At 40.4% G+C, this 72089-nt stretch overlaps 1 non-coding gene across 1 annotated transcript; it reads left to right on the plus strand.

Moving 5' to 3' along the window:
- The first annotated feature begins 42398 nt into the window (after positions 1–42398).
- Positions 42399–42540, plus strand: LOC127675913 (small nucleolar RNA SNORA48). The gene has a single exon (XR_007975591.1). It is a non-coding gene; the product is annotated as a small nucleolar RNA SNORA48 (small nucleolar RNA).
- The last annotated feature ends 29549 nt before the right edge of the window (positions 42541–72089 follow it).

Below are 72089 nucleotides of genomic sequence, written 5' to 3' on the forward strand. Positions count from 1 at the left end.
GTGTCTTATATTCAAGGAGATAAACAGATTGAGAATGGTGACTTTGGTTCAAGATCCCACCCAGCCAAGAATAATGTTTATTCTTTTGCAGTTGAATGAGGGACTTAGTTATTGTTTGCATTTGGACTTTCAATGTGAAATGAACCACAATCTAGAAATGGATAGCACACCTGGGATCCAGATCATGGGACTGGAAGACACAAGCTTTTGATCAGCATCTTGAGAAATACTGGCCGTGATAGGCCCAGGCAAAGTGTACATCCCTTTAATCCAAGGAGACAGAGGCAAGTAGATCTCTGAGTTCAAGGTCATCCTGGTATAGAGCAAGTTCCAAGAAGAGAAAAGCTTAGATCTAGGCAAGGTGGGACACATCTTTAATCCCAGCACTCAGGAGACTCAGAAGAACTGCAGATCTCTGAGTTCAAGGCCAGTTTACAGGGCAAGTTCCAGTACAGCAAGCTTAGGCAGTGAAGGAGCTGGGAAACAGGAAGCTGGCGATAATGCAATTGAACAAAATAACCATGTTTCAGCTAGAGTAAGCAGAAGAACTTGGCAGCTTCAGCCTCAAGAATAGAAGGGAATAACTGGGAGAGTTGATGTTGGTTAGCTGGAGCTAAGAATTTAGCAATGAGCAAGAAGAGACCAGAGCCACTGGGGTGAAACTTTGTGGAAAGTGTTTTTGGAGAGAACAAGCAAACTATATTCCAGAGATAGGCAAGGTTGTACCTCATGCTGCACTGGACTTTATAATATGTAAGAATCACCCAAATGGTATTGATTTTGAAGGCATGAAAAGGGTCATGAAGAGCAGCTGAGGCTTGGCACTGCGAGAGGCCAGGGAAGGCCATTTGTGAAGGTGCTGCTTCATTTGCAGTTGATGCCCTAGGGCTGAAGGGGCCATTACTTGACTTTTCCCCCTATCGCTTTTAATATTCTTTCATTATTTAGTACATTTGGTGTTTTGATTATTATTTGATGGGAGGAATTTCTGCTCTGTTCCAGTCTGCTTGGAGTTCTGTAGACTTCTTGTATGTTCATGCGCATCTCTTTCTTTAGGTTAGGGAAGTTTTATTCTATCATTTTGTTGAAGATATTTCCTGGCCCTTTAAGATGGAAATACTTACTCTCATCTATACCTATAATCTTTAGGTTTGGTCTTCTTGTTGTGTCCTGGATTTCCTGGATGTTTTGGGTTACAATCTTTTTGCATTTTGCATTTTCTTTGACCATTGTGTCAATTTTTTCTATGGTATCTTCAGCACCTGCGATTCTTTCTTCTATCTCTTGTATTCTGTTGTCTCTGACTCCTGAAAATTTTTTTGAAATTGTATTTTATTTTATTTCATATATTCCTTATTTACATTTCAAATGATTTCCCCTTTCCTGAATCCACCTTCCCCGAAAGTCCCATAAGCCCTCTTCCCCCCCCCCCTTGTTCCCCAATCCATCCGTCCCACTTCCCTGTCACTGTATTCCCCTACAGTGCTGCAGTGAGCCTTTCCAGAACAAGGGGCCTCTCCTTCCTTCTTCTTGGACATCATTTAATATGTGGATTATGTTTTGGGTATTCCAAGCTTCTAGGCTAATATCCACTTATCAGTGAATGCATACCGTGAGTGTTCTTTTGAGACTGGGTTATCTAACTTAGGATGATGTTCTTCAGCTCCATCCATTTGTTTATGAATTTCATGAATTCATTGTTTCTAATGGCTGAATAGTACTCCATTGTGTATATATACCACATGATTTGTATCCATTCCTCCGTTGAGGGACATCTGGGTTCTTTCCAGCTTCTGGCTATTATAAATAGGACTTCTATGAACATAGTGGAGCATGTATCCTTATTACATGCTGGGGAATCCTTTGGGTATATGCCCAGGAGTGGTATAGCAGGGTCCTCTGGAAGTATCATTCCAGGTTTTCTGAGGAACTGCCAGACTGATTTCCACAGTGGTTGTACCAGCTTGCAACCCCACCAGCAGTGGAGGAGTGTTCCTCTTTCTCCACATCCTTGCCAGCCCCTGTTTTCTCCTGAGGTTTTGATCTTAGCCATTCTGACCTGTGTGAGGTGAAATCTCAGACTTGTTTTGATTTGCCTTTCCCTGATGACTAAGGATGTTGAACATACTTTAGGTGCTTCTCAGCCATTTAATATTTCTCAGGTGAAAATTCTTTGTTTAGCTCTGTACCCCATTTTTAAGGGGGTTATTCGGCTCTCTGGAGTTTACCTTCTTGAGTTCTTTGCATATATTGGATATTAGCCCTCTGTCAGACGTAGGGTTGGTGAAGATCTTTTCCCAATTTGTTGGTTGCTGTTTTGTCTGGTTGACAGGGTCCTTTGCCTTGCAGAAACTTTGTAATTTTATGAGGTCCCATTTGTCAATTCTTGATCTTAGAGCATAAGCTATTGGTGTTCTGTTCAGGAACTTTTCCCCTGTGCCCATATGCTCAAAGCTCTTCCCCAGTTTCTTTTCTATTAGTTTCAGTGTGTCTGGTTTAATGTGGAGGTCATTGGTCCATTTGGAGTTGAACTTATTACAAGGAGATAAGAATAGATCAATTTGCATTCTTTTACATGCTGACCTTCAGTTGAACCAGCACCATTTGTTGAAAAGACTCCTTTTTCCACTGGATGGCTGTAACTCCCTTGCCAAAGATCAAATGACCATAATTCTGTGGGTTCATTTCCGGGTCTTCAATTCTATTCCATTGATCTACTTGCCTGTCACTGTACTAATACTATGCAGTTTTTAACACTATTGCTCTGCGGTACTGCTTGAAGTCGGGGATACTGATTTCCCCAGAAGTTCTATTACTGTTGAGGATAGTTGTAGCTATCCTGGGTTTTTTGTTATTCCAGATGAATTTGAGAATTGCTCTTTTTAAGTCTATGAAGAATTGAGTTGGGATTTTGATGGGGATTGCATTGAATATGTAGATTGCTTTTGGCAAGATGGCCATTTTTACTATATTAATCCTGCCAATCCAAGAGCATGGAAGATTTTTCCATCTTCTGAGGTCTTCTTCAATTTCTTTCTTCAAAGAACTGAAGTTCCTGTCATACAGATCTTTCACTTGTTTGGTTAGAGTCACACCAAGATACTTTATATGTTTGTGGCTATTGTGAAGGGTGTCAGTTCCCTAATTTCTCTCTCAGCCTGTTTATCCTTTGAGTATAGGAAGGCTACTGATTTGCTTGAGTTAATTTTACATCCAGCCACTTTGCTGAAGTTGTTTATCAGCTGTAGGAGTTCTCTGGTGGAGTTTTTTGGGTCACTTAAGAATTCTATCATATATACAAATAGTGATCGTTTGACTTCTTCCTTTCTAATTTGTATCCTTTTGACCTCTTGTTGTCTAATTGCTCTGGCTAGAACTTCAAGTACTATATTGAATAAATATGGAGAGAGAGGGCAGCCTTGTCTAGTTCCTGATTTTAGTGGGATTGATTCATGTTTCTCTCCATTTAGTTTGATGTTGGCTACTGGTTTGCTGTATATTGCTTTTATTATGTTTAGGTATGGGCCTTCAATTCTTTTTCTTTCCAAGACCTTTAACATGAAAGGATGCTGAATTTTATCAAATGCTTTTTCAGCATCTAATGAAATGACCATGTGGTTTTTTTCTTTGAGTTTGTTTATGTGGTGGATTACATTTATGAATTTCCATATATTGAACTATCCCTGTATCCCTGGGAGGAAGTCTACTTGATCATGTTGAATGATTGTTTTGATGTGTTCTTGGATTCGGTTGGCAAGAATTTTATTGAGTATTTTTGCATCGATATTCATAAGGGAAATTGGTCTAAGTTTGTCTTTTGTTGTTGGATCTTTGTGTGGTTTTGGTATTAGTGTAATTGTGGCTTCATAGAACGAGTTGGATAATGTGCTTTCTGTTTCTATTTTGTGGAATAGTTTGAAGAATATTGGCATTAGGTCTCTCTTGAATATCTGATAGAATTCTGCACTAAAGCCATCTGGTTCTGTGCTTTTTCTGGTTGGGAGACTGTAAATGACCCCTTCTATTTCTTTTGGGGTTATGGGACCATTTAGATGGTCTCCCTGCTTCTGATTAAACTTTGGTCATTGGTATTTGTCTAGGAAATTGTCCATTTCATCCAGATTTTCAAGTTTTGTTGAGTATAGGCTTTTGTAGTAGGATATGATAATTTTTTGGATTTCCTCAGTTTCTCTTGTTATTTCACCCTTTTCCTTTCTGATTTTGTTAATTTGAATACTGTCTCTATGCCCTCTGGTTAGTATGGCTAAAGGTTTATCTATCTTGTTGATTTTCTCAAAGAACCAGCTCCTGCTTTTGTTGATTCTTTGTATAGTTCTTTTTATTTCAATTTGGTTGATTTCAGCCCTGAGTTTGATGATTTTCTGCCTTCTACTCCTCTTGGATGTATTAGCTTCTTCTTGTTCTAAAACTTTCAGGTGTTCTGTTAAACTGCTAGTGTATGCTCAGCTTCCATGTGTATGTGCGCTTTTTGTTGTTTTTGTTGCTATTGAAGACCACCCTTATTCCACAGTGATCTGATAGGAGGCATGGAATTAGTTCAATCTTCTTATATCTGTTGAGTTCTGTTTTGTGACCAATTATATGGTCAATTTTGGAGAAGGTACCATGAGGTGCTGAGAAGACAGTATATTCTTTTGATTTAGGATGAAATGTTCTATAGATAACCACTAAATCCATTTGGTCCAAAACTTCTGTTAGTTTCACTGTGACTCTGTTTAGTTTGTGTTTCCCTGATATGTCCATTGAAGAGAGTGGGGTGTTTAAGTTCCCCACAATTATTGTGTGGGATGCTATGTGTGCTTTAAGCTTTGGTAAGGTTTTCTTTATGAATGCCAGTGCCCTTGTATTTGGGGCATAGATGTTCAAAATTGAGAGTTCTTCCTGGTAGATTTTTCCTTTGACGAGTATAAAGTGTCCTTACATATCTTTTTTGATGGCTTTTGGTTGAAAGTCTATTTTATCTGATATTAGAGTGGCTACTCCAGCTTGTTTCCTGGGACCATTTGCTTGGAGAACTCTTCCAGCCTCTTACTGTGAGGTATTATCTTTGACACTGAGATGCGTTTCCTGTATGCAGGAAAATGTTGGGTCTTATTTATGAATCCAGTGTGTTAGTCTATGTCTTTTTATTGGAGAATTGAGTCCATTGATGTTAAGAGATATTAAAGAATAGTGATTGTTGCTTCCTGCTATTTTTGATGTAATTTTTATATTTGTGTGGTTATCTTCTTTTGGGTTTGTTGAAAGATTACTTTCTTGATTTTATTTGCATATAGTTTCCTTCCCTTTGTTGGTGTTTTCCATTCATTATCCTTTGAAGGGCTGGATTTGTGGAAAGATACCATGTACATTTGTTTTTGTCATGAAAAACCATGGTTTCTCCACCTAGGGTCTGCATGATGTCTGCCCAGGCTCTTCTGGCTTTCATATTCTCTGGTGAGAATTCTGGTAGGTCTACCTTTATATGTTACTTGACCTTTTTCCCTTACTGCTTTTAATATTTCTTCTTTGTTTAGTGCATTTGGTGTTTTAATTATTATGTGATGGGATGAATTTCTTTTCTGGTCTAGTCTGTTTGCAGTTCTGTAGGCTTCTTGTATGTTCATGGGCATCTCTTTCTTTAGGTTAGGGAAGTTTTCTTCTATAATTTTGTTGAAGACATTTACTGACCTTTTAAGTTGGAAATCTTCACTTTCTTCTATGCCTATAATCCTTCAGTTTGGTCTTCTCATTTTGTCCTGGATTTCCTGGATATTTTGGGTCAAGAGCTTTTTGCATTGTTCATTTTCTTTGACTATTGTATCAATGCTTTCTATGGTATCTTCTGTATCTGAGATTCCTATCTCTTGTATTCTGTTGTTGATGCTTGGGTCCATGACTCCTGGCTTCTTTCCTAGGTTTTCTATGTCCTGAGTTGTCTCCCTTTGTGATTTCATTATTGTTTCTACCTCCTTCTTTAGAGCCTGGATGGCTTTGTTTAATTCCTTCACCTGTGTTTTGTTGTGTTTTCCCTTAGTTCTTCAAGGGCTTCTCCCTGTTTACTTGTTTTCTCCTGTATTTCTTTAAGAGAGTTATTTATGTCCTTCTTGAAGCACTCCATGATGCCCTCCATCAGCATCCTGACCTGTGATTTTAAATCCAAATCTTGCTTTCCTGGTGTGTTGGGGTATCCAGGACTTGCTGTTGTGGGAGAATTGGGTTCAGATGGTGACATATTGCCTTGATTTCTGTTAGTAATGTTCCCATGTTTGCCTGGTTATCTCTGGTGTTAGTTGGTCCTGCTGTCACTGGCAGGAGCTTGTTCCTCCTATGTGCCTGCAGGCCTATCTCAGCTACCCTGGGTGAGCTGCTTTCTCCTGGCACAAATTGCTGTGGTGCTATCGAGTTCCTGGGTGCAGGTGGAGTCCTGGTGGGGACTTGTGTTCCAAACAATCCTCTACTCTGGTGAAATCTGCCTACCAATCTGTTGCACAGTCACAGAAGCAAAGATGGCGGCTGAGACCCACTCACTCTCTTGTAGTTGTATTTAGGTACCTCTGTGGTTCCGATGATCATCTCTGGGTGCAGGCTGTGCTGACTGTCTCCTCCTCGCTGGCTGCTGTATGTATAGCTGGCTTCCCGTGCTGCTTGGAGATGGCATGCTGTGGCTGAGGGTGATCCTAATCTGCAGGTGGAAACCAGAAGGCTCTTTCCAGAGGAATCTAGACTGGATCCTCTGATCTGCAGGGCAGGTCTCAGCTGTGCAGTCTGCTTCCTCCTTGCTGGCTGCTGGGTGTATTGCTGGCTTCCTGTGCTGCTTGGAGATGGTGCCCTGAATTCTTTCCAAGTTTTTCTCTCTCCAGAGATGTCTCACTTTGTGATTTCTTTATTGTTTCTATTTCCACTTTTAGATTCTGTATGATTTTGTTCAGTTCCTTCACTTGATTGTTTGTGTTTTCCTGTGTTTTCTTAAGAGATTTTTGTGTTTGCTCTTTAAGGGCTTTTATCTGTTGACCCATGTCCTCCTTTATTTCCTTAAGGGAGTCATTTAAGAGTTATTTGAGTCTTTCTTGAAGCCCGCTATCAGCATCATGAGATACAATTTTAAATCTAACTCTTGTTTTTCTGGTGTGTTGGGGTATCCGGGACTTGCTGTGGTGGAAGAACTGGGTTCTGATGTTGCCAAGTAGCCTTGGTTTCTGTTGGTAATGTTCTTGCACTTGCCTTTTACCATCTGATTATCTCTGCTGTTAGTTGGTCTTGCTGTCTCTTGCTGGAGCTTGTCCCTCTTGCAGGCCTGTAAGCCTGGGTACTTACTCCTGGGAGACCAACTCTCTTCTGGCAGGTTCTGTGCACAGAAGGCTGTGGAGCTTCCTGGCTTCCTGGTGCAAATGGCAGCCTGAAGACCTCTGTCCCCGCTGCTCCACTCTCATATGTCCTGTACACTCCTAGCTGTCCCACTCCAGAGAGAAGGTGGAGATCTTACCTCTGTGCTCAGAAGTGGAAGTGTTGCTGGGAGATCACTTTCTCCTGGCAGGCTGTGCACAGAAGGCTGTGGAGTCACTGTCATCCCTGGTGCAAATCTTAATTTTGATTTCTTAAGGGATTAATTACATTTAAGAGATTGCATGAATCTCAGAAAATACCTTGAATTTCAGACTTTTATCATTGCTGAGACTGCTATAGGTTACGAGGACTTTTTAAGTTGGACTAAATATATTTTACATTATGCTATGTTTAGGAATGGCCTCCATAGACTCATGTGTTTGCACAAGCCTATGGGGGCTGTGGAGTGGAATGCGGTGGTTTAAATATGCTTGGCTCAGGGAGTGGCACTATTAGGAGATATGGCTTTCTAGGAATAGTTGTGGCCTTGTTGGAGGAATTGTATCACTCTGGGAGTGAGCTTTGAGACGCTCTTCCTAGCCACATGGGAGTCAGTCTGCTCCTGTCTGCCTTTGGATCAAGATGTAGACCTTTTTCATTCCTCCAGCCCCATGTCTGCCAGGATACTGCCATGCTCCCCCTTTGATGAGAATGTAATGAACCTCTGAACCTGTAAACGAGCCCCAATTGAATGTTGTCCTTTATAAGAGTTGCCTTGTTCATGGTGTCTCTTTACAGCAATGGAAAGCCTAAGACAGCTGGTAAATGTGCCTTTCTGGCAAACCTGATGACCTGATGACCTTATGAATTTGAGCACTAAAACCTACAGAAAGGTAGAGAAGAGAAGCTGTCTTCTGGCTTGTATTCAAAGCCTGCGTCATGGTCATATCCATATTCACACACACACACACACACACACACACACACATTTCTGCAAATAATAATTTGTTTTTTTTTAAGTACTGTCCTTGAACAATTTTACCCACCATAGCCTCATTATTTGGAGGGAGAGTAATTTTTCTGACCCTCAGGGTTTACTACTTTGTCAGTAGAAATCCAAATTAACCTGTGCCTTTTAATCTTAACTGCCAAGACTAAGTTTGTTTAAGATTCCCATTATTATAGTAAGTTTTTTCCTACTTTGGTCTTAAAACTAATGATACATAGCATATAGGCACTGAGAGAGCTGTCTGAAGCAGAGCTGAAAGAGATGTCTGCTTCTGCTGATAGCAATAAAGAAATAAAACATGTATATGGAATTCAAAGTAAATCATACTAAATTCAGAGTGCCTTTTATTATCCATGTAGCCTAAATTTGCTAAACAAAATCAATGATAAAATAGTCAAGTATTCCATAGCAGGCGACTACTAACCTTATATTTGATTCATACTGCACTCACCATGTTTCAGGTACTTTCACAAAGCATGTGTGTGTGTGTGTGTGTGTGTGTGTAGTATATATTCTATAGTACATGCCTTCTATTACCATAAGCCATCATAAAAGAAGGGTAACTAAAAACTATCTGGAACAGAATGACATAAGAATAATGTAATGAAAAGAACATTGGATTTTGACTCATGTAAGGGTAAAACTGGGGAGGGGGTGACTATGAGCAAAGTACACTGTATGACAAGATCAAAGCATTTAATTAAATTGTTTTCAATATTGCATCTTGCCTCAGCACCCTAACAGATGCACAATCCTAATCAATTTGTTTAACCTCAGTGAACCTTACTTCCCACGTTAGCATATATGCCAGGTCATAGAGTTCTCACAAACTTTCAATGACTTGGAGTATTGAAAAGTGACCAGCACATAAAAGACAATCAACAAAGGTTAATTTCCTTTCTGATCATTGCTTCTGCACAAAGTAGAGCTGAAGGAAATCCGAATCATATAATTTTGCTACACCAATGTAAACAGCTGCCCCTTCATGTTCATTTCATTTCAAAGTCCATTTGCCCCAATCTGGTGAAGTAAAGTACCCCCATACAATGCATAAGCATTACTTTGATGGGATCGATGACCTATGCATATATCTTTGACTTCAAGTAAAAAGAAATGCTAGGAAAACAATTTAAATTTTATTTGCAAATAAACATAGCTAGAAGTGCAAGATATAGTGTGGACTCCAGATACAATACAATCACATCTCCAGCTCTATTTCTCTGTATTTATCTCATCTTAGTCTCCTTGAATGTATATGCACAGTGGTATTAAATTAGCTCACTTCGTGGAAGGTATCGATACTTCCTGAGGACCCTGCTATACCACTCCTGGGCATATACCCAGAGGATTCCCCCAGCATGTAATAAGGATACATGTTCCACTATGTTCATAGCAGCCCTATTTATAATTGCCAGATGCTGGAAAGAACCCAGATGTCCCTCAACAGAAGAGTGGATGCAAAAAATGTTGTATATTTACACAATGGAATACTCCTAGTCACATTCTTCTTCCAGCAAAGCCACACCTCCTAAACTGACCAAACACTGTCACCAACTGTGAACAAAGACGATGCCAAAGACGATGAGGAACATCTCACTCAAACCACCACAGGGATCATGTTTGTTAAGTAGCTATTCACATATGTGCATTCCATTAATATTTAAGAGGTACAGGAGTCTCATTTACTCTGTTTCCACCTAATACCAACTCTTCAAGATCACCTTCTAGAAGAATCAGTGCCCAGTTTTCCAATAAGAAATTTGACTATAGGATGAGAAAGGAACCATTACACAAATCCCAAATGTAGCTGAGTATCTGTAGTAAAAAGCAATACATTTGATATACTTGATATATATATATTTTTGATATATATATATGCTTTGTTGGTGTATCCATTTTCACATGTAAGGATCAGGAAAAACTGGAGACAAGGGGGCAGAAACATGGTAAAAGCCAGAAGATCAGGGACTTTGCTGTGAGAATGTGTCTTCTAATAATATCAGAAACTATCCCTTTAAATCTCATTATCCTAATTGCCAAAACATGATCTAATCAAGGAGAACAGTAATAAACAAGCCAATCTGCCCGTAGAAAATAAAGAGAGAATAAATAAACTGTAACAGAGTTGATGTTGTTCTTATGTTAGTGAGTTCTCTGTTATCAGGAACATCTAAGGACCTACTGTGAGAGCTACCTGTAAGTGTCAACTCAACGTACCTAGAATTATCAGGAAAGACAGTCTTAATAAGAGATTGTCTGCATTGAATTGGCTTCAGGATCTCTCTCTCTCTCTCTCTCTCTCTCTCTCTCTCTCTCTCTCTGTCTCTCTCCTTATCCCTCTCCCACTCTTTCCCTCTCCCTCATCCACTCTTTCCCTCTCACTCTCCCTCTCTCCCTCCCTCTCCCCCTCCCTCCCTCTCTCTCCTTCTCTCTGTCTCTTCCTCCCCCTCTCACCCTTCCTCCCTCTCTCTCTTTCCCCTTCAACCTCCTCCTCTCCCTCCCCCTCTCTCTGTATGTGAATATCTTAATTAATTTAAGTTGATGAGGGAGATCCCCTATTGGATGCACTGTACCCTAGGCAAGGAGTCCTGAATTGTATAAGTGTGGAGAAATCATGCTGAGCACAAACAGCCAAGAATGTCTCTCTGTTTTTGACTATTATAATAGATGTCTAGCCATTTGAAGCTCATGACTTGAATTCCCCACAATTGTTACCCAGAATTGTAAATTCTGGAGTCCAGTTGTACATTGACTAAAGTAAACTCATTTCTCTGATACGATGGCTTTTTAAGCGTATTTTAGAACAACTGTCAAATGATCCTTAGGCATGGAGTTATGGAGATTGTATTATTTAATACTCTACCACTGACAAAATAAAGAAGTCAACAAAGGAGTTGGTTTTGACTCATGATTTCCAAAGGTTTAGTCCATTGATTTCTGCCTATAGTGAAACAGAACATTATGGTGGCTGTAGTGTGTGGTGGAGAAAGACACTTCAGTCAGAGCAGCCATGAAGCATAAACAAGGACAGGAAGGAGCACAGGGACAAGAACATGATCTACTTTCCCTGACTAGGCCCTGCCTAGAAAATTTCCCATTACCTCTCAAAACTCCCAACTCATTATGAGCCCATTAAATATGCTAATTCATTGGTGATATCAGCATTCTCTTGGTCCACCTGCTTCTCAGATCCTCAGCTATAGACATGCTGTATTTAGGGATCAAACTTCTTAAATGGTTTTTCATTAATTAAGTTATTTATTTATTTACTTTACATCCTGACTGCAGCTTCCCCTCCTCTCCTCTCCCCCTCTCCTTCCTGTTCCTCTCTCTACCCCCCCCCCCCCATCAAACCCTCCTCTCCTCCTCAGAAAAGGGGAAGCCCCAAGGATATCAACCAGCCTTGGCACACCAAGTTGCAGTAAGACTAGGAACATTTTCTATGGATACTAGACTAAGCAGCCCACTTAGGGGAAAGTGGTCCAAAGGCAGGCAATGTAGTAAGAGATAGCCCCTGCTCCTGCTCTTAGGGAATCCACAACACTTACCTGTGTGCAGAGGGCCGTAGAGTGACCAAACGTTTAATACATAGCCTTTTAGGGGTCTAAACACATGCAGCTGAGGAAATTTCTCTAAGAAGTAGGAGGTTAGTGGAGAAGACTACAAAGGTCACTTTCAACTTATAGTTACAAGTCTATGAGAGAATCTGTAATTCAGCTTAAAATAATTTGACAAACATCTCTCAGCAAACTAATCAGGCATATTGTGAGAGGCATAGTCTGTCAATGAGATAGATTAGATTCAGATCTGATGGACAACCAGTCAATGAAATAGATACACCTTCACAATGAAGAAGGACGGCGAAGGCATAAATGATGAATCTTAGCACTGGTGAGTGCAGTGAATTAGACAGTTTGTCTTTGTTGAAGGGGAACTGAGAGGTGCTTCCTGAATTCTTCCTGTTTGTCCTTGGGTTTGCCTTAAAAATAGAAAGCACATGAATATGCCAATCATAACATTCTCTTGGTACCTAAGATGCTATGATCTTCACCTGAAGGGTTAAATCTCTATTTGTAAATAAATAGGTGTTAAGTTGATGACTTGGTTTGGCAAATTAGAGGTTGTGAGCATCCTTGTTTTCAAGTCTGAGACAAAGAACAAGTGAAGATACTTGTCAGGAACTTCTCATAAGGAAGAGATGTATCTCAAAGGGTTTAAATATGTGATTAAATAAGTTTCACATATGCATATTGTGTTTTGTTCTTTTCCTATCATCCAATGTGGATATTTTTACTCATCTATCACCTGGCTATTTAGTCATTCTTTTTTTTTTTTATTTCACATGTAAAGCTTCAGTTTTGTCAGAAAATGTTTGTAAGCCCCCTTTTAATTGATTTAGTAATGTTTTTATGTCTAAATTTTATCTGCATTATTTTTCATGATAATCTTCAATTTTAACATGTCTTTGTATATACTTCCTCTATTTTATCAGAAATGTTTTCTTTTTTTTAAATTTTCTATATTTGTTGTTTACATTACAAATGATTTCCCCTTTCCTGGTTCCCCCTCCCCATAAATCCCATAATCCCTCTTCTCTCCACCCATTCCTCAATCACCCCCCCACCTTATTTCTCTGTCCTGGTACTCCCATAAAATGCTGGATCAAGCCTTTCCAGGACCAGGGGCCTCTCCTTCCTTCTTGAGAATCATTTGATATGTTAACTGTGTCTGGAGTATTCAGAGCTTCTGGGCTAATCAGTGACTCCATTCTACCTGTATTCTTTTGTGATAAGGTTACGTCACTTAGGATGATATTTTCCAGTTCCAACCATTTGCCTAAAAATTTCATAAATTCATTGTTTTTAATTGCTGAGTAGTACTCCATTGTGTAAATATACCACACATTCTGTATCCATTCCTCCATTGAGGGACATCTTGGTTCTTTCCAGCTTCTGGCTATTACAAATAAGGCTGCTATGAACATAGTGGAGCATGTGTCCTTACTGCATGCCAGGGGAATCCTCTGGGTATATGCCCAGGAGTGGTATAGCAGGGTCCTCCAGAAGTGTCCTACCCAGTTTTCTGAGGAACCACCAAACTGATTTCCAGAGTGGTTGTACCAGCTTGCAACCCCACCAGCAGTGGAGGAGTGTTCCTCTTTCTCCACATCCTCGCCAACACCTGCTGTCTCCTGAATTTTTAATCTTAGCCATTCTGACTGGTGTGAGGTGAAATCTCAGGGTTGTTTTGATTTGCATTTCCCTAATGATTAATGATGTTGAACTTTTTTATCATTATTTATTTACTCGATATATTTTTATTTACATTTCAAATGATTTCCCCTTTTCTGGCCCCCCACTCCCTGAATGTCACATAAGCCCCCTTCCCTCCCCCTGTTCTCCTACCCACCCCTTCCCACTTCTCTGTTCTCGTTTGCCCTATACTGCTGCACTAAGCCTTTCCAGAACCAGGGGCCATTCCTCTGTTCTTCCTGGACATCATTTGATATGTGGATTATATTTTGGGTATTTTGCTAGGCTAATATCTGCTTATCAGTGAGTGCATACCATGATTGATCTTTTGAGACTGGGTTACCTCACTTAGTGTGATGTTCTCCAGCTCCATCCATTTGTCTAAGAATTTCATGAATTCATTGTTTCTAATGGCTGAATAGTACTCCATTGTGTATATATACCACATTTTTTTTTGCATCCATTCTTCTGTTGAGGGATACCTGGGTTCTTTCCAGCTTCTGGCTATTATAAATAGGGCTGCTATGAACATAGTGGAGCATATATCCTTATTACATGCTGGGGAATCCTCTGGGTATATGCCCAGGAGTGGTATAGCAGGATGCTACGGAAGCGACATGCCCAGTTTTCTGAGGAACTTCCAGACTGATTTCCAGAGTGGTTGTACCAATTTGCAACCCCACCAGCAGTGGAGGGAGTGTTCCTCTTTCTCCACATCCTCGCCAATACCTGCTGTCTCCTGAATTTTAATCTTAGCCATTCTGACTGGTGTAAGGTGAAATCTCAGGGTTGTTTTGATTTGCATTTTGCTAATGACTAATAAAGTTGAGCATTTTTTAAGATGCTTCTCAGGCATGCGAAGTTCTTCAGGTGAAAATTCTTTGTTTAGCTCTGTATCCCATTTTTAATAGGGTTATTTGGCTTTCTGGGGTCTAACTTCTTGAGTTCTTTGTATATATTGGATATTAGCCCTCTATCTGATGTAGGGTTGGTGAAGATCTTTTCCCAATTTGTTGGTTGCTGATTTGTCCTTTTGATGGTGTCCTTTGCCTTACAGAAACTTTGTAATTTTATGAGGTCCCAGTTGTCAATTCTTGATCTTAGAGCATACCCAATTGGTGTTCTGTTCAGGAACTTTCCCCCTGTACCAATGTCCTCAAGGGTCTTCCCCAGTTTCTTTTCTATTAGCTTCAGAGTGTCTGATTTTATGTGGAGGTCCTTGATCCATTTGGAGTTGAGCTTAGTACAAGGAGATAAGGATGGATCAATTTGCATTCTTCTGCATGCTGACCTCCAGTTGAACCAGCACCATTTGTTGAAAAGGCTATCTTTTCTCCAGTGGATGTTTTCAGCTCCTTTATGGAAGATCAAGTGACCATAGGTGTGTGGATTCATTTCTGGATCTTCAATCCTGTTCCATTGATCCGCCTGCCTGTCAGTGTACCAATACCATGCAGTTTTTTAACATTATTGCTCTGCAGTATTGGTTGAAGTCAGGGATACTGATTCCCCCAGAATTTCTTTTGTTGTTGAGAATCGTTTTAGCTATCCTGGGTTTTTTGTTATTCCAGATGAATTTGAGAATTGCTCTTTCTAACTCTTTGAAGAATTGAGTTGGGATTTTGATGGATATTGCATTGAATCTGTAGATTGCTTTTGGCAAAATGGCCATTGTAACTATATTAATCCTGCCAATCCATGAGCGTGGGAGATTTTCCCATTTTCAGAGGTCTTCTTCCATTTCCTTCTTCAGAGTCTTGAAGTTCTTGTCATACAGATCTTTCACATGTTTGGTAAGAGTCACCCCAAGGTACTTTATATTGTTTTTGGCTATTGTGAAGGGTGTCATTTCCCTAATTTCTTTCTCAGCCTGCTTATCCTTTGAGTATATAAAGGCTATTGATTTGCTTGAGTTGGTTTTATAACCTGCCACTTTGCTAAAGTTGTTTATCAGCTGTAGGAGTTCTCTAGTGGAGTTTTTTTGGGACACTTAAGTAGACTATCATATTATCTGCAAATAATGATAGTTTGACTTCTTCCTTTCCAATTTGTATCCCTTTGACCTCCTTATGTTGTCTAATTGCCTGAGCTAGTACCTCAAGTACAATATTGAAAAGACAAGGAGAGAGGGCACAGCCTTGTCTAGTCCCTGATTTTAGTGGGATTGCTTCAAATTTCTCTCCATTTAGTTTGATGTTGGCTACCGGTTTGCTGTATATTGCTGTTACTATGTTTAGGTATGGGCCTTGAATTCCTGTTCTTTCCAAGACTTTAAGCATGAAAGCATGCTGAATTTTGTCAAATGCTTTTTCAGCATCCAATGAAATGACCATGTGGTATTTTTCTTTGAGTTTGTTTATGTAGTGGATTATATTGATGGATTTCCATATATTGAACCATCCCTGCATCCCTGGGATAAAGCCTACTTGATCATGGTGGATGATCGTTTTGATGTGTTCTTGGATTCAGTTGGCAAGAATTTTATTGAGTAATTTTGCATCGATGTTCATAAGGGAAATTGGTCTGAAGTTCTCTTTCTTTGTTGGATCTTTGTGTGGTGTTGGTATCAGTGTAATTGTGGCTTTGTAGAAGGAGTTGGGTAGTGTTCCTTCCACTTCTGTTTTGTGGAACTGTTTGAAGAGTATTGGTGTTAGGTCTTCTTGGAAGGCCTGATAGAATTCTGAACTGAAACCATCTGGTCCTGTGCTTTTGGGGGGGGGGGGGTTGGAAGACTTTCAGTGACCCCTTCTAATTCTTTAGGGGTTATGGGACTGTTTAGATGATCTATTTGATCCTGATTTTCTCAAAGAACCAGTTCCTGGTTTTGTTGATTCATTGTATTTTTCTCTTTGCTTCCACTTCATTGATTTCAGCCCTGAGTTTGATGATTTCCTGTCTTCTACTCCTCCTAGGTGAATTAGCTTCTTTTTGTTCCAGAGCTTTCCTATGTGCTATTAACCTCCTAGTGTATGTTCTTTCCCGTTTCATTTTGGAGGCACTCATGGCTATGAGTTTTCCTCTTAGCAGTGCTTTCATTGTGTCCCAAAGATTTGGGTATGTTGTGCCTTCATTTTTGTTAAATTCTAAAAAGTCTTTGATTTCTTTCTTTATTTCTTCTTTGGCCAAAGTATCATTGAGTATTGTTCAGCCTCCATGTGTATGTGAATTTTCTGTTGTTTTTGTGATCTGATAGTGATCTGATAGGACGCATAGGACTAGTTCGATCTTATATTTGTTGAGGTCTCTCTTGTGATGAATTATATGATAGATTTTGGAGAAGGTATCATGAGGTGCTGAGAAAAAGGTATATTCTTTTGCTTTAGGGTGAAATGTTCTATAAATATCAAATCCAATTGGTCCAAAGCTTCAATTAGTTTTACTGTGTCCCTGTTTAGTTTCTGTTTTCTTGATCTGTCCATTGAGGAGAGTGGAGTGCTGAAGTCACCCACAATTATTGTGTTAGGTGCAATGTGTGCTTTGAGCTTTCATAAAGTTTCTTTTACTAATGAGGGTGCCCTTGCATTTGGCTCATAGATGTTCAGAATTGAGAGTTCTTCTTGACCAATTTTTCCTTTGACCAGCAAGAAGTGTCCTTCCAAGTCTCTTTTGATGACTTTGCGTTGAAAGTCAATTTTATCTGATATTAGAATGGCTACTCCGGCTTATTTCCTGAGACCATTTGCTTGTAAAATTGTCTCCCAGCCTTTTACTCTAAGGTGGTTTTTGTCTTTGACACTGAGGTGTGTTTCCTGTATGCAGAAAAATGTAGGATCCTGTTTCCTTATCCAGTCTGTTAGTCTATGTCTTTTTATTGGGGAATTGAGTCCATTGATGTTAAGAGATATTAAGGAATAGTGATTATTACTTCCTGTCATTTTAGATGTTATTTTTATATTTGATTGGTTATCTTCTTTTGGGATTGATGAAAGAAGGTTACTATCTTGCTTTTTCCAGGGTGTAGTTTCCCTCCTTGTATTGGAGTTTTACTCCTATTATTCTTTGTAGGGTTGGGTTTGTGGAAAGATATTGTGTAAATTTGGTTTTGTTATGGAATATTTTGGTTTCTCCATCTATGGTGATTGAGAGTTTTGCTGGGTATAGTAGTCTTGACTGACATTTGTGTTCTCTTAGAGTCTGCATGAGATCTGCCCAGGATCTTCTAGCTTTCATGGTCTCTGGTGAGAAGTCTGGTGTAATTCTGATAGGTCTTCCTTTATATGTTACTTGGCCTTTTTCTCTTACTGCCTTTAATATTCTTTCTTTGTTTAGCACATTTGGAGTTTTGATTATTATGCTACGGGAGGTATTTCTGCTCTGGTCCAGTCTTTTTGGAGTTCTGTAGGCTTCTTATATATTCATGGGCATCTCTCTCTTTAGGTTAGCGAAGTTTTCTTCCATAATTTTGTTGAATATATTCGCTGGCCCTTTCAGTTTTAAATCTTCACTGTCATCTATGCCTATAATCCTTAGGTTTGGTCTTCTCATTGTGTCCTGGATTTCTTGGATGTTCTGGGTTCCAAGCTTTTTGCATTTTGCATTTTCTTTGACTGTTGACTCAATGGTTTCTATGGTATCTTCGGCATCTGAGATTCTTTCTTTCATCTCTTGTATTCTGTTGTTGATATTTGCATTTATGTCCCCTGATTTCTTCCCAAGGTTTTCTATCTCCAAAGTTGTCTCCCTTTGTGATTTCTTAGTTGTTTCTACTTCTGTTTTTGGTTCCAGGATGCTTTTGCTCAGTTCCTTCATTTGTTTGTTTGTGTTTTTCTTTAATTCTTTAAGAGATTTTTGTGTTTTCTCTTTCATGACTTCTGCCATTTGACTCACTTTCTCCTGCATTTCTTTAAGTTGTTTTTTTTTTGTTTTTTTTTTTTGTTTTTTTTTTTTTTTTTGCATTTCTTCTTTATTGGCTTCTATCTCTTGAGTCTTATTCTCCTGAATTTCTTTAAGTGATTTTTGTGTTTCCATTATATGGGTTTCTAGCTTATTCATGTTCCCCTGTATTTCTTTAAGAGATTCATTTATGTCCTTTTTGTGTTCCTCTTTCAGCATCATGACCAGTGATTTTAAATCCAAATCTTGGTTTTTTTGTTTGTTTGTTTGTTTGTTTGTTTGTTTTTTGGTGTGTTGGGATATCCAGGACTTGTTGTTATTGGAGAGTTTGGTTCAGATGCTGCCATATTGCCTTGATTTCTGTTAGTAGCATTCCTATGTTTGCCTTTTGCCGTCTTGTTATCTCTGGTGTTAGTTTGTCTTGTTGTCACTGGCTGGTATTTAAGCCTCCTATGAGGCTGTAACGGTATTTTCGCAACACTGGATGGCTGGGTTTCCCCTGTCACAGATTGGTGATGTGCTGCCCTCCTCTTGGGTGCCCTTGGAGCCCTAGTGTGCCTTGCCCCAGATTGTGTCTGTGAACCAGGTGATGCTTGTTTGCTCCTTCAGGGAGTGCTGATGGTGTATGCTGTGGGGACCTTTTTCCGAGTGCTGATCACTCTGCCGGGTAGTCAATCACCCAACCAGGTTGGTGCACACAAGGCTAGCCTAGCTGCTCAGGCCCTGAGTCCAGGCAAAAGCCTGACAGGCTTAGGCCCAAGCAATGTTCACCTCGGCCTATGACTGCCAACTGGTTCTGTCAGGTAGCCAAGATGGTGCTGCAATCACCCCCTGCAAGTCCTGGGACAGTTTGCCGGGCGCGGATTGGCACACAGATGGCCCACTGGACAGCCCAGGGCCTGGGTGCAGTCCATCGCCTGTTGGGCTTAGACCCCCGCTATGTCAGCCTTGAGCTATGACTGTTAGCTGGCTTTGCCTGCTAGAACTCTCTGGCGTCCTGTAGCCAAAATGGCCACACGAGCTTCCTGTAAGTGCTGGGACAGACTGCAGGGCAAACAACTTCCTGGACAGGTTGGCACAACGATGGCCCCCCAAACAGCCCAGGGCTTGGGTGCATGCCAACGCCTGTCGGGCTTAGACCCCCACGATGTTGGCCTCGGGCTAAGTCTGCATACCTCAGGCTGTCCGTTCTCTCTGGCTTCTGAGAGCCAAGATGGTGGAGAGCCTCTTGAAACTGAGTGGCGGGAGGCAGAGTTCTGATGTGGCTTCAGTGTGGTGAAAAGCGCTGTACCTCCACAGCCACTTGCAGCCTGGCTTGCCAGCGATGGTCAGTGGTAGCAGGCATAGGGCCTGCCAGGACCCTGCCGCCTTGGTTCCACTGGTGGTGGCCCTTCCACTGGACGAGCTGCTGCTGCCGCCGCCACTGCCGCCGCCAGCAGGAAATCTTCCCCTATTGCTCTATTTTTAACACATAAAAGATAATTAATCAAGATCTAATGTACTTGTGTGTCCTATGATTAACTACCAGATGAATCTGCTCTTTATCATTTAATCTTCAAGCCACATTAAAATGTTCTTCTCAAAGGCAAAGGGAAAGTGCTATCTCTATGTTGCACCTGTATTGCCTATTTCTCTTCTCATTGCCTACCAACACATTGTTACCTTCCTCTAATACTCACACCCCAATTTCCTTCTAACAGAATTTCAGAATACTCACTTTTAGTCTATGGGCTTCTAGTTTTACATCTTCCCTGTGTCCTCTGCAAGGAATGGCCTGGAGAAATCTTCACAGAATAAATTTTCTATAGTATTTCAAGAATAATCTTACCCCCAAGTGATCTGTATCCTAAAGAAAAAATTATTATTCTCCAAAGGAACTAAGACTTAAATTTAGAACCTTAAAACTTTAGGACCTTAAAATGAAATTGATACCTTGAACTGAGAGTCTAATTGAGAATATAGTCACCAAAGTGGACAAATGGCAGTAAAAACTGTTCCAATCCCATTACTACACCAAAATCCTACATTAGCTGGGAACACAGCACTGCCAAGGTTTTCTAATTTTAAGCCAACCATTTCCTGTTTTTTCCCTAAGTCCATTTATATTGCATTTCCTATTACTCACACATTTGCAAGCATGTTAACCTATGACCTCCTGACTTCTTCAGCAGTGATATATATGCATCTACAGCCCAAGCTAGACCCACAGACTTCTAACATTCTTGAACCATTGTCTTTACAAATGTGGAGATCCATTCAACAATTATTCCTTCCCATCATTTTCTATATACAGTAAAATTGAGGTTTGGTTTTCATTTTGTCTTCATAGATTTGGTCCTGGGATTTTGACTTTAGAGAGTAATTTTTCTGAGAATCTTTGTTAGCTCTACTTCTTGTTGGTGAATGTCATGAGGGGAATGTCAGAAATGGAGATCTCTGGCTGTCTTTCTCTGTGCATCCCTAATCCCAATCAAAAGAATCACTCACAAGTATTATTTATATACACTCAATAAATCAGTCAATCAATAAATATATATAAATAAATAGCAAATAAAAGAAAGAAGGAAGGAAAGAAGAAAGGAAGGAAGGAAGAAAAGAAGGAAGAAAGGGAAAACCCATGGGAATCAGAAATAAAGGGAAAAAAATTTAAGTGTTTGTAGTATAAGGAACTGCCAATTCATAATTTACACTCAATTAAATCAAAAAAGTAATTTTCCTGTAAGGGTTTAACTTTGAAAGGAGATCAGTGCTGTACACAGTATTCTCTTTTCAGGAGAGAAGCAGAGATAGCTATTTTTGAATAGCAATGTAAGAGAGGTAAACTTCACCACAACCTATTCCTTCCCAAACATCGCAAACACTTCTACTGAGAAAAGAAAGGTGACAGGTAACCTAGGTGACGTTTCAGCCAATGATCGAATTTCTAATTTGCAAGTTGTAACACAAAAACTGAAGTGACATGAAAAATCAAGACAACACAATGCTTCTAAACACTATAAATCCCAGAGCAATAACTCTCAGGAAGAATGCCTTAGATGAAATTCCAGATAAAAATTGAAAACTTTGAAAAGCTTATATATATGCTCAAGGAGAACACACATGAACTGGATAGATTTCAAGAGCATACAAACATTTGAATGCAATATGAAAGTCAATATGGGATATAAAAACTAGGATCCAAGTAAGAATTAGAAATTTTGAACGAAAAAATCTTAAATAGTGGGAATAAAAATTTCAATGTGTTAAATTTAAAGCTCAGTAGAAAGTGGTACCAACTGGTAAGAAGAAATAGCATGGTTGGGGAAAAGGTAGAAAAATGGGTTCATTCAGTCAACAATGATATGTTTAAGTAAAAACAAATGATTTTTCCATTTGAATAAAAATATGTGAACTAACACATAATCTTAGGAATCTAGTGACTTAGACTCATGAAGATCATGAGATGACATTGTCTTGAAACATCACCCATTTATCCTACTTTTCTTAACAGGGAGACATATAATATTTGATTTAATTTTTTGACAATTTCTACATGGAAACAGTATATATTGATCATATCCAACTCCCCATTCCACTCTCCACTGAAGAACTGTAGACTTACCAGGGGCTACACTCTGAGAGAAAACTGTTTTTTCTTCTCTCAGCAGATAAGGATTGCTAATGGCTGTTCATCTTTGGGGTGTGATTCTGTGCCCAACTCATCCTCTCCATGTTGAAATTTGATTTGCTGTGAGCCTTCCCAGGTTTGTGCCCACTGTCCCAACCACTGTGAGTTAATGCATGCAGTCTACCTGCTGTGTCCAGAAGATATTTTTTCCTACTTGTCATCCACTGCCTCTAACTCTTGCATTCCTTCCTCCTGCTCATCCATAATTGTCCTTGAGCCTTGGAAATGGGAAGTGCAATATTGTGTTCCTGTTAGGTTTGAGCATTTCACAGTCTCTTATTCTCTGCATCTTTGGTCAGTTATGCAGTACTTTGTTAGTCACCATCTACTAAAAACTGAAGATTCTCAGATCAAGAATTAGAGATGCATTGGTCAATGGGTATAATGAAAAATCTTTATGGGTTAATTCAATTCTTTTAGCAGCATATTAGCAGTTGGTTGCCCTAATGGCCTATGACCTATCTAGCCATAGTTTCATGATTCAATAATAGTACCATTATAGGTTTGGTCTCATGGAGTGGGACTTAAATCCAATCATAATGTAGTTGGTTGCACCCATAATGTTCATGACATTATTATCTTTCCAGGCCAATCATTATCACAGCTCAACGGGTTCATAGCTGAATATGATTAATGAGTTCTTTTGACCTTCAGGAGTTTCCACAGCATCTTCCAACAATATGAGAGTTAGCCAGTAGGAATGAAGTTTCTAGGTCTGTGCTAGCTTGATTTTGACATGTTCTGAATCAAGCCTGTGGTATCTTCAGCAATAATATATTTCTGTTAACTTCAAAAGGGTAAGCAAAGAAATGAGTAGTCTTCAATGTTTGCAATTCTATGAGACTCTACTGGCCAACAACTCCATAAGGTGTATTCCATTACTGGCCCTGCACTTTGTGTTTGTTGGCCTCTGCTCTTTAGTAGCAGCACTACTCCCCCGTTATAGGGTAATTCTATTTTAACTCTCGTGCTACATATATATCATATATATGTATGCATGTGTGTATATATATACATTGTTTATATGTGTTAATATGTATGTGAGTATATGAAGGTATATGCATGTGAATATAGAATACATATGGAGCTTCTACAATAGTAGGTTCCTCTATGTCTTTTCAAAATATCATTAGTGCTATTTACCTCTCCTCATAAGCCCTCCTCTACTCTACCCCCAACTTTTCCACCCCAGTTTAATTCTCCCTGTTCTGTTATTTCTTTTTAACCCTTTATACTAGTACATTTCATCTCCTCTTCCTTGAATGTTCCTCCTTGAATGGCCCCTTGGTAATTTCCTGACCTCATGGGTTATTACAAATAAACAAATCTCTAAAGGATAGGAATTGAAGAAGAATGTCATACCAAAAACATAGAAATGATTTTCAATATAATCATAGCAAAAAATTACCTAAAATCTAGGAAAAGAGATGCCTTTTAAAGTACAAAACATAAATAGGGAGGACAAGAAAAGACATTCTCTATGCAATATTATAATCCAAACAGTAACTATACAAAACAAAGTAAATGTATTGAAATATGGAGAAAACACTGTCATATATAAATGCAAAATTTTTAGTATAATAGTTGATTTACTTATAAAAGTTTTCAAAGCAGTTGGGCATGGTGGCACACCCATTTTTTTAAAAAAAATATTTCATTTATTTACATTCCAGCCCTTGCCACCCCTTCTGGTTCCCCCTCTGGCAGTTCATCCCATTCCTCCTCCCCCTTTCCTACAATAGTTCTCCCCACCACCACAAGGCCTCCCCCTTACCTGGGTTCTCAAGTGTCTCCAAGATTAGGCACATCTCCCACTGAGGCCAGACTAGTTAGTCCTGTGCTATATATGTGCTGGCTTGGGGGAGAGGGATTGGAGGGTACTCAGACCAGCCTGTGTATACTGCATGGTTTGTGGATCCATCTCTGGGAGCTCCCTGGGGTCCTGGTTAGTTCAGATTGCTGGTCTTCCTATGGAGTCACCCTTCCCTTCATCTTCTTCATTTCTTCCCTTAATTCAACCATAGTGATCACCGACTTCAGTTCAATGGTCAGGTGTAAGTATCTACATCTTAGTCAGCCGCTGGTATGGCCTCAGAGGACAGCCATACTAGGCACCTTTCTGTAAGCACACCATAGCATGAGTAATAGTGTCAGGCCTTGCTGCCTCCTCCCACTCACAAGACGGATCCAAAGTTGGGCCGGTCATTGTACTGCCTTTCCTTCAGTCTCTTCTCCATTTTTGTCCATGAAATACTTTTAGACAGGAACAATTCTGGTTCAGAAAGTTTGACTGTGGTTTAATAACCCATCCATTCACTTGAGGTCCTGTCTATCTAATGGAGGTGGGCTCTTCAAGTTCCCTCTCTACATTGCTGGTCATTTTGGCTAAGGTCACCCCCATTGAATCCTAAGAGTCTCTCAGCTCCTGGGTCTCTGGTACTTTCTAGAGGGTCCCCTCCATCCCTCCCCTGAGGCTGCATATTTCCATTCATTCTCCTGGCCCTGTGGGCTTCTCTCCTGTACTCTCCTCCATACCTGATCCGGTTCCCCCCTTTCCTTGCCCCTCTCTCACCCAGGTTCCTCCACCCCTCTGCCTCCCGTGGTTATTTTCTTCCTCCTTCTAAGTGGGACCGAAGCTTCCTCACTTGGACCTTCCATCCTGTTACACTTCTTATGGTCCATAGGCTATACCCTAGGTATTCTGTACTTTTTGGCTAACGTCCACTTATCAATAAGTACGTACCATGCATGTCCTTTTGGGTCTGGTTTACCTCACTCAGGATGATATTTTCCAGTTTCATCCATTTGTCTGAAAGATTCATGATGTCCTCATTTTTAATAGCTGGATTGTATTGCATTGTGTAAATGAACCACATTTTCTGCATCCATTCTTCTGTTGAAGGACATCTGGTTTGTTTTCAGCTTCTGGCTATTACAAATAAGGTTGCTATGAACATAGTGGACCACATGTTCTTGTAGTATTGTAGGGCATCTTTTGGGCATATGGGTGGCACACACTTTTAATCCCAGCACTTGGGAGGCACTTGGGAGGCAAGTGGATCTCTGTGAGTATGAGGCCAAACTGATCTACAGACTGAGTTTTAGTATGTACGCAGTGAAACCTTGTCTCAAACATAAACAAATAAACAAAAATTGTTAAAAGCAAGAAGTCCTGGGAAAGATGTATTTCAAGTTCTGGATGACCCCATCTGTAAACCAAGACATCTATACTCAGTAAAATTATCTGCCATCATTTATGGGAAAAGAAAAACTTTCATTAATAAAAGTAGGATTGAATGATTCCAGCTCTACAAAAGTTACCAAAAGAAATTCTTTGGGCTGAACAGAATGATAAAATATATTCAAGATGCTACATATTGTTAGAGTAATAATTAAATAGATATGGTATAGGAAACCACCAAACATTACCAAACCAACAAAATGACAGAACGTATACCTTCATGTAATAACTGTACACTAATGGCCTCAATTCCCTGGCAATAAAACACAGTCCAGCAGATTTGATTTTGCAAAGTGTTTGTCTATTTGTTGCCTCCAAGAATGTAGCTCAAAATCAATATCAGATACAATCATTGAGGGAAGGATGGGAAATGTTATTCCAGCAAATGTAATTAAGAAACAAGCAGGTGTCACTACAGTCCTACCTGATTAAACAGACCTCGCAGCAAAACAAATCAGGAGAGAGAAATAAGCTCATTCCAATTTGATTTATAGAACAGTCAATCAACATGGGATCACAATGGAGCAGGGCAGGTGCCTCAGCTGGTAAATTGCTTAGTGTGAAAACAGAAAGACCCAAGTTTGGATCCTCAGCACCTACCTACAACCCAGGCATTGCAGTGTGCATGTGAATCCCAGCACTGAGAAGCAGACACAGGCAGATTAAATCTTGTTGACCTGATACTGCAAGCACCAGGTTCAGTGAAGGGTACCTTGTCTCAAAGAAAGGTGATGAAGTGCTTAAGAAAGACATCCTGATGTAAAAATCTAGCTTCTTCTCTCATCTGCATGGGTATATACACCCACCTACACTCATATACTCAACACATGTACACATACACACACACACACACACACACACACACACACGTGCGTGCGCCTCTCAAACACAAATAAAAAAGAGGACACTATTATTCTAAACACACTGAACACTGGGTCATCCAATTTTGTAAACAGCTAAGATAAAAATTTATATAGTAATACCAACACATTAATATTGTATGATTTAAAACTAATCTGGACCCTTAGGGGCTCCCAGAGACTGAAACACTAACCAAGAAGCATAGACAGGCTGGACCTAGTCCACCTCACTGTTACCCCAACTGGAGTGTCTTGTCTAGCCTCAGTGGGAGAGGATGTACCTAGTTCTGCAGTGACTTGAAATGCCAGAATGGGTTTCTATGGGTGTGTGTGTCGGGGGAGGAATCTCTCCCTTCTCAGAGATGAAAGAGAGGGGGATGGAGAAGGAACCATATGAGTGGGGACTGGGAGGAGAGGGGGGCTATGATGTAAATGGAATAAATAAATAAATAAATAAATAAATAAATAAATAAATAAATGTAAAATGCTGTGTGATTTAACTATCCCACTGTCACTAATAGACATGTTACCCTGATAAAAATTAACAACAGTTAAATGACATCATGTTCCACTCAAACACTGAAGATTATACAATTCTCTCAATAACCCATGTAAATTTATCCCAAATAGATTGTTTTTTAGGACACAAAACAAGGCTCAAGAAATCACATAGGAATATGGAAGTAACTTTCTGTGAACTGTTGCCCAGAAAGAAACAAAGCTAGGAAATGAGAGCAGATAGGAACTACAGAAAGTGTATAGGCGCGTGGAGATTAAACCAAATAGTACTGAGTAACTGAGAAATTCCAGAATGAAACAAATACTCATACCATTGAAAGAAAATGGAAAAACAACATACCCAAATCTATGGGATACAATGAAAACAATCTTTAGAGGGAAGAGTTATCAGCATCTACATTAAGCCATCAAAGTGATCCTGAATAAATAAAACAATGGTGCTCCTCAAAGCTTTAGATGAACAAGAATAAGTCAAACTCAAAAGTAGTGGTTGGGAAGAAATAATATCAGGGGAGAAGAATAGGGCATCTACATAAAAAACACCCAAGGATCAGGGCATCAATGAAGTGGAGGCCAAAAGAACAGGAGAAACAGAAAGTGGGGTTGAAAGTGGTGACAATCATTTACACATATAAACTCATTGCAGCTGTGATGACCTGGACAGGGTCAAACCAAAGATATTAGTCCATAGTCAGCACTAATTGGATGCAGTGAGTTACAAAGCAAATGGAGAGGACATGGAGCAGGGAAGGAGAGTGTGTTGAGTGCCCAAGGAGAGCAGGAGAGGGGAATTAGGATAGATAGGAACAAGATGCTATGTTTACAGTATGAAATTGCCACACTGTAAATGAAAAGATCTCTGATTAAAAGGTCAGTGGGGAAATTAATGAAAGAGAAGAGAACTGAGCCTACTTATTTATTTATTTATTTATTTATTTATTTATTTATTTATTTATTTATTTTCAGACAAGGTCTTGCTCTGTAGTCTTAGGTGGCCTGGAAATTGCTATGTATACCAAACTCATCTCGAACTAATAGGAATCAACCTGCCTCTGACTCTTGAGGGCTGGGAATAAAGGCATGTGTCACCATGCCTGGTATCATAAGCCCAATTAAACAAATAAAAGAGAGCTAAAAGAACCCAAACTAATAAAATTGAGTTGAAAGCAGATAATAACTAAATTCAGAAAATTATAAAGACATACTGTAAAAACCCATTTTGCTAAGCACAGTGGCTGATCCCAGCACTGGCAAGCACTAGGAGGCACTGAGGAGGCAAAGTTACATGGTTTCATGAGTACAAGACTGTCCTGGTCTACACAGTGAGTTTAAGACTTGTCAGGAAAACACAGTGAAACCCTGTCTCTAAAATAAAACAAAGAAACAAAATCTTATATACCACCAATGAGGAAATTCTCAAAGAACTGCATGACTTTCCAGATGATGTTCTGGATGCCTTACTGAAGTTAAACCAAGAAGAGACAAATGAGACAAGTATGGTATTTATTTTTATTTAAATCTTGTATTATTTCATATATATTTTTTCACGTGGATGTTCTGTCTGTGCTATGTCCACAAATATCAGATGAGAACATCAGATCCCCTATAGCCAGGGTTGCAGGAAGTTGTGTGTCACCTAACATGGGTACTGGGGAACCAAACTTAGGTCCTTTCTAAAAGCAGCAGGTAGTCTGAACAGTTACAAAAGATATTGAATCAGCATTGTGATTCAAATGAGAAGAAAACATATCCCAACAAAAATGTCTGGGTTCACATGCATTCTTTGTCTAAATTACCAAAACTTTAAAGAAGTTTCAAAACTGATCATTCTCAAACTATTCAATAAAATATAAAAGAAAGGAATATTTCCAAACTCTTTTTAATGAACTCAGTATCTGGTTTGGGTACAACAAAAACTGAGAATTCCAGATCCAGTCTCCCTCACACACACACACACACAAATTCTCAATGAAATACTTTACAATCTGAGTTTAAGAATATAGCAGGAAGATCAGTCATTATGATCAAATTGTCTTCCTTCCAGTAATGTAGCAATGGCTCATTATATTTAATCATTAAATGTAATGTATCATAGAAATGAACTCAAGACAGAAATTTCATCATTATCTCAAAAATACAGAAACCTTTATCAAAATTCAACATCCCTTCATGATTAAAAGTACTCCACCTACTAGAAATAGTGGCAGTATATCTCAATGTAATAAAAGCTGCATGTGACAGGCCTATAGCCAATATGATCCTAAGGCACCCTATACATGATCGGTTTATTTTGGCTTATGGTTTTATAGCAGAGCATCTCAACTTGTGGGTTATGACCCTTTTGGGGGGATATCAAACATCCCGTTCACAAGGGTTGCATATCAGATATTCTGCACATCAGATGTGTACATTATGATTCAAATCAGTAGCAAAATTACAGTTATGAAGCAGCAACAAAAATAATTCTGTTGGAGGGTCACCACAACCTTCACACACTGTTGATTGAATGTGAACTGATGTATCCATTATGATCAGCATTGTGGAGGTTTCTCAGAAAACTAAAACTAGAACTACCATTTGAAGCAGCTATATCACTCCTGGGCATACAACCAAAGGACATATTATTCTAGCACAGAGATAATTTACACATCCATGTTTATCCCTGCTCTCTTTACAATAGCAAGGAAATGAAATATTCCTAAAATATTGGCTTTTAAATGTTCCATTTCTATTTTCAACAACCCAGAACATTGTTTTGGCCATTGCTGCCCATAATCGTCTGCTAAAATAACATACTCGGTGGCTGAAGTAGTAGACATGTATTTTCTCAGAGTTCAGGAGGATGGAAATCCAAGATCAAGGTGGTTGTATTTTTGGTTTCTGGCAAGGCCCTACTTCTCATCTTGAAGGTGACCAACTACTTGCTATATCCTTGTGTGGTTATTCCTTGGTGCATAGAGTAATATCTAGAGTGCTGAAAATCTGCCCTCTTCCTCAAAATCCTATCACACTAGGACCGCAAATTTAACCTTAATTGCTTCCCCAAAATTCTTTCTCCAAACACAATTATATTAGAAGTTAGGGTGTCAATGTATGAACTGGGCTTCTGGAACATTTCAGGCTATCATGTGGCCATAGTCTGCTTGACAGATGTAATATATTTCCAAAATATTAAGATGCATGTCTCATGGTCTAGATAGGGCATTTTCCTTTGGTTAGAGGTTACAAGGACCTATGCATATGCACTGTAATAAGGACATCAATAATAAAAAAGAAAATTGCAGAGGAATGGAATGTCAGATTCTACTATACCAAAAAGAAAGTAGTAGCCTATGAATAGTTTAAAAAAAGACATGAGAAAAAAACACTAAAATTATCGAGTCTATCTTCTCTTATTAGCAGGTAATTTACATGCATATCGATGAAACATTCTTTTGGGATGAATGAAAATTTATATGAACAATCTATAGCTACAAGGGTCTTACTTCAGATCCCTTGACCAAAAAATAGATTCAAAATGAAAGGATAAAAATATAATTCATACAAATAATAACAAAACATACTGCGGGAGCTCAGACAAAGATGGATGCTATATCAGTGATGCCTATGTAAAACACATCTAATATGGTGCCATAATTATGCCTTTCATTCCAGCACCCAGGAGAAGTCAGGATAACTGAGTAGTTCAAAGCCAGTCTGAGCTTCAGAGCGACACTATCTCAAAACAAACAGAAAAGGACCTGTAGAGATAGTTCAGTGATTAAGAACACTTGCTGCTCTTCCAGAGGACCAAAGTTCTGTTCCTAGAAGTTTTAGGGCATCTGATGTCCTCTTTGGCCTCTGTGCGCAACTGCACACACAGTGAGACATAAAAACACAAATAAAATTAAATCTTAACAAGAAAGAACGACTGAAATGTGAATTACTGACAATTTTAAGTGTTGAAAGGGATGCTATGTAAGAGGAACTTGTAAATTCCTGTGGCAGTCTCTTGTATACTTAAAATTTGAATCTGGATATTAATTGAGTGTGCAACTCCTAGATAGCTACATAAAAATTAAAACATATGTTCCTAAAAAACTCTTCACATGCATACTTATAGGACTTTTGTTCATAAGCACCAGTTTGCTAACAAGTCCAATATTCTTTTGTTTTGTTTTGTTTTGCTTTTTGTTTTTTGAGACAGGGTTTCTCTGTATAGCCTTGGCTGTCCTGGAACTCACTCTGTAGAACAGGCTGCCCTCGAACTCAGAAATCTGCCTGCTTCTGCCTCCTGAGTGCCGGGATTAAAGGCGTGTGCCACCACTGCCCGACAAGTCCAATATTCTTAAGTGAACGAGAAATGTCCCATGATTGGAATAGCATTTGGTCATAAAGGAAACAACTGACACACACATAACAACTTGCATGAATCTCAAAGTATTACACTAAGTGAATTATGGAATCACAAAAGGTTGTGACTGCTGTTTCCATTTCAGTAACACTCAAAAAGGGCAAAACCATAGAGATATAGAATAGGCCAAGAACTTCCAGTGATTAATGGTGAATAGAGAATGTAATTATAAAAATAGAGCCCAGCCAATTCTTTATAAGGATAGAAGTTATCTGTATTCTCATTGTGTTGATGGCTACATAAATCTATACCTGTGTTAAAACATATGGAACAGTACAGTTGTGCAATCAGAAAAGTCTAAATTACTTCATGACAATTCAAACATAAATTTAAATAAACCAAAGGAAGAGGAGCTAAGAAGGGTCAGGTCTGAAACAGCATGTCTGTAACAATCCGCTTTACTTAGAGAATCAACAAAGCCTTAGCATGTTCTTTAAAATCTAGTAAAATAGGAATGGAAGTCACATAACAAAGGATAGAGATATAAAGCAGAAGGGCGACAAAAGGATCTTTGAAAGAAAGGCCAAGGCATGATATGATGTAAATACATAGAAGTGAGAAAATGAGCCTTCTTTTTTAGTAGCAGAAAAGGCATATGCATGCTGGTTTAAACGAGTCAGTATCTGAGATAAGACATTTTTTTTTTGTTCTTCAAAGCCATGGTAATAGTCACTTTCTATCTTTTTTAGTTGGGAAAGTGAATGCAGATGTATGCCTCGGCTGGTGCGAGCCTTTCCAGGGCTGCTATGCAGAGGCCTCAGCTTCACTTAACCAAACTCTTAAAACTCTCTGCTAACCTTGTAAGCGTCATTGTTACGTTTGTATAACTCCCTTCTGTAAGCCTGCCCAAATTTGTTTCAAGTGAAAGCAAAGTTCCCTACCCTCTTATCTTCTAGTTGCTAAGTGCCAAAGCTTGTCCTTGAATCAAATCTGTAACTCACAGGGTCAAAGTTGTTGTGTGAGCTAAAGTCCTCATTTGACAGCAAAAAAGAAATGATTCTTTTTTATTTAATGAAAATGAGTATTTTTTAATCTTTATCCAGATCACAGTCCCTCTCCCTCTTCTCCTCCCAGCCCACCCTCCCATCTCTCTTCCCACCTCTTTTCCTTCTCTCCATAGAAGGGGAAGCTTATGAATACCAACCACCTCCCCATCCCCCACCCCCCTCCACCCCCACCCACCCCACCCCTTCCACCCCAACCCTCCCACCCTCCCACCCCCCTGCACATCAAGTTTCATCGGGACTAAGCACATCCTCTCTACTGAAGCCAGACAAGGCAGCCCAGCTAGGGGAAAGGGATCCAAAGGCAGGCAACAGAGTCCAAGTCAGCTCTTTGATCCATGGTTCAGTCTCTGTGACCCCCATGAGCCCAGGTTAGCTGACTCCATAGGTCTTCTTGTGGTGTTCTTGACCCTTGTGGCTACCTCGATCCTTCCTCCAAAAATTATTCTTTAAAGACCATGACACAACTACAATGTGTATTTTTTTCTGCTATAGGTTACTATGAAAATTGCAAAATAACAATGAAAATATTGGGAATTTCTGTTGAAGGGCAATACAGAAAGTAATTTTGGAAACTTTGGACTGAGTTGAGGAACCAAGGACATTCAGTATCCACTCCGATAAATACTCAGAAAAGTGTGAGATGACACAACTTTTGTGTCCAATATGAATGTTCTCTGTTTTAAAGCAATTTTCTAAAAAAAAGAGATAAGACTCAGGTCTCAGTTTTTTAAAAGGCATGAGCCACATTAAGTATTACCAGGCAGGGATCTACCTAGATCAACTGATTCTTCATTAACTACATCATTTAGAAGAAAATATCATAATGAGGTGTTCAATGCAATTAAGGGAAGTGTTGATGGACAAGATTTGTCTGCATGCTGGGTGCATTTGGGAAAGCCACAGCTTGCAATGTCTGTTTTCTTTTTCCTTAAAGGGAAGATCTCAAATGGCAAAATGCTGAAGGCAGTTGATTTTCAAAATGCCTCTGAAAGCTAAGAGGGTGATAATTGGAGGAAAGCCATGAGAATCCATACAGAGGAAAACCAAGAAAGAAAAACTTCAGAAGATTCAATTGGCAGAAACGTAGAAAAGGGATATGGAAAAAGAACACTGAAGAAACCACGGTGTGGAAGAGCATCTAGGCAGTGATAGCTTGGAATTGTCAAATCTCAACTCTGAGAACTAGAATTCCCATCATCAAGAAATATTTCTTCCAATTACTTTTAGTTATCAACCAATATGATCCCTGTTTCTGTTGTTGAACATTCTACAAGGATTATATAACTTGTTGTGTAGTTATTCAATTTAAAATTTCAATAGTATTTTAGAGTTGTAATAATAAGAAAGCCAAAGGCTTATCTAGTCCTCATTTAGTCAGCTTTTCTGGTGCCCTTCTTTCATATTTCCATCTGGTATCATATTTCCATCTGGTATCATTTTTCCTTCTGCCTGAAGGAAATCCTGAAACATGTCTTAGAGTGTCAGTTCCTTGGTTGATGGGTTTTATTTTCCTGCTTCTTTGCACACCTGGTAATTTTTGAGTGGGTGCCAAGCACTGTGAATTTTACCTTGTTGGATACTATAGATTCTTAGATTCCTATAAATATTCTTAAACTCTGCCTGGGATGCTGTTAAGTTATTTGGAAATAGTTTCATCCTTTTTGGTCTAGCTTTTGTGATTTGTTAGACAGATTCAGAGTAGTGTTTAGTCTAAGCCTAACTCTACCCCACTCTTGAAGCAGGCCCCTTCTAAGCATTTTCCCTCATGCTCTATGAATTAAAAAGTTTTCTGACCTGGCTGATTAGGAACAAGCACCATTCTTTCTCTGTGTGAGCACTAAGTACTGCTACGTCTAATTCTTTGGGTGCTTCTGTCGCTTGCCTTGGTTATTATTTAGTACTTTACTAAATGCTTAACCAGGTCCCTCTGCAAACCCTCAAGGTTCTCTGGGAGCAATGTGTGCTTCCCCAATACATTGTTTGTCTGGAATTCTAGCTTCCATTTCCTTAATTCAGGGAATGTGTTAGGTTCTAACTATATCCTCTCTCCTGGAACAATCCAGAAACTCTCTCAAGTTACACGGTCCCCAAGAAACCAAACAGCCATCCTTACCTATGTAGCTTTAGTGACTCTTGAACTTTGTGATTTCATTTCCAGTAGTGGGAAAACCATTGTTTCATGGACTTTTATTTGGTCTTATTGTGTCTGGCAGGAGGACAGAGATTACGTTATCTTGGACAGCAATAAGAGTCCCATTTGAGTTGAAGGTCATAAACCACACAATTCTATCTCTTTAGACTTTGACAAACAGCTGTGAGAAATTCTGATACCTATTTCTTAGAAACTTGTTCCTTGTAAGTTTTAGACCTTACAGTTCCCTAAAATCTCAAATCAAAGATTTCTATTCATATACAGAACTTCTATAGGCGAGTGAATTTTAATATCTAATTTTATTGCACAAACCCTGAAAAACAACATTGCTTAATATTACCTGGAGGTTATTTTTTCTGGGGAGATAGAACATGCTTTAAGATTTTAAGCCCCAATGTTTTTATGCTCACTATTGCTTTTTTTCTGTTTTGTTTTGTTTATTTGTTTTGGACTTTGGGTCCCCAACTTTGGAATTGCTTTGTTATTTGGGGCCCTTGGTGATTTCACATAAACTTGGTTTGTTTGTTGATTTTTAGTTTCAGTCAAGAAGCTCATTGGTGTTTTGATGGGGAGTACATTGATTATGTATCTTAATTTCAGTATAAACTTTGGGTTTACTCCTAAACATATATATGTTGAATATTTGCTATGTGCCACCAAACGAGATAGAGCCCCATTCTGGCTAGTTTTATGAAACAAAACAACTTGAAACAAGCTAGAGTCATTATGAAAGTGGGAATCTTAGCTGAAAAAATGCCCCCAGCACACTGGCCTGTGGGCTAGCGTGTGGTGTATTTTCTTGAGTGATAATTGGTGCAGGAGGGCCTAGCGCACTATGGCAGTGACACCTCAGACTGGTGATTCTGACTGATGCAAGAAAGCAGGCTGAGAAAGCTGGTAAACCCCACTCCTCCATAGCCTATTTTTCCTCTCCTGTTCCCAGTTCTGGTTATGTTTAAGTTCTCTCCTTAATGGATATAGCTGTGAACCTGTAAGTTGAAATACACACAGCCTAAGTTGCTTTTGGTTGTGATGTTTTATCTTAGCAATAGAAATCCTAAGACAAGGAGTGAGGAGCTAGATTCAAAAATGTGTTTTCTCAGATCTTAAGTAACCTGTATCTCAGGATGAGTAGTAGGCAAAAGGAGTTAACAAATTAAAAAAAAATTAACAAAACACACAAGGGCAACATAGCAAGCTCTCAGTACAGGTAATAATGCAGAGAACTTGTGGTTTTTGAATGGGAAGGTCTTAAATGGTGGGTGACACTTGAGCAAGGTTCTGTAGGGAATGAGGAGCAGAGCCAAGCATGTATTGTTTGGAAAGGGGTTTCTACTCTTATACAGAGCTTCTATAGACAGGTGAATCTTCATTTTGATATTTAATTTTATTACACACACACACTGAAGAACAAGGTTGCTCTTGTTGCTAGTTTGTTTGTTTGTGGCTTTAGGTCATGGTGTTTTATCTTAGCAGTTTTCTTTATTCTCAAGCAGAGAAACCAATTATGTGCAAAAGTTAAAAAGCTAATGCCTAGACTGTTTTGAGTAGCAAGATGGCTTGGGTGACTAGAGAGGGTACAAGAAAGGGTCAGCTGGGCAGGAAGGCAGAACCACGAATTGGACAGAGGCCCATTCTGTTTTTTATTCAAACAGACCCAGGAGATTATTAAAAGTTTTAAGCAGAGGAATACCAGTAAAGTTTTATATAGATTACTTTGGGTCTTGTTCTGGTAGTGTGGAGAGGGCAAGGGATAATCGATACCAACCCAATATAAGGCTGAGCCCTAGGAAAGGTGGTAAGTGATTGCATTGTGGATATCCTTGTATGCTACAAGCAATGGCACTTGCTGATGAATATCTTTTTAGTTTTTTTTTAATTATTCCATATGTATTGTTGTTTATTTGCACGTGTGTCTATTGCCTTCAGACACCAGAAAAGGATGTTGGATTCCCTGGACCTGGAGTTACAGGTAGTTGTGTGCTACCATGTGGGTGATGTGAACCAAACTTGGTACCTGTGCTAGATCAGCCAGTGCTCTTAACCACTGATCAATCTTTCCAGCCCCACGAATCATCTCTGTTAAGATTCTAGAAAGGACATGACCTAGAGTACCTTTAGGGATAAGGTACTAGGGTAACAGAAAGGACAGAATTATTATTCCTGACATGGAAAAAAAATAAAACTACGAAAACCAGTTTTGAGGGGAGTAGGTTGCAGGCTTTGGACATGTGAAGGAGAAGCTGTTGGCTAGATAGCTAAGTGGTAATATGTGGAATTCTTTGTAGAGTTCTGGGTTGCACTCAGAAAAAATTATTTGGAGCTATTAGCATGAGTGATAGTACTTGCTAAAAAGAAAAGACTCTGAGGTTGAACTCTGTGGAATTCACATATTCAGAAGCCAGGGGGTAAAGATGCCATTAGCATAGGCATTTGCAAAAGAACAGTTAAAGAGGTGGAACAGGTTGTCCTGAAAGCCATGCCTAAAGAGGACAAAGCAATAGGTTTTGTCAAGTGGGGCTGATGGGTTAACTAAGATAACCAAGAACGAATTGCCTGCACTGGGAGGTCAGTGATGACTTTGATAAGTGCCATGTCAGTGGAGGAACAGACTCAAAGAATGATTGGCAATGGTTCATGAGAGAACCGGACGAGTGGAAATTAGGACAGGGATTCCATCACTTCTAAGGATTTCTGCTGTAAACACAAAAGCCAGGGTGGTACAAACAAGGAGGTAACACATAGAGAAAGGGATCTTACTGTACCAAGTTTTTTAAACAGAAGAGATGCTTGAATGTGAGAAAACTCAGACAAAAGAATGGAGAATTGGTAATATAATGGAACAATCAAAGAAACATTGACGTAGTATCCCTGAACAAGGGAAAGGTTATTAGTTGCCTTGTAGAAATGGAGGACCTCTCTTAAGATGGGTCAGGACGGTGTATCCATAGTAACAGAAAAGAAGGCTGAATATAATGAGCCAGCAGATGAGCCCATATTATAAGCTTTTTTAAAAGAACAAAGCTCTTTGAGAGCTTTTATTCTTTCAGTAAAATGGTCATCAAGACAAAAGAGCGTACACATGAAAAGGATTGTTTGGTTGGTGTTGAGGTAAGAAGACAAGAGGAGAAACACTTCTCTGCGGTGGCAGAATGAGTGTCTTAGGGGACAGTATTGTACAGGCAGCATCAGTAAGGATCAGCTTCTGTTTCCCTGCATAAATGCAGATCAAGATAAATCCTCGATTGTATATTTTTTCTATAGCCATGAAATCCAAGTTTTGGGCTGCATAATATTAATGTATACTTCATAAATATTGTGGAAAGAAAACTTACATTACCCACTTAGAATATCAATAGATTAGCTAAGTATTGGAGAAGTAGCTTCAATCTCTGGACAAATCAATCTCTGTAGGATATCATATCTGAACCATATCCTTGGTTGGCTGCACTCTTTCTGATCAAGAGAGAAAACATTTAAGAAAAGTTAATAGTCTGGTAAGTCCATATCCTTCACAAGTCCTTGTTACATGTTCCTAATCAGTTATGGCCCGTTCCTTCATTGTATACTTACTGATTCCTTCATTAGTTAATTTTCTTTTTGATAAAACACCCCAAAGAAGCAGCTTAATCAAGGAAAGGCATATTTGGGCTCAGGAGTTGGTAAGAAAGAGTCTGTCATGATGGAGAAGACATGGCAGGAGACACTTGCTTACAGCTGGGTAGATCAGGAAGTAGACAGCAAACAGGAAGCAGGGCCCCAATATAGAACATGAATATCCACATCACCCTGAAATGAAATGCTCTCAAAGATTCAGCAATCTCCCAAAATAATGCTACAATGTGGGGACCAAATGTTCCAACAAATGAGTCCCTGGAAGAATATTTCCACATTTAAGCCATAAAAAATATCCATTGGCTAAATGACTCAATTGACAAAGGATGAACAACCATGATGTATTGAACTTGACCCCTTCCTTCTTCCTATCTCGTTTAGGCTATGACTGCTTGTGTGGGAGATGTTAGCACACATTTCTATAAACTTAATGGATAGAATGTCTTCTAACAGAGTAGACCTTAAGTTTTTGTGAGGCAGATAGCAGTAGGGTGAGGTACCAATTGTTTGCTGCTGAAGCCAGGACCTGGTTGTATTAGTGGAATTTTATAGTAAGATTAATTTGATTTCTATTTCTTTCAATTGGCTGTAACCTCAGATAAAAAGTATACAAATATTCACTAACCATGTCAGAGTTCCATTCAAGTTTGTATAATACTTAAACAATAGGTTACTTCATTAAGGTAAAAGACCCACATAACATGAGGCTGTGTATGAGAAGTAGGAAACTAAAAATCAACCCCAAATTTGATGTGTGACTTTTACCCAGTTGGTAGTATTGTTTCAGAAAAGTGTGTCACCTTTAGGAGGTATAGACTTACTAGAAGAACTAAGTTACCAGAGACAAGATTTGGTGTGTTACAGATCAGCTCTGGTTTTGGTTTTGGTTTCCTCTCCGCATCATGTTGAACCAAGGTATGAGGGAGAGGTGAGGGGTCCTAGCTGCACTCTGATTCAACAAAGCCACCTCCTACCACGTTTTCTCCTCAAAGATGGGTTAAATCCACTCAGACTCTAAGCCCTGACATTGCTGTTTGCCAGGTTCTTGGTCACAGCAACAGGAAAACTAAGTAAGTCAGTGTGCATGCTATGCATCATGGAAATGGAGAGGTCAGGATGGCACTCCAAACAGTTCAGTGTCTACCACAAGCCTCATCTTATTAGGAGCACACCTTTGGAAGGTAAGTAACTTATTACTTTATTGCTAAAAATGTGTCATTGCAGATAAAAATTACAATGGACTTTTACAACTCCATGTTCCATACAAGACGCACACTAGTTTATATGTACTTAGATATTGTTGGTTTCTGCACAAAAGTCCTGTTTGCTCGCTGCACTCGCTCAGGCGCGCGCTGCATTGCACGCGGGGATGCGGTGGAGCCGTGGGCCGCAATGAGACACACCAGGCCAAACAGTTCCACGTGGGGCTTTATTTAAGATAGGGACGGGGTAGCGGGCGGGAAGGAAGGGGAGAAAGAGGAAAGAGGGAAGAGAAAAGAGAAAAGAGAAAGAGGAAGAAGCGCTGCCCGGTTATATACCGGTGGTGATGTAATTACAGGTAAAGGTAGGCTATGGAATTCTGGGTAAATGGCAGCTGTTGCCTTGGCAACAGACCTATACATTGTCTTGATTGTAGCTTGTATGGCGTCACAAGCTTTGCAGGCCTCGGGTACCTACAGATATATTCCCACAAAGTCCCTAAGAATAATAATAGTGAAGCTAGTGCTCATGAAAACCTTGGCAAGCTCCAACTTTTTAAAACTTCCTTGAGAATTTCGTGGATGTATAGATGAGTCTGGATCAAGTCAGACCTCTCATCTCAGCTCCCTCCAAACTTTGAGTGTTCCCTCTTTAGACGAAGAGTCCAATTAGTGTGGCTAGTTGCGCATTCATGATTTTGGTGCGATCCACTAAACTATGGTCAACAAACCCAGCCAAACCCTATTTTCAGTGTTTCATATCATGCATCTCATTTACTCTCCATTATAAGTTCATGAGGCAGATAGTCTTATCTGGATATTGAAAATACAGAAACTTAGGCAAAGTTAATTGTACTTGGGTAGGTTACACAGTAAGATGGCAAAACAGAAATTCCAGTTCAGGAACTCAGATGATGATGATGAACCTTATCTTTTTAATTTTTCAAAATTATTACATTATTTATTTATTTATTTATTTATATTTATTGTGTGTGCATTGCACACATACCACCACGTGGTTGTAGCAGTTAGGAAACTGAGTCCCCCTGTTTTCTTCTACCACATCTAATCCTCAGGATTGAACTCAGGCCTTTAACCTTAACAACAAGCACCCTCACCCACTGAGCCGTCTTGGTGGGCCCAGGCTACCTTCTACATTGTTAAATAATAATGACCAGTAGGCAGCAACTGATCTGGCATTATAAACTTCCTAGTTACAGAAGTAACATTAAATCATGTACAATGGAAAAATTACTGAAATCCGTAGAGATAAAGCCTTGGTTTGGCACGAACCTCACACCAATTTGCTCTAAGCAACAGGGGTGTACAGGCTGTGGATGAGAGATAGAATGGATGTATACACCCTCACTAGACTTTTTATGTTGGTTAAGTCTAAAAACAACAATTCTGAGCAAGGAGTCTAGGAAACTCTGTCCTCTCACCTCTTTCAAGTAAATTATAATTTCCCTAATTTATAACAAAGAAGCAACTGGGGATGTAAAACCTAATATTATGATGTGGGCTAGCTGGAATTGGGATAGCCTAAACTGTACCTGGGAAACTGTAGGGGTATGAGAAGCCTGCTAATGCTTTCCAGTCTGAGGCCAGATGATCTCACAAGACAAGCTCCTTTTGACCTGGAGGGGTCTCTATGCTGCACCTTCAGCAGGGAGTGCAAGACAGCTTACTGTGAGGCGCCAGGCACTCCCTAGGGAGGTGCAATCATCCTGCAGCTTTAACTCACTGTTGGTCTTAATTTGCTCTACAAAGAAAAGGAAACCATGTTAGTGAGAAGAGAAAACTAGTAATCACCGAGTCCTAGTCCTCAGTTAGCATTTTCTTTTATCCTCTCTCATTGCATAAGCTAAGCATTATCGCTGATGTACAAACAAGGCTAATGAGGCTGAATGAGGCTGAAAGGGTGGGAATACGTTTGTTCAGGGTCTCAGAGTCAAAGAACAAGGACATGAGTGAAATCTGCACTTAGTCATTTCCGTGCTCACCTTTTGGAGAAGACTCCATGCTGAGACTTCAATATGCTCAATCTCATTTTCTTTATTAATCATTTTTAATTTTTGCACTGTTACCAAGACAACATTGTGCATCTTTACTTTTTCAAATATTTTTTAATTAGTTAAGACTTCTGTGCACTGTTCTTTGATCATATCCAACCCCTCCCCAAACTCTTCTCACATTCACCAACTCGAACCCTGCTCATATTCTTACATACCAGAGTTTGTGTGCTTAAAAAAATGCCCAAATTTTTGGGTGTATGGCCTTATACTATAGTATGGTTGGCTAATGTGGACTCTCTTCCTCTCCTAACAATAACTCATCAGCTAGAGACAGGACTGCTTATCTTCATCTTCTGAGCAGAAATTTGGTCTGTCTTGGGCTTCCACAGACCTTGTGCATGGAAGGCAGCATATCTATCTATGGAACCCAGGTGGTTTGCCTGAAAGTCACAATCCTCCTAACTCTGCTTCTGGAATATTGTGATTACTGGAGGGCTGTCACCACAAGCATTTTAAACCTGAAGAAATGGGGCTCCAGAGAGTGACTTACCTGATATGTTTCACTAACTTTCATGTGAGTATCTGCTAGGAAGCAGAGAGTGGGCCCTGTTAGTCCTAACAGGCTTTTGTACAGCAACAAATTTTGCTGTCTGTTTCAACAGCTACACACTGCATTCTTTGTCTGTTGAGCTACAGGGGAGGCAGTACAAATATCTGGATCCCTTTTGGAAAGTTTTTACAGCGTCGTGATGAACACTTTCTGTGTATGAGTCACAGGCCAGTACTGTGTTCCCTTCTCTGAAGTGAAAAAAAAATAAACACTGTGTGGCTTGAGTGAAAGTTTAGCTAGAAAATTGTACTTGAGCAGAATTTAAGGCTATGGGCAGCTAGGAAAGCCAAGAACTTGGAAGGCTAGCCTCGTCACTCATGAACCGAGATCAACAGGGGTGAAAACAGAAGAGTGGTTTCCTCTCATTTCCCACTCTACTGTAGCTCAAACTGTTCTTACAAGTGGTTGGCATGGAACTTGGTAGACTATTCTTTGGTATTTGTTGAATGATCATGAAATGAATTTAAGGCAAAGGGTTGGTAGATTTAAGCCATGAACTTTAAGGCCTCTCTGAGGCCTAAAATAAGGTCTTCTTGCTGATCTTACAGTATGCATGACTCCTCATTAAAAAAAAAATCACAAGATTAGGTCTGGGACTGTGGCTCAGTGGTTCAGTGTCTGCTAATCTCCTACAAAAACCCACATTCCATTCATAGATCTGCCAAAACATAAAAATCATAAAAACATAAAAAGAAAAACCCACTCCCTGGCAATGGACAAAGAGATACCTTGTTGGTGTTTTTCTTCTATCAGTCAGGAGTAAAGCAGATGACAGTCCTTTGCACATCCTAGCCTGATGCCTGGCTTGGTGGCTAAAGCTGTTTTATGCCTAGGACTGATAAAAAAAAAATCAAGTCAAATCAAGTCCCGGCACCACAATGCAGGAGGAGAAAGACAGACAGCCACCTGTGGACCACCACGGCCATAGGACACCCACAGCACAGATGGAGGATGTCACCTGGACAGCGGCTTGGCCAGCCTACAGCAGGAATCACCACAATGTGCTAACATGTGGTGGTCAGATGGGAAAGAGAAGTGGAACAGCTTGAGCATTAAGACGAGAGATGCAAGTGGAGACTCAAGGGTGGAGAGGAGGAGCCTGCTGTGAGTGGGCAGCCCTGCTGCCTGGGGCTCTAGTGAGGTCCCAGACTGAGCTGTCACTGAGGTTCCTATCCGAAAGGGACTATGCATCTGCAGTAATCAGTGTCGATGCCTATGGCACTAGAGAACATGGGGCTATCCCTACTCAGGGCAGTTTCCAGGGACCACCCGGATATCCAGGGGTTATGCAGAACTGGCCCTATCCCTCCCTGGATACAGGGTTCAGGAGAGCTGGCCCCATCTATCACTAGAGATCGGGCAGCACTCAGGGGAGCTGGCCCTGTACCTCACCTAGGCAGTACAGTGGAGCTATTCCTGGCGACAAGGTTGCAGGTGAGCCCGCCTCAAGGGCGTGATTGTGGGACAGCTGACCACGCCACTTGTCTGCTGTGGGTGGGGTGACCTAGCCTGGGAGGGGGATGGATGCCCTCGGTCCCCTCACCTGTTGACACCCAAAGCAGTCAAGACAGCTGATCCCCGGAGTCATGAGAGCAGATGAGCTAGGCCTGCCCCTCACTGGTTGCAGCACTCCGGAGAGTGGGATCTGCATCTCTCCTGGGGAACACATTAGGGACCACCCTAATCCAGGTGGTACATGGGCGATCCAGCTCCAAGGGTGAGGGCACAGGACCCTGCCACTCGTCTGGTCTGAGGAGGTATGGGTGCAGATGTGATGCCCTCTCCCTCCCCTGTCTCCTCCTACACAGTGGGACTGACTGCCTCTGGAGGCGTGGGTGCAGGTGAGCTGGCCCTGAGGGCAGGAGAGCAGGATCTGTGCTAAGAGGCACAGATTACATGACGGTGAACAACCACTGATGTTTCCAGAGCCTCCTGGAAATTCTTGTGTGACCAGCTCCACAACAGTAAGACATGTGAGAAAGGGGTGTGTGTGATGAAACTGAACTCGGGCAAGATCTTTCCAGAGTGGAAATGGGGGTCATGGGGCTGTCCAGGCATGAATGAAGATACTCTCCAGAGGCACTTATTTTTCCCATTTGAAGGGCCCACTACTGAAGTGATGGTCCCCAGGAATTTAGAATCTCCCTCAGGGATCTCGTGCTGGAGAAAGAAAAGCCTAAAGCCTGATGCCAGCAGGAGTAGGATGCTCTCTCCCAGGAGGATATTTCAGTCTGTCACACTACTTTTCAGGAGAGACTAGAGGTGACTGTCATAGGTTGGGACCGCATCTTGGCATAGATAATTTAGTTTTGCAAACCCCTCACTCTCTATTTAAACCTAAACATCATTTGAATACCTGCAAAGATGGAGCTGGGAAGGGTCTAAAGTCTTTGATTTTTTTCTCAATGTGGCCACATAGAATATATCTCTTGGGATTTGCTTTATGCTATCAATTGTATCTTTCATTAAACTATTGGAATGGTTGACTGAATGGGGGCTGCCAGTGGCCATCTTTGATCACATAGAATATATCTCTTGGGATTTGCTTTATGCTAGCAATTGTATCTTTCATTAAACTATTGGAATGGTTGACTGAATGGGGGCTGCCAGTGGCCATCTTTGATCCCAACTTACTTAACAGTCATACTGTGGTAGAATGGTAGTAAAAGCTGTCAGGATTTAGAAAGATGAAGAAGTTCCTGATTCTAAGATTAGCTTGCCTTCACCAATGGCTGATAGTCAGACAAGTCATCCCAAATGACAAAATCATGGTTGCCTACAAATACAGAATTCTCTTTCCCAAAGATATCTCAAAGATTCTAGGAGCAGCAAAGCCTGTGCTTCCTTAGGGATGCAATGTCTGTGGCTTTCTATTTTTCCCTCAGCACCCCTCTCTTCTTTCTAAAGCTCAGTGATGCTCCTCAGAAAAGGACTTTGTAGTTTCATTTACAAAAGGAAATTCATTACAACAGGAGAAATAAGGAAATAAACTCAGATATTTTTTACTTGATTTTAAAACCTTGGTTAAGTTTACCCCTTTGTTTTAAAAGTTTACAACTTTGTTTTATCTTTAACCTAGTTGTATATTATATTCTTTGAACGTGTTTCCAAGATCCACAAAAAAAACCTCTCATGAACAGAAATACAGACACATAGACACAGACAGACAGAGACAGTCAGATAGACAGACAGACAGACACACACACACACACACACACACAAAACACTGGTTATGGAGGGAAGATAAGAACTATTGTAAGTTTTGTTGTTGTTTTGATGCTTGTGTATCTGTGGGTGTATTACCCTGTTGCTCTCTGCTGTAGTTTCTTGAGGCAGAGTGTCTGTCAAACTAACCCTGGAGTTTGACATTTCAAGACTATACTGGCTGGCCAAGGAGCTCTAGCCAGGGCTGTCCTGTAGCACTGAGCTAACCTCTCCCTTATTCTTTAAGATATGTAGACATGAGTCACCCTCTTGAAGAGCCTGCATTCATGTCTTAGGTCTGTACCGTCCTTTTGAGGCAGGGTTTCTCTGTGTAGCTCTGGCTGTCCTGGAACTCATTCTGTAGACCAGACAAGCCTTGAAGTCACAAAGATATGCTTGACTCTTCTTCCCTTGTTCTGGGATTAAGGGCATGTGGCTGTACTATCCTTTACTAAAGGTCTTTTATAAACACCAGTGTTTAAATCTAAATTGTGTACTACCTTTTTATTGCTACTTAATAAACTCATCAAGATAATTCCATTCTGGCTTGCCCCTTGTTTGTTTGTTTGTTTGTTTGCTTGCTTGCTTGCTTGCTTGTTATTGTTCATTTTTAAGACAAGGTCTCTTTATGTGGTCCTGCCTTCCCTGAATTATCTCAACAATTCTTACACTGGCCATTTTCTGTCTTGGTCTGTGCTTGATTTGACACTGGAGTGTATCCCAACTGTAGGAATCATTATAACTCTTGTAGAATATAATCTTTTCTTAATATATATTTAATAATAAGTCTTGGAGGCTGGGGAGATAGCTTAGTAGGTAAGAGGGTTTGTTGTATAAGCATGAGAATCAGAGTTCAGATTGCAGCACCCACATAAAAAGCCAGGCATGGCTCCATATGGCTATAACCTTAACACAGTGGGGTGAGGGAGACTGGAGGACCACTCAGGGTGACTGGTGAGATAGTTTACTAGTATAGTTTCACACACACACACACACACACACACACACACACACACACACACACACACACACCACATATACCCCCAAAATAAATGAAAAATAAAAACAGTAAGTAACTTCTATAGCCCTGAAATGAACAACCCTAGTATTCAGACATGCCAAACATGAATTAACAATGTATTTATTGAACAACGCCCTCTGCTTAAAAAAAAAAAAAAAGAGGAGAAAAGGGAGGAGATTTATCATAAGGTAATATTTATTTTTCTATCTGAAGGTTTGGCAATTTACACAAGAGGGGAGACATGCTCCCCCCTCCCCCCCCCCACCCAAATTTCTCAAACTTCTACCAGCAATAATGTCTCAGCTGAGACACACTGCTCTGGAATTTCAGCCCCTGGGGAAGTGCTTCCCTGGGTCACCACTGCCACCTTTCAGTAAAGATCATTGCAGTCTCATCCAAAATAGCCCAGAAGGGTAAGCCTAGCATCACAATGCTTGTTGTGCGTTTTGCCTGTTCTTGCTACCAGGAACCCAAAGCATGGACTTTGTAATAAACATGATTGTCTTGGGCCATGCTCTACAGCAACTGTGTGACTGTGTAACAGTTAACCTCTCTGTTCTCTACATTCTGATACATAAATTGGAGATAAGACAGCACCTTTTCCCAGGCTTAGAATAATGTCAGAAAGAGGTAAGATTACACTCCTGTTAGTGTTTTCAGCTCCTTGCCAACCGTTTCAACACCCAGCTGATACAGTTGTCACCATTCCAATGATGCTGTGACTGTCAGTAAGTACACTTACTTCAGGAATCCGGGGGTGGGGGTGGGATGGGGGCGTGTCTTCTTTTCATTGAGTAGCTCCCTGATAGGCACCTAATGTGCTTTTTCTGTTTTAATTAGAAAAGATATTCTGAGTACATTTACTTGGCCAGATTTTTACTTTTCTGTGGAATAAGGTCTAAAGGACAAGGCTGAAGGTTACCCCTGAAGATTTTCCCTCAAGTGACTTTCCCAACATTCCTAAACCAGAGACCCCAGGTCTCTTTCAAGTGAGTCCCTATCAACCACTGATACTAAAACAGCCTTTGTTTCCATTTTTACTACTGCAATGCCGAGAGCCCCTCCCCCTTGGTTATCTCTCTAGGATGTGTTTCCTTATACAAGTTAGAGTAGAAGCCCCCCCTACTTAGCATAATATCCTCAAATAAGTAACAACATTTGACCCACACTATGACCCTTGTCTCAGTCAGAAACACTCTATGGTTCCTTACAACAATTATGGACCTCTGCTTTGGGGCTTAGGCGGTGTGCAAGCTTGACAGTATCACTGTCACCAGTTGGAGGTTCTCAAAACAGTGGTGTGGAGGGAGAAATGTTTGCTTGGACATACAACATGTAAAGGGATCCTGGACTTGGGCAAACAACTGACTCCCACAAACAACTGACTCTCATGCAGTTGTTGAGACACCTGAACACACTCCATTCTCCACCCTGTATCCCTCACATTTCCCCATCAGCTAATGCAAATGACACCTCCTGGGAGGGGTTTATAAGCAGTGTGTAGTGGGAAGATTTGCTAATGCCCCATTCTCTCCAGTTTATGCCGAGGTTAGATACGTGAGTGAATTTTATACTTGTCTATATGATACCCCCTAAGGGCCAAATAGATTAAAAACAGGCTTCCCCACCCCCTAGTATGATTTCTCAAGTTCCTTTTTCACAGCTCTAAGAATATCACACTACTAGTAGGCCTCAGGGTATCTGCCAGCTTCCTGCTGGGGGCTGCTCTGTGATGTTTCAATCAAGGCAAAGCACAGGGGAGAGGGGAAAGCAGGCACAAGCACACTCTCACAATAAATGCACACACACACACACACACACACACACACACACCAGCATAAAGCCACACTTCTCATGGCTATCTCCTAAAGCACCATTACCAAACCCTTAAGGACACTCAGACAAAAGAACCTCACTCTCCAGTGTTTGATGTCTAGAATATGTAAATCAGCATTAGTAGATCTCTCAAGATTGTATATGTATTTGAAGTAAGCATACTTGAATACAATTTTTCCATAGAGATACATACAGCTGAAGGAGAGAGAGATGGGGGGCACAGCATACACGCATACATACATATACACACTTTCCCTTCAAGTGTTGCCACAAATGTTATTGCATTGCTAGTCATAATTGCATGAGAGAAATATATAAACAGAGAATCAAATACAATCTAAATTGTGCTTCATTTATTGGAAAGGGAAGGGAAGTGGGAAAGCAGGACTCCAGTGAGTTTAGTGAAGTCAGGATATCAACAGGAATATCGAACAAGATAACAGCAGGAGGCGGGGATGCTGACTCCTTTAAATCCACACAAGTCACGAAACAGCACGCGCCACTTTGGGCTCAGCATTCTCATCTCTGATCACACAATTCCCCCCTCTGGTGGTGTCGTCATGATTCCCTGAAGTCATTAATCTCCGTCTTCACCATCTCTGGGACATCTAATCATTTAGTTCTTCCCCTGTCTTTTGAATCATGAATGCATGATTTGATCAAAATGACTTCTCTTCCCAGGTCACAAGTCTGTGCTCGGCTAATGAACTGGTGCTCTCCTCGCTTCCATGAGTTTCAGCTAAGCTCCTTCTAGCAAACTGAATTGCTAGCTCTGGGAATCAGGAGCCTGCCATGACAACAAAGGTCTTAACCTTTGCATTCAGATGGATTAGAAGCCCACTGGCTAGATGTATGTCTGGCAAGTTAGTCGACTACTCCATTGCCTCAGTATCCTTTTTCTGAAAACTAGACATCACAATAGCATTTATGTCACCAGACTGTGGCATGGATGGTGACATTACCTAATGGTAAATACCTGGTCCAGAGTAGATGTTCAGAAAGTGTTAGCTACTGCCACCAGCACTGCCACCAGCACCACTATTAGTATCATCATCCCTTCCACTATGATGAAACTGTCCAGATGATCTTTATCGAATTCCTCTTCCACATATTTCAGGAACATTCCATTTCTAATATCCATGAAAGTCAAGAAACATCATTTTGTCCTCTGAGTCTAAAATTATAGAATTATTCCAGTTGCTTTCTAGTATCTCAAGTTTTCCAAAATTGTGCAAATTTATTCTCAATTGATTCTATCAATGACAAACTAAATAACTACTCGGAGAGAAGAAAGCAAATTTCTGGTCCTTTTGGATATGCTAATGAAAGATAGGTGCTGTCTGTCACAAAGATCACAACCACAACAGCTTTGAGCTGTTAAAAAGGAGGCGTTTGATGGCAAATATTTACTTAATCTGGGGGCACAGTATGAAAGCGACTGATGTATACCTTAAGGAAACAAGCCTATTTTTGAAGGGAGGGCTGGTCTGAGATAGAGTTTCTTGGTGTAACCCTGGCTGCCCTAGAACTCATTCTGTGGTCCAAGCTGGCCTTGAATTCAGAGATCAGACTGGGTCTGCCTTCTGAGTGTTGGAACTAAAGGCCCATAATGCTTCCTCCCAGATAAGAAAACAATGAGATATCTCACTGTTGTCCCTCCCTTCAATACTTTACCCAGTCTCCCATTCACGCTGAAAGTCAGGGTGGCCGGAAGCTCTGTGACCTTCCTAGAATAGTCTTCTGAAGTTCGAACTGCTCCGGAATCTGTCTCTGTCTTACGACCCCCTCTCCTATTTGCTGCCACAAAGTTGCTCTAATTTCAGCTCCGTTACACTCCATTTCCTTCTGTTTGGGCTTGATTCTTTTTTATGAGGCAAAAAGAGAAGACAAGGTCAGAGGTCAGAGAAACTCGAGGCCTGCAGTTCTGGTGGAGAAAAAGTATGTGCTTACTTTCGATTCACCATAGCTGTGTTTTCATTTATCCCTAAAAATCATCCTCCAGTGTCAAACCTTCCTGCTCCAGTAGCAAGAAAAAATGGTATGCCAGTGGAAACAGAAGAAAACTCAGAGCAAAGATACAAGCAACACAAACGTGGACTTGTTTCTTAAACGAACAAGACACCAAGTGGGTAGGAAACAAGGCTAGGTCTAGGGGAAGCTGGGGGCGAGGTCATTTATAATCCAAACACATCTTGTGAAATTGTCAAAGAACTAATGAACATAATTTAAAAAAGATTAGGGCAAGAAGATAAGAGAATCACACTTCAGCTCTGGAACTCCATATCCACTTGAGCTTCTCTCAGTGTAGTACACGTTATCATAACTCCAGTCTTAGCCCTTGAACCCTACATTCTGTTCAGGCCAAGCTCCTACTGTACTGTTGCTCAAGGTTTTTTTTTTTTTTTTTTTAACCAAAGCAGCAGAATCCAGAGGCATCTATATGGTCAGCAATCTACAAGTGACTGTGAGATGTAGCTCATGAAATAGTGTCTGACTGAGCACCTTGGCTCCTTGCATTATTCAAGTAGAACAAAGAGAGTAAATATGAAGACAGTTGGTTTTACTTATTTCCCTATTGAAAATATCAGTCATCTAAATGTAAAGGAGTATTCTGCATCTTACTCTGAAGAACGAATGCTGAGAACCAGGGTCATGTTCACAAACCAACAAATTAGTAGCATTAGGGAAAGTCATTCTTGATCATACAAAAAAATGTAAATTTTCTCTGTATAAGTCAAATGAATAGTCAAACACATGATAAGATCTGCTCAAAATTTATTTGAAAATTAATTATCAAGGATAAAGTTTTCTGGAACATGCTGAACACGTATATTTTTAAAGCATAAATAGAAATATATTCAACAACAGATGAAAGATAAAATTAACAGAGGCAAAAAAATCAATTTAAGCACATTGGTAGAGACAATACTACATATTTTATGTGCATTATAACACCATGCCTCACAGTCTAGAAAATACTGTCATTATTTTGTTATTCTTGTTCTTCTTTATTATCTTTTTTGGTCTTGTGCTTGTTTTCTTCTTCTTCTTATTATTATTATTGTAGTATAAGAAGAACCTAAGTGCACACAAATTTTAGTCCAGTATTTTACAATGAACAGTTATCACGATCCTGAGAAGAATTTTTTTACATTATCAGTATTATCATCATCATCATTATTATTATCATCATTTTGTGCAGCGGACAGAGGATAAATTTTGGAAATCAATTTTCTGTCCTCTAATCTTCTGTGTCTCAGATCTCTATTTGTTCTTATCAATTTCAGAAAAGGCCAGCTGTTAAATGTCAAATTAAATGTAATTTTGTGTGCATGCACACATGTGTACAGATGTGTGCATGGTTGTGGGGAGCTGAACCTGTGTGTGGAAGTGGAGGCTAGAGTTCTACCTCCTTCTGGGCTGTGGTGGCACACACCTTTAATCCCAGCACTTGGGAGGCAAAGGCAGGCAGATTTCTGAGTTCAAGGCCAGCCTGGTCTACAGAGTGAGTTCCAGGACAGCCAGGGCTATACAGAGAAAGCCTGTCTTGAAAAACCAAACTAAATAAATAAATAAATAGTGGTCTACCTCCAATGTCACTCTTCAGATATCATTCACCTTGTTTTTTGACACGGAGCCTCTCCATGGCCTGCAACTCCCTATTTAGGCTGGACTGGTTGGCCATCAAGTGATCTATCAATCTCTGACCCAACAGTGCTGGAATTACCAGAGTATGACACACCCGTTTTATTTTTACATAGGTTCCAGGGATCGAACTTAGTTCCTTTTGCTTGAACAAGGACATTTTACCATCTGAGCTACCATTCCGGCCTTCTAAATACGATGCACTGTTTCAGTAATTATATAAAAGATTCAGTTACAAGGAACAAAACAAATCCCAAGACTGGTCCATGTTTAATAATCATAGTTGCTATATCTATAAGGGATCAATCATTCCATTTCATACCCACTCACTTTGAAGATCTCATGCATTTGGCTCTTTGTTAAGAATCCTGAAGGGTTTATGCTCTCTGTAAAGCTTTTGAGTTTCAAGTGATCTCACCTGATTCATAATGGCTTCCAAATAGTAGCTCTCAATAAATGAAAAGAATGAAATATCAACATCTTTTTCTCACTGGTTTTCAGACTCAAGTGACACTCTTAAGCTGAAAGTTCAAATCAATACCTCCGCCTAGTTTTGAGATCACTATTTCCCCCTCTTCAGTCAATGGCAAAAAGCTATTGCCTTCATTCCTTTCAGTCCTCAGGCATGGGTCATTTTCAAGATGTTCAGTTTCGGGGTCTCCACATTATTGTGCCTGGGTGCTAGCAACAGGTCCTCATCCATCAGGAATGCTTCATACTTTCTCCCTTTGTCTTTGTTCACAGTTTTCCTATGGCCCAGGAGACTATCTGTGTCCTGACTTCTGCAATGACCCTTGTCCTAGGTTCCTGGAGCTTGCTTGAACCAAGTGCTTGTGTTACTCCTGCCGACCTCCAACTAGTTGCAGTACTCATTCCAGAATATCAGGGTTTCTAAATACCCCTCAAATGTGGTGGCTGTGCCAGCATGAAGCTTACAAAGGAGTGGAGAGTGGTGATAGGTCACTGAAATGGAATCTTCTAGTTCTTTTAAAAGTTAGTTATGCCAAATGATGTTTTGCAGGAGAACACAGGTGAAATCATGTCTTGTTAAAGCAAACACATGGAAGACTTTTCCTGAAGCAGACACAGGTGAAAGGACGTTTGGATATAGTAGACACATGAAAGGACTCTTGATGAAGGAACATAAATATGGCACCATTGACAGTGGGAGAGGAGCACTGAGCTTTGGTTTGGTTTGCTCTGCCTCACTATTCTTTCTAAAGACATGCATGTATTGCTTTACCTTACACAGTGTCTTTCAGGTCAACTTGAGATAATACTGCCATTGAGAGAAACCTACCCAAGAACTGCTAATGAGGTTCCTGTGCAGCTTGTCACTTCTGCGGTCTCACCTTAGGCTGGTTAGTGAGCCTGGCAATTTCTTCATGATTGAACCACAGCTGCCCAGTGTCTGCTTGCTAGAAGAACTGGACTGTAGCTGCTGGTTCATGCCTGGTGTTTGCCTGCCAAGAGGACTGGTCTGCAGCTGCTGAGTCATATTTGGTGTTTGCTACGGGACTGAACTGCTGCCCAAGAAGACCAAGCTCGCCCCCAAAGAACTATTGCTGAAGAGGTCTACTACCCCCCATCCTAATAACTTTTCTCTTCCACTACCTCTGCTGGGTGGTGGGTTAGAGGAGAGGTTGAACTCTTATTAAAAGAAGTAGACTGTAAATTTATACCTACAGATCACCTGTCTGTGTCCACTGGAATCTAGATTTTCATCATGTGCCTCTAAATATCAAACGTCTTAACTCATCCTGTGTTGTATTTGAATTCATTGAACACAGTAGGTTACCCAAACCATTTCAGATAGTGTGGGAAGAACTCGGCCCTTACTAGTCCATGGGTAAAATGGCATGTCTGACCTGTAACATAATTTGGCCTTTTTCTCAAGGCAGGCTCAGTTGCCTATAGACATGTAGCCTTATAGCACACCCAGCAGACACAGCCTGGAGAGGAATCTGGCAGGAAAGCAGCATTGGCATGGAGCTCTATTTGAAGGTGAGACCAAGTCCCCATCCCTGATTTTGAGGTTGGATCACAAGTATCCCCACTGGCCTCCAACTCACTCTGTAGCCACTCTGACCTTGAACATATCTGCTTCTGCTTCCCTACTGCTGTGATTCCTGGTGCACCTCATTACACTTCTTTATGAGACTAGACTCTTATGGAAACTCTAGTTGACTCCCAGAAGAAGAGTAGTGGTATGTGGTATATTATAATGAGGTGGCTCTGGGCTATTTAGAAAGTCCAGTTGTTCAGCCTGAACTGTGCTAGCTCTCTGCATGCATGGCAGAGGGTTTTTTTTTTTTTTTACCTTTTATCTTTCAATTGTTTCCAGGAAGGAAAACTGGTCATACCTTTCACAGATTTCTAGGAAATATATATATATATATATATATATATATATATATATATATATATATATATATATATATATATACATACATAAAACATAATCCTCATATATTTGCCTGTGGTCGACTTTTACTCCCAGTTGACATAAGATACGTCCACCCTCCCCTTCTTGCTACAATTGTACCTTCAGCTTGAAATGTGAGCTCCATATTCTTGGACCCCTAAGTCTCTCTACTAATGGGCTAGCCTAGCACACTGGAGAGGGGGGTGGCTTCATCCCATTAGAGTGTCCTTGCAAGAACACTTGACATCACTTGCTTGGCCACTGTTTTATGACTGCCTGATCAACCATCCTTGAAAACCTTCACAGCCTCCTCTTCAACCCCAGGGAGTCCCCATCACAGTCTCCAGACTCCACCACTTCTGATGAAATGATGATAGCTCAGAAGGAACAGTTGCTTTCAATCCCATAAAACAGTCCTACAAGTAAAAGGTGGCTAGCCTGTTGATTGCATTGGCTTCCATTATGTTGGCATTTTTATTCAGCGCAATCAAATCACATTTGTTAATGTAGCATGACTGTATGGATTGGCAGCAGCAGGGCTCCATGTTCCCTAAAGCATCACTTCACACAGTAAAGGACAATACAAATTGGATTGGTTTCCTCAGCAAAGATGTTGGCGGTCCCCAGACAGCAGTGCTGGTGAGGAAACCCCTCCCATTTTGATGGCACTGCTTGTAAGAAAGGAAAGAAACCTTTGAATAATCTGAAATGTGTGAAATAAGGTTAGTCACCGGATTTCCTGCCACCAGAGCACACAAACAAACTTTCCTCACTTCCTCTTTTTTCAAAAGTTGGGTTTAGGCTTACTGATATAGCTGCTTTTGTGCCAGCTTAACAGTCTTCATTGTCACCAAAGGTTACATAGGGTTGACAGCACTTCAAGGTCTCTCCTCTCCCCTCCACCACACTTACTTTAAAATGCCAGTTGCTCTATTATGAACTTACACTCCGGAAACTTGGTTTGATTATTTTCCTTTCTGCCTCTGCTTTCGTCTCCTAATGTTAATTTGATGTCCCCACCTAGCCCTTCCCTCCTCCTCCTATCCCACCCCCTCCGTGGTTACGTTTTTAAATTGTAGTCCCTCATAGAGCTCCAATCTGAGCAAAGTTGACCCTCTTAACTACCCTAGCCTTGTCTACTTACACCTTCTTACCATAAGTTCTGTTAACTTTGACCTTCAGTATCTGGCTTAGGGTTTAGATAGATGCTCATTCCCTAACATAAACCCAGGGCTTTCATGTTTGCTCAATGAATAGAAATGAAACTTAAAGACTCTATTAAATGCTATTCATCCCAGGGAACAATATTTCAGTTTCCTATGAATGGATATTTCCACAAGGCAAGGGAAGATAAAATCTAAAAGTCAGTCCAGGAAGAATGGTTTCTTAGTGTCAGCGTACATAGTTCTGAATCTTAAGATGCTATGGGTGATGGGATTGGAAATTTTCTTTCTTTTATTCTTTTTCGAGTCAGGGTTTCTCTGTGTAGCCCTGGCTATCCTGGAACTCACTCTGAAGATCAGGTTGGCCTCGAACTCACAGACCTGCTTCCCAAGTGCTGGGGTTAAACCTGGCTAACTGGTTTTTCTTATTCAAGGCTGGATGGAGGTAATTTCATCATGTAGTTGTTAATCACATTATCTTGTTATCACATCTTCCTTTATTTCACGTGTATTTGATTGTATTTGTCTGACATCTATGTTATGTATGGAGAATCCACAAAGCAGTTTCTCAGAAAAACATACCCATGAAACAAAGAAATGCCAAACTGTATTCTATGTAACCAGCAGAAGCTCTTTTTCCCAGGCTCAGATCACAAGACTGCACAGCTAAAGGCTCTAGGTGGGACCTATTCAGAATCTGCATAGAATTCCAGTTTAATCACTTGCCTTAGAGTGAAGAGGATTCGGGTTAGTTCCCCTTTCTTTTACCCTCTCATCCTGGGTGGATCTACTACTCAGTTTGATTTTGATATTGGTTCCTGGAGGGATGTGGCTTTCTTTTGTTTCACTGCTACATGAAAAACAATGGCTTCTCTTTGAACCCAGTTTGAACTTTACATTTAATCCCCTCACTTCCAGTCCAACAGTATATTCTCACGCCAAGACCCCAGGAATTTTGCTCTTCACCTAAGCTCCAGCCCAAGTCTTGTTTTAGAAGCTTTCTCCTCTACCATGCCCTTTTCTGTCTACAAAGGTCATGCTGCGCATTGTCTGCTGGTCGACACCTATGCTCATGCTAGGGATTCTTCTTTTTACACTTTGCTCTCCAAACAATCTTTGCCCACCAGCAGCCTTCTCTGACTACATCTTATTTGCTCTGTTAATTTTAGGCTGAAGCCTGGTCATCCAGCCAGGAAAAGAAAGATATTTATTTACACATTTCTGAAAGTTCATCAAATCCCCTTATAGAAGAGACTGGAGCTGAGACCATAGTGACAGGCAGGGCCACACCTTGACCAGTACTGTTTGGTCAGACACGCCTCTTGCCTTTTTTTTAATTGTAAGCCTCATGTCAAGACAGTCCATTTGGGAGAGAAACTTGTAGCAATCCCACTAAAATCAGGGACTAGACAAGACTGCCCTCTCTCTCCATATCTTTTCAATATAGTACTTGAAGTTCTAGCTAGAGCAATTAGACAATATAAGGAGGCCAAAGGGATACAAATTGGAAAGGAAGAATCAAAACCATCACTATTTGCAGATGACATGATAATATACTTAAGTGACCCAAAAAAAATTCACCAGAGAACTCCTACAGCTGATAACCAACTTCAGCAAAGTGGCAGATTATAAAATCAACTCAAGCAAATCAGTTGCCTTTCTATCCTCAAAGGATAAGCAGACTGAGAAGGAAATTAGGGAAATGACACCCTTCACAATAGCCATAAACAATATAAAATATCTTGGTTTGACTCTAACCAAACAAGTGAAAGATCTTTACAACAAGAACTTCAGGTCTCTGAAGAAGAAAATCAAAGAAGTCCTCAAAAAATGGAAAAATCTGCCATGCTCATGGATTGGCAGGATTAATATAGTTAAAATGGCCATCTTGCCAAAAGCAATATACAGATTCAATGCAATCCCCATCAAAATCCCAACTCAGTTCTTCACAGAGTTAGAAAAAGAAATTCTCAAATTTATCTGGAATAACAAAAAAAACTATGATAGCTAAAACTATTCTCCACAGTAAAAGAACTGGGGGAATCAGTCCCCCAGACCAAAAGCAATACTACAGAGCAATAGTGTAAAAACTTCATGGTATTGGCATAGGGACAGGTAAGTGGACCAATGGAATAGAATTGAAGACCCAGAAATGAATCCACACACCTATGGTCACTTGATCTTTGACAAAGGAGCTGAAAACATCCAGTGGAAAAAAGATAGCCTTTTCAACAAATGGTGCTGGCTTAACTGGAGGTCAGCATGCAGGAGAATGCGAATTGATCCATTCTTATCTCCTTGTACTAAGCTCAACTACAAGTGGATCAAGGACCTCCACATAAAACCAGATACACTGAAACTAATAGAAAAGAAACTGGGGAAAACCCTTGAGGACATAGGCATAGGGGGAAAGTTCCTGAACAAAACAGCAATAGCTTATGCTCTAAGCTATTGAATTGACAAATGATCAAGAATTGACAAATGGCATATCATAAAATTACAAAGTTTGTGTAAGGCAAAGGACACCGTCAAAAGGACAAAATGGCAACCAACAAATTGGGAAAAGATCTTCACCAACCCTACATCTGATAGAGGGCTAATATCCAATATATACAAAGAACTCAAGAAGTTAGACCCCAGGGAACCAAATAACCCTATTAAAAATGGGGTACAAACCTAAACAAAGAATTTTTGCCTGAAGAAATTCAGATGGCCGAGAAGCACCTTAAGAAATGCTCAACATCATTAGCCATTAGGGAAATGCAAATCAAAACAACCCTGAGATTTCACCTCATTCCAGTCAGAATGGCTAAGGTTAAAAACTCAGGAGACAGCAGGTGTTGGCGAGGATGTGGAGAAAGAGAAACACTCCTTCACTTCTGGTGGGATTGTAAGATGGTACAACGACTCTGGAAATCAATCTGGCAGTTCCTAAGAAAACTGGACATGACTCTTTCGGAGGACCCTGCTATACCTCTCCTGGGCATATAGCCAGAGGATTCCCCGGCATGCAATAAGAACACATGCTCCACTATGTTCATAGCAGCCCTATTTATAATAGCCAGAAGCTGGAAAGAACCCAGATGTTCCTCAGTGGAGGAATGGATACAGAAAATGTGGTATATATACACAATGGAATACTATTCAGCAATTAAAAACAATGAATTCATGAATTTTTAGGCAAATGGATGGAACTGGAAAATATCATCCTAAGCGAGGTAACGCAATCACAAAAGAATGCACATGGAATGCAATCATTGATAAGTGGATATTAATTAGCCCCGAAGCTCTGAATACTGAAGATACAATTAGCATATCAAATGATTCCCATGAAGAAGGAAGAAGAGGGCCCTAATCCTGGAAAGGCTTGATCCAGTATTGTAGGGGAGTACCAGGACAGAGAAAATGGAGGGGGAAAGATAGGAGAATGGATGGAGAGAAGAGGACTTATAGGACATATGGGGGGGGGGCTGGGAAAGGGGAAAGCTTTTAGAATGTAAACAAAGAATATAGAAAAAAATTTAAAAAAAGAATATATCTTTAAAAAAAAAAAGATAGTCCATTTGAACTTAGAAGGAGTTCTTGTCTTCTTTGTGTCTCTTGCCAATGTGGCCACATTGAATAAAGTGTATGTTTTCCTGCCAGTATTCTTTCTTTGGTTGGTCTATTGAGGGCTAGTGACTGAGCCTACTTTGTCACTACTCCCAGGGCCTAGGATCTTGCTACTTCCAACACACAAACACACAGACACAGACATACACACACACTCACATTAAATCTAAGGCTAGAATATGCTAAATAAGAACTCTACCATTGAATAATATTCCTAGTGAATATATTCCTACTTTAACTTTTGAGACAGTCTTATTTTGCAGAACTTAACCTTGGACTCAATCTGCAGCCTGACATGCACTGAAGTTGTGATTCTCTTACTTCAGCCTCCTCCTTAGCTAGGAATTAGGCCAGGACTCCAAGTACAAATTTTCTCTTAGTTTTCCTAACATACCTCAATTAAGTGTTCATAGATTACAGATGATGTTATCTCCTCCTCCTAGTCTTGATCTTGCTAAGAGATAATTCTACTATAAATTGTACAATTTAAGAGCAAGGGTTATATTCATACTTTCATGTATCCTACATAAGAAATGTACATAGAGTTTCTGCATATAGCTAGGACTCCATAAAGGCTGGCTGATTTGCCTCTATTAAATATTGTTTCCTATATGAGTTCCTTAATACCTGTCTGGATCTTTTAAAAGGAAGAATATCTTAAGATTTATTTATATTATTTTTAAATTATATATATATATATATGTGTGTGTGTGTGTGTGTGTTTATGTATGTGTGCAGGCATATGTATGTGAATTCATGTGCCCACATAGACCAAAGACATTGACTCACTTGTAGCTGGTGTTACAAGTGCTTGTGAGCCACCTGACATGGCTGCTGGGTACTACTGACCCTCTGCAAGAACAATACCCATTCTTAACTGCTGAGCTGTCTTCCAAGATCCTGAGAAGAACATTTTAAAAAAATGTTCTTATCCCTCTATGGGTCTAAGCTATTTGCAGGAGGAAATGCGTAAAGGGATTTAAGTCAACAATAATGGGGAAGAAAAATCAACACAGACATTCTAAAAATGGAATCATTTCTCAAATGATTAATCATAGAAACTGGACCCAGAAATGATTTGGTTTCCCATGCAAGAAATCTAGAGACTAACTTCATTTATTTCTAGAGTCCTATTGGGTTCCCCAATTGAAACACTCTGTAAGTACTGTCTACCTTGCCACTTCCAACATTAAGTACCCCTCCACTTCAGCCCCTACTCATGGTCAAAATATTGTTATCTTTTCCTGATGACCGCAACAGTCAGAGCTGTCTATATTCTCTGTTGTTATCTTCCCTCATTGTCGCCAACCTCCAGTGGCCATGGGAAGGGCGTTTGGAGAGCATGAGCGAACATGCCATTCCTGAGCTCAATGTTACTCCATGCTTTTAGGCTACAGAATTTTCAGTTCTCCTTCTAATTGTTATCAAAATATTAAGTATTGAATCTTGGGAAGCAGACCATAAATCTTAAGAAATCTGTGTGTGGTTTGTAGGATGCAGCTATGGCTAGCTAAATGTGATGGGAAGACCAAAAGATTCTCTCTGATTAAAACATCATATTTTGTCAAGCTAGTTTAGGTTCCTGGGACCTGATTTTATTTAAAGCACATATATAATTTTGTGTAAGAGCAAATTTATTGGATATAAATAACATACAAGAAAATACTCATAATACATTTCATGTGTACATTAAGTGAATCGGTGAGTTTCCACTCTTCTGTTTACTTAGGATTTTTCTTCAGTCTCTAAATTTAAAAGACAGAATTTAGCAGTACAAACTATGCTTTAATTTCAAAATAGAAATAATATGCATTAACTTTCATAATATATACTTAAACCTAAATATATTAGTGAGGGATCTTTTATTTTTGCAGAATTTATTTTATAGAACTTGATCAATTTTAAAATATACGCTAAATAGTCTGACAGTGCTGAAGTATCAGGCATTTTTCTTATTTTCTTAAGAGCTTTTTTAAAAAAAATTTTGTTAAATAAAAGAAGAAGGGAATCTTCAGTGTTTATTCTTTCATTTCTGTCTTATTTCCGTTAGTATAATATGTTCCAGATTTATCCTTGTGGTAAATGGCAAGATCCTGCTCTTTATGGCTAAGTAATATTGCACTCACGTGTGGCATTTATGCCCACTCATGTACTGATAGGCATTTCATTTGCTTCCACATCTTGGTGATTGCATGTGCTCACACCACCTTTGAGCCAAGGGATGCGACTCTCCAGTTGCTTCCATGGTTCTGAGAGAAGCATTAAAAGAAAGCATGCTGTGTCCTTACAGGAGGCAAAAGGCAGAAGCAGGGCAGCACTGGGCTATGTAACTTAAATGTGTCCCTGGTGCTACCCTAGGAGACACAACTCAGTGGGCAGCACCAAATACTCACCCTCTTTTCCTCAAACTGCTTAGTTAAATGTAAAGTCCACCAGTAGTACCAAGTATGAATTCCCTTAATAAAGATATTCCAGCCATACTGCATCCCTACTAGTTAGTATTTCCCTTCCTAACACCAGGAGCCATTTAGTCTCTGCTTGTTCCTATTTTCCATTACTTGCTCTCTTGAGGGATGGTATTTCTCACCAAATAGCACAGAACACCTTCTCCCTTAAAAGGCTTTGGGTTTATTAAATCTGATTTACAATGAGTACTATGACAGTTGCCAGATGGTCAATATTCAATTGCTGTTGACCCGTCATAAGTAACCACCATTTCTAAAAAAAGAGATACCTCCCTAGTTTCAAATCTTCTGAACTGCTATAGACTTTCAGTCAGTTCCACACAATCTGTCAAAATAAATTGTCCAATTCTTTCTCAGCAAAGCTTGTACCTTGTACCTCACTGTATTTTATGAGGTAGGCATATAGTAGATCCTGACTGCTACTCAGGTTTGAAGTAGTTAAGTTAATATAGTTATTTTTCTTACTACTCTGCTATAAGCACTCTGCTAGTAGGCAAAACACATTGAATGTATTTTACGTGAAATAGGACTTTCACTGTTGTCCCAGAGTCTAGTGAGGCAAAGGGATATGTAAGATACTAATTACAACTAAATCTGTTTGAGTACATTGCAGGAGTTTCATGCAGATAAATTCAGACACTATATATCAGTGTAAAAGGAAAATCTTACTTAGGAATTGCACCACCAACATAATAAGGTAGACTAGAGGAGGAAGAACTTTCTCCAATAACATAGACAGTTAAATACATGAGATATTCATGGACACAGACTCTTGTCATCATAAGGCACAGCATCATCATGATCACATTTACATTGCTAAATAGGTCACGGTAGCAGGCTCACGGACCACACCAGTCAGAAGACCATGAGCAGACCAAGTCACACCTCATCATGCCTCTGGAAGCAATAGTGGCCTACACTAAGGTCTCAGAAGACATTGGAAGTTCAATCATAGTTGTGAAAAACAGAATGGAAGCAAAATGAATGGCATCTAGTGGTCAACAGAAAACTATATTTTCTGCACCATCACAAGGAATGGAATTTGAATCACAGTGCCAGCAACCTGGCCACACACCTGTCTACCCAACACTGTAACCTGAAGTACTGTGGCAAGAGGAGATAAGAGGACTGTTGGGACTTACTGATCATTTGCAAACCCCATGTTCGAAAAGAACAAGGCAGAATTTGATAGAGCAGGATATCTGAAGCCCTCCTCTGGCTTCCACATGCATGTGCACAGCCACCACCACCACAAACCACCACCACACTTCACTAAAACATATAAAATAAATTAAGTACATTTCAAAATGTTAGGCTGAGAATCCACCTCACTATAATGTTAACCAAAATTAGGTATGCTAGGAGTTTAGAATCCACGCTGGTATCCTCCTCATTTAGTAGCCATGAAACTTGAGGCATTTCTTTTTCATCCTAAAAATGCCTTGTAGGAAAAACCAAGATAGCACAATCTACCACACATGTCTGGTGTAGGAATTGAACATACACATTTAACTGTGTATTGCATGTTAAAAGGTGTCTATATAAATGTTGACCATTATTTTGTTGGCTTGAGTTGCCCCTGCCTCGTGTGTGCATGCATGTGCACACACATGTAGTACTTGGGATGTGACCAAGGCCCATACTCATGCTAAGCTTCTTTAACTGGGCTATCCACAAATCCCTACAACCTTAAAGTTCTTGAGTTTAGGAGAATCAAATGACAGTTTTGTGCCTAAGAATCAGTCTTTGGTGACTAAATAAAATATCACTTGCATAGGACAGCTAGACAGAAAAGAAAAGGAGGTGCCCAGATGCAGAGTCTGTCACCCACACACTTCAGCTCTGTCCCCTACACTGCTGAACAAAAAAAATGTCTATCGAGGCTTTATTTTTTTATTGTGCAGGTTACAGTATCCTTTCACCATTCCATCAAAACTGGGCTTCTGGCCTGATTTTGGTCACAGAGGCCAGGCCTCACTGCAGCAGTGGTGGGCTGGTGATTTGAGCTTTGTTTATGGCTGAGAATCAACAGACTTGTAACAAGAAATACTATCTCAGGCTCATGGACCGAAAGACATTTTATTGTTATTTTTCTCCAAAGTTTTACAAAAGTAAAAATGATAAGCAAAGCTTTAAAGGGATAGGAGCCATATCCTCTTTCCCTGAAGAGCTTTTCTGAAGGATACTACATGTTTGTTTGCATTGGCTGACCAAAAACCATGTGTAGGTAATATTTGCCTCTGCTTCCAGTTCTGCTCCATCTGTGGATGCAACAGGAGTCTGTTTGTTGAGATCACGGACCTTCACTACACTATTCTCCCTTCTAAAGACACCAGTCAGATGTTTTCCATGGGGTACCTTTTTAAATTTAACTATTAGGTGGAAGGGATCTGACGCATTCGTTAATACTTATATGCTAAGGACAGACCATTTGTTGTTCCTTTCAAATCTATTTGCCTATTAACAATGGATTTTTCTATGTCCTAGAATAAACAAACAGACCCCTGAAATTTTCAGCTAAGAGTCTTTTCAGGGAGTGCTATCACATATCTGTGGAATAAACTTGAGCCTGACACTCAACAAATCTCTGCCAATGAAAATGCTGGCATAAACTTGGCAGTGTTGTTTTACTTATGCTAGAGAGAATACAGAAATTAGTAAGTAGATATGTTTAGTTTTTATCAAAAACTACATTGTTGCTAATTAATTTTCAACTACCAAAGGGTACATTATTAGATTTGATTTGCCTAACTAGAAAACTACTAATATATATGTATATACTAATATATTGGTGTATGTATATATGGTGCATGTGCGTGCGTGTGTGTGTGTGTGTGTGTGTGTGTGTGTGTGTGTGTGTGTATCCTCAGATAAGCATTTTGAAGAACTATATTCTGTATGTAATCATTACTGAAAATTCTTTGGAGAATATCACATACAAAACCCAAATATAATATTGAGGACCTAGCATTTTTTTTTTTTGCATTTTTTGAATAACAAGGGTCAAGTCATGGAATGGATTTATTTTTACTCTTTTCTCCATGTTTCACTGGGACTTGCAATTGTTCAAGAGCTGAGAGAGGGTAGGGTTGCAAACTGTGCCCCTGAAACTCAATGAGGCTAACTTAAACAAATGGGAACTGAGGCAACTTTGACCTCAGTCACTGCATGGTCTAAAGACTGATCTGTGCTAGCATCTGAATGAGACCTAATGAATACATTCTATAGCACTGAACATTCAATTTTGCCTTGTTCTTAGAAGTCCCTATTCACTTAGCCAAATTGATCAAACACATTTCATTCTTAAAATTTACAGTCATCTTATAGGATTTAACATCCACTATAGCTAAAAAGTACACAGTCCTCAAATATAGACGCAAAACAGTATGTAAGTACTAGGAGTTTTGTTATAACTTCCTCATAGCTATGAAGCTATTCTAAAGTGCAATACGAATGTGCTAGACTATTACTGTCCTTGGTAGAAAAGTCTATATTACAGAAAACCTGTTCATGTCCACAATAGATTTCAGTAATATTCACAGTCAGAAGGAAAGGTGAGGAAGGTCAGCTTCCTGATCAGATCGGTGTTTCCTGCTGTCGGCGTAGAGATGGGGTTGGCAGACGGTAACACCATAGTGAAGAACGAGACACTGAAGGCAGGACCCCAGTTTTTCAGAGAACATGACAAGCACCTCTGGGGGAAAATGATGAATTTAAGAGAAATATGCACAAAGGTTTGGGGTGTAGCTCAGTTGGTCCTAGCATGTGTAAATACAAAAGCAGCTTTGGTAGCACACACTTGTACGTCTGGCAGGCTAGAGGCAGGAGGATCGGAAGTTCAAGGTTATCTTTGACTAGTAGAGGGAGTTCAAGGCTATCCTGAGCCACATAATATCCTGTCTGGAAAGAAAATTTAAAAAAGTTATCTGAGGAGCGGTTTTACTATGTCATAGCCAGTAATCAATGGGTGTCTTTTTCGGGAGAGCTGTAGAAAAAGGAGGTTTAAAAAATATTAATTCCTCCAATCCAAGAAGTACTAAATATTATGTGTATTTATTTCTGTTTATAAAGTGTTGGATTTCTAATATGCATATAGACCCTAAGGCAAGCCCAGGAACCCCTGTGAAAGTGTTTTTTTTTTTTTTACTTTTTTTTATTCGATATAATTTTTTATTTACATTTCAAATGATTTCCCCTTTTCTAGCCCCCCACTCCCCGAAAGTCCCATTAGCCCCTTTCTCTTCCCCTGTCCTCCCACCCACCCCTTCCCAAGTGTTTGATCTCAAGATGAACGCTGGTTCTCCTGGACTATTCTCCCACGGAGGAGAGCAGTGTAACCAGGCAGGGCCAAGAGGACTGCACAAGGTTCAAGTCGGATAAGTAATACCAAGTGCCAAGTCCTGGGGTGAGGCAAGGCAGTTGAAGGAAAAATGAGTCACACAGTCAGAAACTTTAAGAGACTGAGGGAGTTCGGAATCGGAGTCTGAGATAAGCTGGGGTGAATGGTTCAGGACAGAAGTCATGAATTCTGAAAGAATGAGGGAGGCCTGTTTTCATGCAGCGTGGGCAGGTTGGTACAGGCAAGTACCTGATAGCTTAACAGCAGTGAGCAGGTCCAGACACCCTGTATGGAATCCCTCAGCCAAAGTGTCTTTGCCCCGAGAGCTGAAAAAAAAAAGTACATTCTTATAATTAGAGCCGAGTTTCATGTGTGTGTTTCAGTTTCCCAAGATTGGCCGTTGAAAGAACCAACATCATTAAGAAGCAAGATTTCCCAAGTCCTAAAAATGCACTAGACATATGAGTTCCGATCCTGAAGCCTAAGTCTAAGGCTTTATTTTCTTCTATTGGCTGACAGTTTCCAAAAGAAAAATCCTCTAACCCATAAACACGGGCTGCTGCACTCATTGTGTTTACCAGGTAGCAGATTAGTTACAGACAACTGCCAGGCAGTGACTTAGAACACAGCCTTTGCTCTGCGCATTTGCTGTAATGCGATATAAAGCACACACTTTACCCCAGAGAGATGACTACTTTAAAACAACTTTAGGCTCAGACCTACATCATTTATGTTGTTGCCTCAGGCTCCCCACAAGGCCTTGTGCTAGGAACAGACAAGAGAATAGGGAGAATATGAAATGTTTGCTTGCATCCACCACCACCAAGTATAGTCTCAGCAATAAAAGAAAATGTTTCAGGAGGAAAAGATTCGGGAAATCCAAGCCTGGAAAGGGTCTCTAATACCAGTTGTCTCTCACCATTTCCCATCCTGGAGTGACAGATCTTTACTCTTACCCCTCCCCCCTCTTAAACCTCCCATTTCTGGTAGCCCTTGTCTCCAGTTCCGGACTGCCTGCAGTCATGTGATTGCCCTAGCAAGTGTGTGGTGGTTGTAGGTGATCCGTTGTTCTACCAATATAACACTAACATTTTCAAGTGGATTTTTATAAAAGAAAGACTATATAAAAGCAAAGAAATTCTGTTGCCCAGGATGAAAACCCTAAGTTTTTTGGTTCTAAGACTAGATTTCCAACAGGGCTTTTGAGATAGACCAGCAGAAGCAACCAGTAAAGACAAATCCTTAGGCTACACCTTAGACACTCTGAATTCTAATTTCTGGGCTAGGGCTAGCCATCTACCTATTAACAAGCCCCCATGGGACTCTGATGTTTGCTTAGGTTTGATAACAAGGAGTTTGATGAGTGTCACCCCACTAGCTTGGGAGTTCTTCCCTCTTCTATACTTACCCTGTGGCAGAATTACAAGTGGTCAGTGCATTTGGCTCAGTGGACACCATGTCCTAGCGTAGTATGACCAAGTGTTATTGCTAACGGTCTTTCTAGTAGCTTCCACATACTTGCCTGTTCTGTGTGCTCTGCTTTTTACTGAAACCATAATAGTTAATATTACATGCATCCCTCAGAAGAGCTCCATAAGGTGGCCTTATTAATATAAACATTTCGTTTTTAAGAATTATATGCAATATACTTTGAGGATATTTACCTCATACCTTGACAAACTTCCTGCCAATATCACGCATGCTTGTTACAGAGTCCTGGCTCCTCTCAGCAAGTCTCAACTCCATCTCCCTACCTCTACCTCTCCAGTCTTTGCTTTCCTTTCCCGAGCTTCTCTGTTCTCTATAAGTCAGCCATTTGGGCCAGGAGCTCCCTTGAACTCATGGTTCTAATGGTCTCCTTGATCCTCTTGGCCTCCTTTTCTTCTCTTTCTTCTCTTACTTTCTTGATCCATCCTCCTCCTCAGGTCTGATCTGCTGGCCATGTTCAGTCTAGACTCTTCCGGATGACTCTGGCTGCTCTCTCCCTCATATCTACAATAGAAACCTTTCCCTCAACTGTACATTAGAACAGTCATGTCCTCATTTTCATTCATTTCCATAGCTGCCCCCATAGCTGCACTCCCTCACTTCATGTCCCCCTTTTGGCTTTTTACTTGAGTCTAATTTGTGCTGCCCACATACTCCTTGGAGTGGGGCCATCCCCTGGAGCATTGTTAACATACCAGGAACAATACCCTAGACAAAAAGTGACTGTCCCTCCTCCAGAAGCCATCCAGTGTCCCTAGTTCCTTGGTTGGGAGCTGAGGCTCATGAACCCCACCCCTTTCCATGCTGGAATGCGGACTGGCTTGATTTTGTGCAGATATTATGCAGACAACTGCAGCTGCTCTGTCATCATTAGGGCAGTGGTCCTGTCATGTCTAAAAGATACTGTTTCGAAGATTGACCCTGAACCTTGAAGAGGGGTTGAGAATTTTCTGAGAGCTGCATACAGCCACTCATAAAGCAATATGTGTTGAGATGGCAGTTTGATGACACTGTGTTCATTTAGCAGAATAATGATAGCAGGTTGAGTTCTAGGTCCTATGAACCCCAAACATGTGTTCATGGCCAGACCTACAGTACCAGGCATGCATTTCTGCTTATAGAGAAGGCCTTAAATTCAACCAGAAATTGGTTGTTTATCTATATAACTTGTGTGTCATTATCTCACCTATGGGAGTACCTTGCTGTGATGGACATTATTGTTGTCCACAGGGGTTCCAGCTGGGTAAGAATATTAAAGATTCCTTCTCCTGGAAGCCTGCATAACATTTTCTGGTCCTATAAAAAGCTAGGCAGCAAAAAGGAAGCTTCTTGGTCAGTACCAACTTGATTCCTCCATATCCTGATACCTAAGTGTATGTATGGTGTTAAGGCAGCCTTATTATCCTCATGTCCCAGAAGGGAATGTAGACTGAAGAAGCAGGCTCATCTAGGCTATCCAGACTAAGACTCCATAAACAATTCCTTTGTTTGCAAAATGGGAGACATAATTACCACAGGGTGGCTTCAAGTGTTAAATAGATGAATAGAGACCCAAGTGTTCTAAACCATATTTTCATTGTGGTTACTGATTTTGAGACAGGATCTCATATATTTCCTGTTGCCCTTGAATTGGCCTTATATCAAAGGATGCCCTTGTATTGGCCATATGTCTTAGTCAGGGTTTCTATTCCTGCACAAACATCATGACCAAGAAGCAAGTTGGGGAGGAAAGGGTTTATTGAGCTTACACTTCCACGTTACAGTTCATCACTAAAGGAGGTCAGGACTGGAACTCAAGCAGGTCAGGAAGCAGGAACTGATGCAGAGGCCATGGAGGGATGTTTCTTACGGGCTTGCTTCCCCTGGCTTGCTCAGCCTGCTCTCTTATAGAACCCAAGAATACCAGCCCAGAGGTGGTACCACCCACAAGGGGCCCTCCCCACTTGATCACTAATTGAGAAAATGCCCCACAGTTGAATCTCATGGAGGCACTTCTCCAACTGAAGCTCCTTTCTCTGTGATAACTCCAGCCTGTGTCAAGTTGACACACAAAACCAGCCAGTACAATTGACTCCTTGTCAACTTGACACACACACACACACACACACACACACATCACTATTAAGCCTCAACCCTTACTTTCTTATTCATCCCCAAGATCTAAATTACTTTAAAAGTCCCACAGCCTTTACATATTAAAAGTTCAATCACTTTAAAATGTCCAATATCTTTAAAAATTCAAAATCTTTTAAAAATTCAAAGTCTCTTAACTGTGGGCTCCCCTAAAATACTTTCTTCCTTCAAGAGGGAAACATATCAGGGCACAGTCACAACCAAAAGCAAAACTCAAACTCCAATGGTTCAATGCCTGGGATCCAACTCACAATCTTCCGGGCTCCTCCAAGGGCTTGGGTCACTTCTCCAGCTCTGCCCTTTGTAGCACACAGCTTGTCTTCTGGGCTCCAGCTGCCTGTACTCCACTGCTGCTGCTGTTCTTGGTGGTCATCACATGGTACTGGCATCTCCAAAACACTGCTTTCTTCCACTGTAATTAGGCTTCACCAATAGCCTCTCATAGGCTCTCTTCATGGTGACAAGCCTCTGCTCCTATGCATGACCCCTTCAAGTCCTGGGACGTCAATTGCAACTGAGGCTGCCTGCACCTTCACCAGTGGCCTTCCATGGCCTCTCACTGTGCCAAGAGCCTCAGCTGCTCTTCATGACCCCTTCATGCCTTCAAAACCAGAACCATCTAGGTGACTCTTACACAGTACCAAGTCCAGTCTCAGCACAAAATACAACTGTGGCTATCTCTGGAACACAGCCTCTGTGCTCTCAGAAAACACTTCCCAGAAGATTTCACCTTAGTGATGCTGGTCTCTTCTTAATCACCGCTAATTTCTTAGCTCCAGCTAACCAGCATCAATAGTCCCAGTAACACAAAGGTTCGATTTAGTGGTTCTGGTATCTTGTTAACCACAGCTGATTCTTCAGCCCCAGCTAACCCAAACCACAGAATCTTCACAATCAAAACATGGCCCCTTTCAGAGTCTTTAATCTTCCCTCTGAAATTTCACAAGCCAGGTCTCCATCTTCTGCACTGTTCCTAACATTGTCTTCCAAGCTCCTACAGAACTTTCCACAGCTTTTCTAGCTCTAAGTTCCAAAGTCCTTCCACAGTCCTCCCCAGAACATGGTCAGGTTGTCACAGGAATACCCCACTACACTGGTACCAATTTGTCTTAGTCAGGGTTTCTACTCCTGCACAAACATCATGACCAAGAAGCAAGTTGGGGAGGAAAGGGTTTATTCAGCTTACACTTCTGCATTGCTGTTCATCACAAAAGGAAGTCAGGACTGGAACTCAAGCAGGTCAGGAAGCAGGAGCTGATGCAGAAGCCATGGAGGGATGTTTCTTACTGGGTTGCTTCCCCTGGCTTGCTCAGCCTGCTCTCTTATAGAACCCAAGACTACCAGCCCAGGGATGGCACCACCCACAATGGACCCTGCTCCCTTGATCACTAATTGAGAAAATGCCCCACAGTTGTGTCTCATGGAGGCATTTCCCCAACTGAAGCTCCTTTCTCTGTGATAACTCCAGCCTGTGTCAAGTTGACACACAAAGCCAGCCAGTACTCCATTTATCAAAGGATGCCCTTGAATTGGTAATCTTGCTGCATCTAGCTTCCATTTTCTTGGATTATCGGAGCATGCTATCATGACTAATTTTTATGTGAGATCAAAGTCAGGACTTCATATATATTAGACAAGCACTTTACTAACTGAGCTACATCCCAAGCTCCTAGAAGATGTAATGGAAAGAAAAGACATCGTCTACATTGTAAAGATCAGGAAATACAAGTTCAAAAAGTGGTTAGCTAACAGACAAAAACTAATGGCTTGTGCTGTATGAGGGCCCGAAGAGAGTGTTGCCTCCAAACTATCTCTTCTTGCAACTTCAAACAGGGCACTATATTTATTGAATATTAACTTTTTTCTATTTTTAAATATTATTTTATTTATTTACATACCTAATGTTGCCCCCCCCCCGGCAGAGTTCTTCCCCCATCTCCCTCCCCTTCACCTCTGAGAGGGCACCCCAGTGTATCAAGTCTCTACAGAATTACGCCCATTCTCTCCCATTGAGCCCAGACAAGGCAACCCTCTGCTACCCATTCTCTCCCATTGAGCCCAGACAAGGCAACCCTCTGCTACACAAGTGCCAGGGTCTCAGAGCAGCCCATGGATGCTCTTTGCTTGGTGCTCAGTCTCTGCGAGCTCTCAGGCCTACAATCCGCAGCTACTGCCAAGAGAAGTACTGGCTTCCCTGCATGCTCTAAGAAGTTGAAGAGGTCAGAGTATAGACCAGCTAGGTTCATTGTTTGGGGGTGGGGGGCTTTGGCCCACCTATTTATACCAACATTTAAAACTACGTTTAGTTCCCCTCCTTTTAAAGAATGATTTTTATAATATTTAAGCACAAATAACTCTTCTAGACCAATAATATCTTCAAGTGTTTCTTTAGCTTCCGTTGCTTCTCAGCTTTCCTAGTTGCTTGTTTCTTTTCGAATTTCCTGCCTGTTGATAAGAGTAGCTTTCTGTGAACTAGGTGGTCACTCTTAATCTTTTCTACTCTGCTTTGTTCACGCAGATCGTATACAGTGTTTCAATTAGGGTAGAGGCTTTAAACTTCAAGGTAGGGTGCTGGACATTTAGTCCAAACCAGCAGCGTCAGGGCAATAGAGCAGAAGACTGTGAGCGAGGGTAGGGGTGGACAGGTCTGCTGTCTCGCTGCAATCCTGGAGAAGCCATTATGTAAGTTTTTATTGGAGAGACATTCTTGTTAGAGACTTTCTTGTTGTTTCCTGATGTTTCTTGAATGAAATGAATTGCTTTTAAATGGATATTTAAAAACTATATATCTAGGCACAAAACAACCCCCAAATAACTGTTGACTTAGGTGCTAAAGGTGTGTGTGTAGGGGGGAATCCTCTGCTTCCTCTCTTTGGTCAAGTCTCTTTTGGGACTCTTCAGCAGGTCATCTTTCCAAAGGATTTCATTTCGCCAGGGTATAGAGCTTTGTTTTTAAATAGGAGTCTGTGTGCCTAATGTAAATTGCAATCAGCCTAATGTAGTTACAAGAAATTGGTGTACTCTTGTACCGCTTCCATTATAAATGTCACACACGGCCAG

This window comes from Apodemus sylvaticus, chromosome X, assembly GCF_947179515.1.
Source record: "Apodemus sylvaticus chromosome X, mApoSyl1.1, whole genome shotgun sequence".
NCBI lineage: Eukaryota > Metazoa > Chordata > Mammalia > Rodentia > Muridae > Apodemus > Apodemus sylvaticus.